Raw genomic sequence first — 72089 nt, forward strand, 5'->3', positions numbered from 1 at the left:
TATGAATTTTTGAAGTTTATTTAAAATAAATATAAATTTAATTATAAACTCCCGGTATTATCCGAAGGGGAGTCATCGGATAGGACCGAAGTACGCCCTGCGTACCTTCGTACGCCCCGCGTACTGAGATCAAGGGCCTCGGATCGTCCACATCGCCCTATCCGAAGTGTCTGACCCGTCCGACCCGCCGTCCCATCCGACCCGCTGTCCCGTCCGAGATTCCCGAGAATCCCGAGAAAAATCCGTTTTCCGAGACGAAACTCTGCCCGATTTTCCATCTTGCTTTCTTCAATCAATCAAGTGAGTTTCATACCCCCTTAAATCAACCTTTGAAATGATTTTAAATGTTTAAATACTTTATGGGGGGATACAAGTTAAATACTTATAGTTATTGCTTCAATCGCATGTGATTGCATTAATCACATGTGATTAATAACTAGGGGAAACCAGTGATTTTATCACTGTTCAAACTGTCTATCAAACCGTTTTACTTCAAAATGTTTTACAAACCCATTTACATTTCAAATTATATTACAACTGTGATTTAAACAAATGTTCCTTATACTTAAACTGTTTTAACCAACCCTACGCCTTCAATTTGTTCTATAGATTGACATCAAGTCGATCTTTCTTTAAAAATAATACTTATGTTTCAAATGTCTTATAAAAACTTATTTATGCTTTTATATTATAAATTGCATGCCCATATATGTATAGATGTATAAATAATGTTTAAAGGGCTTAGGAAGGCCATCCACCCTATTTCCTTTTTCTCGATTTGGATGTGGTCTGGTGGGATTTCGGGTGACCATCCGAAGGTCGTTTCCATATTAATTATATATCAAATATACATATATAGACATAAAAGTACTTCCATATTCATACGTACTAGACGCACCGTTAGTAAGTTACCATCGGGGTAACACAGAATCATACTATTACAACTGCTAGATCAATGAGTCAGTCATTCATGAGTCTATACTAGGAAGAGAATATATACAACTATACTATGAGAACATATACAACTATACTAGAACGAGAAACATTTCATCATGTATGCAAGAATACGATAACAAATGTGATCCACTGTATCGGAGCATGCCTTAAATGTCATGGCCCGAGTTGTAGCCAGAATTCTCTTGGAGGGAGAGCGTTGAGTTTGCGTATAGATCTATATTGGATTGACTATCCTACACCTTGCTGCTAGCTACAGCCGGACCTGCAGGTCTGCGGGTGCCAAACGTCATTCCGTTATTACGACCGTTCTTTATGTCGTTGTTACCAGTCGATAGCATGGTGCAATTTATCACATTATACCTTAATATAAATCCGGTTTAAGGTAGTAGTATTTAGTACAGCAGTAGTCTTATTATACCAAGCTACAGTGCTACAATGATTTACCCATTACATATTTTAGTGATAACCTCACTTAAGCATTAATGTACAAACTATATTTTAACAAATGATAGTTATACTTGGGTAATTACACACTTTTACAACAAACGAGTTTACAAAACAGTTTAGCCTTGGTAGAAGGTTACTTTTATAGAAAATATAGGATTTTCTGAGAGATTCAAACTTTTACAAACTTATACATTGAGACAGGTTCAAACGTTTTTTTTACTACAAACATTGACACTAAGATACTTATGAACTCACCAGCTTAATGCTGATAAACTCTTTCAAAATAACTTGTATTCTCAGGTCATCAGTAGACAGGTACCGATGCCAGCTTTTGAGATGATGGAGCGCACTCAAGACTCATCATTTTATTATTTTGATTTACGTTATATTTTTGGTGTCTAAAACTGTACAGAACACGCATGTATTAAATTTATATATTTAATGCAATGGATGATGTTGTTTGCTTATTTACATTTACTGTGTTGTGATTACCTTACATGACGTCCTCCGCCCCATAACGTTTCCGTCGTTCTTGGTTTTGGGGTGTGACAGATTTGTATCAGAGCATTGTTTATAGTGAATTGAGTATATCAACCCATAAAAGATATACTAAACTATAAACCCATTAGGGATTAAACTCTGACCAAGAGTCTATACTTTAAATATTAAAATATTTAATTAAGTATACTAGTCTGCATTCATACTAAAACCAGTGTCACAATGACAAGAACAAAAGTATTACGATTGTTAAATATCACAAGTGAGCTCGGGGATGTATGGTTAGTCCTGGGAATGGCATAGCCTGATCAACTATACTGGTCCTAGGAGTGATTAGCACATGCCCTAGAATGGTTGTGATAGGTTAACAAGTCTAAAAACTTACCAACAATACCACAAGAAGATCAAAAAAACTTAAACTTAAAATACTATAGGTGTATTTTGTACTACTAGTTACACGTATACTATATTCGTATACCTCTCTTCTCGCGTAGATCTAATGGCTAGATTCCATCACGGCGACCAGTACTTTCCAAATGAAGGCAATGCCGGGTGGATCGATGAAGAACCCGATGATGAGCATCCAATCCCTTTGGATGATCACCTCGAAGAAGGCTTTTCTGATGGATCCGACTCTGAGCCTGAAGTCAACAACCTACCGCTAGTAGGTCAAGCCCCGAACAACAACCCTCGACCAGCGTTTCCAGGTCCTACTCCCTTATGGGCAAACAACTTGAATCGCTGGAGTGATGAATAGGGTCAACCCTTACCATACTTGGGGGACCGAATCTTTCACAACGTCAGCGATGGTGGCTCTGCCGACCGGACTCTGCCTGTCATTATCCACAAAATAGCTTGTGAAGTCGAGCAAGGTCGAGCAGCCATCGACCGGGTCATAGAGTTTGATGCCATCTCAGGTGTCAACACAGTCCGCATCCGCCGTCTTGAAGAAGACATGGAACGGACCCGGAGAACAAATAAAACCCTGCAGTAGCAGTTGGCTGCCTCACGAGCTGAAATTTTGGAACTTCGAGCTCGTCAGAGGACTCAGGATCGACACATTCAGGAGGTGTTTCGTCAAGTGCCCGACCGCAGTACTCGCCCGGGATTTTCCCATCGCCGTTGGTTGATGTCTAGTACATCTCCGTCTTTTAATTAAAGGATAGCCTTTAACATCTGTGCTCCAAGTAGCACTTGTGTGTAAAATATTTCTAACTTTCCGTACTCAAATTTGAAATCTAAGAACTGTCAAACTTTTCTATATGGTATGATGTATGACCTACTGTTAGGTCGATTTTCCCTGAACTTATTACATCAGTAATACCAATATTTTTTTTTAGATCTATCTATCTGGGGAAAAATCTATACACTTGTGCTTTCCTACTAATATGTCTTATTGTGGTTCCAAGCACTCTTTCAACTGTTGGACTATGTTTAGTTAGTCCATGTGTCACTCTCACGTTGCTTACAAATTGATTCTGACCGTTTTCTTATCTTTATAAACTTATAGCTGAAAGATGCCTCCTCGCAAATCTCCCAGGAATAATCCTGCACCACCACCTCCTCCGCCTCCAGTCATCGATACTATAGCCCTGAATGCTGCCGTAGCTGCAGCAGTGGCAACTGCCATGGCTCAGTATCACTCTTCTGATGCCAGCAGAGGTGGAACCCCTGTGGAGTCAACACCGGTTGAAACCCCTGTGCGCTCGAGAGAGTGCTCATACAAGGATTTCACAAATTGCAAACCGAAGCCTTTTTACGGCACCGGTGGAGTCATTGCCCTCTCGCAATGGATCGAGAAGGCTGAATCAGTCTTCGAAATTTGTTCATGCCCTGCGGCGAGTAAAGTCAAGTACGCCGCATGCACCTTTGAAGGAAAGGCCCTAACATGGTGGAACGGCCATGTTAAGGCACTAACTCTCGTCGTAGCCAACGACATGGGCTGGGAAACTATGAAAGACCTCATGACTGAGGAATACTGCCCGAGGGGCGAGATCCAAAAACTGGAGCAGGAACTCTGGAACCTGACGATGAAGGGCATCAACGTGGTCGCTTATACTGCTCGATTCAGCGAGCTGGTGGCCCTCTGCCCCAATATGGTTCCCACCGAGGGGAAGAAGATCGAGAGGTACATATGGGGGCTAGTGCCTCCGTATCAGGGGAATGTGCTAGCGTCAAACCCCGCTACCTTCGACAGTGCCAAACGATTGGCACAACGACTCATTGACCATGGAGTCAAAACCCCTGCAACCACAACCACCCTAGCCATCCCGGAACCCTCCAAACCCGCCGATACTAAGCGGAAATTCTGGGATGAAAAGAAGAAGCAGCAGGCTGCCAAAAAGCAGCAAATGATAGCAATTCATGCCGCAATAACCCCTACTGCTGCTACTACTGCTGCTACTACTGCTCCGGTGAGTCGGTATGCTGGAAGTTCGCCCAAGTGCAACAAATGCAACTACCACCACAACGGCCCCTGCCGTGAAATGCAGTGCTCTAACTGCAACAGGAAAGGACACACCGTTCGATTCTGTAAGTTCCCGGCACAACCTATCAACCAAGTCCCTGGCTCTGGCGCGAGCCCAACCTGCTATGGATGTGGCGAAGCAGGCCACTTTAAGAGGGACTGCCCCAAAGCTAGGAATGCGGGAGGAACAGGGAGGGTACTAGCTATAGGCCACGGGGAAGCAGTTGCTGACCCGACAGTGGTGACCGGTACGTTCCTCCTCGATAACTCCTATGCATGCATTCTGTTCGATAGTGGAGCGGAGCGAAGCTTCGTAAACCATAAATTTGCTCGCATGCTTAATCAACCACCGCACGCACTCAAAGAACTATTCACGGTAGAAATGGCTAATGGAAAAACTGAAAATACGAGTAGCATATACTTAGGTTGTACCCTAACTCTAGATAACCATTCAATTCCAATCGACCTCATGCCAGTCTCAATAAAAAGTTTCGACGTTATCATTGGCATGGACTGGTTAAGCCTTCATCGTGCCGACATCATGTGCTTCGAGAAAGCAGTCCGTCTAAACCTTCCGTCTAATGAAACTCTTATAGTCTATGGCGACAAACCCGGTGCAAGTCTTCGCATCATATCAAGTATTCAAGCACAGAAATACCTGCGTAAGGAATACCACGCATTCCTTGCTCACGTCGTCGACACGAACCTAGAAACGAAAGAACTAAAGAACCTCCCAGTAGTGAGTGACTTCCCCGACATTTTCCCAGAAAAACTACCCGGATTACCTCCGCAACGACAAGTCGAGTTCAGAATCGACTTAGTCCCAGGAGCTACCCCAGTAGCCAAGTCGCCCTACCGTTTAGCACCAGCCGAGATGCAAGAACTCTCTGGTCAACTTAACGAACTGCTCAGCAAGGGGTTTATAAGACCGAGTTTCTCACCTTGGGGAGCACCGGTCTTGTTCGTTAAGAAGAAGGACGGATCATTCCGTATGTGTATTAACTACAGAGAACTCAACAAATTGACAATCAAGAATCGCTACCCTCTGCCGCGCATAGATGATCTATTCGACCAACTGCAAGGGGTGAGCTATTTTTCCAAGATTGATCTGAGATCCGGATATCACCAGTTACGAGTGCTCGAGGAGGATGTGCCAAAGACAGCCTTCCGAACTCGTTACGGACACTACGAGTTCGTGGTGATGCCATTCGGATTGACCAATGCGCCCGCAGTCTTCATGGATCTGATGAATAGAGTATGCCGACCCTACTTGGATCAGTTCGTCATCGTCTTCATTGACGACATCCTGATCTACTCCCGAAGTAAGAAAGAACATGGCGATCATCTGCGACAAATTCTAGAGACTTTACGAAAAGAGAAGCTTTATGCGAAGTTCTCGAAATGTGAATTTTGGATCCGGAGAGTTGAATTCTTAGGACACGTAGTAAGCGAAGAGGGAATCCACGTGGACCCATCCAAAATTAAAGCCATTGAGAATTGGTCAGCACCGAAGACGCCTACAAAAATTCGTCAATTTCTAGGTCTCGCTGGCTACTACCGCAGATTCATTCAAAACTTCTCTCGAATAGCGAAACCTCTTACAACCCTAACCCAGAAAGGCGTGGCCTTTGACTGGGAAGAGAAACAAGAAAGAGCGTTCCAAACGCTCAAACGAGCCTTGTGCACCGCACCAATACTATCCCTTCCCGAAGGAATAGAAGACTTCGTAGTTTATTGCGATGCATCGAATCAAGGGCTCGGATGTGTTCTGATGCAGCGAGGTAAGGTCATCGCCTACGCCTCGAGACAATTGAAGACACACGAGGTTAACTACACGACCCACGATCTTGAACTAGGAGCAGTGGTGTTTGCTCTGAAGATCTGGAGACATTACTTGTATGGAACGAAGAGCACTATCTTTACCGACCACAAGAGTTTACAACACATTTTCGATCAAAAGGAGCTCAACATGAGACAACGACGGTGGGTCGAGCTACTCAGTGATTACGAATGCGATATTCGTTATCATCCGGGTAAAGCCAACGTAGTAGCAGACGCCCTAAGTCGGAAGGAATATTCTGGTCGCAAGATCAAGTCGTTGTCAATAACCATCCATTCACACTTGTCTAAGCAAATTCAGGAGGCTCAACTTGAAGCCATGAAACCTGAAAATGTGACGAATGAATCCCTTAGAGGAATGGACAAGAATTTAGAAGCCAAGGGTGACGGAGCCTTATATTTCATGAACCGGATCTGGACACCGAAACACGGTGGTTTCCGAGACTTGGTCATGACCGAGGCGCACAACACTCGGTATTCCGTCCACCCAAGTTCAGATAAGATGTATCTGGATCTTAAGAAGCTATATTGGTGGCCTAATATGAAAGCAGAAATTGCTACCTTCGTAAGTAAATGCCTTACTTGCGCAAAGGTTAAGGTCGAGTACCAGAAGCCCTCTGGCTTACTGCAACAACCAGAGATCCCGGAATGGAAGTGGGAGCGGATCACTATGGATTTCATAACCAAGTTGCCCAAGACGACGGGTGGACTTGACACCATATGGGTCATCGTTGATAGATTGACCAAGTCTGCACACTTCCTGCCTATCAAAGAAACCGACAAGATGGAGAAACTTACGAGAACATACATTAGGGAAATTGTACGGCTACATGGTGTACCTATTTCCATTATCTCCGATAGAGATAGTAGGTTCACCTCGAGATTTTGGCAATCACTACAACATTCCCTAGGAACGAGGCTAGACATGAGCACAACCTACCATCCACAGACCGATGGACAGAGTGAGAGGACCATCCAAACTCTGGAAGTTATGTTGCGAGCCTGCGTGATTGACTTTGGGAAGGCATGGGATACTCATTTACCCCTTGTCGAGTTTTCCTATAATAACAGTTATCACACGAGCATCAAGGCTGCTCCATTTGAAGCTCTCTACGACCGTAAGTGCAGATCCCCTCTGTGCTGGGCTGAGGTGGGTGATACCCAATTAGCCAGGGGGCAAACTTCCGACAGTACTCTCACCGGTCCGGAGATCATTCGGGAAACAACAGAGAAAATCGTTCAGATCCGTGAACGATTGAAAGCCTTTAGAGACCGACAGAAGAGCTACGCTGATAAACGAAGGAAACCTTTGGAATTTCAGGTAGGAGACCGAGTCCTCCTCAAAGTCTCACCCTGGAAGGGCTTGATACGCTTCGGCAAGCGTGGAAAGCTTAATCCGAGGTACATAGGGCCTTTCGAGATTCTTGCAAGAGTCGGCCCCGTAGCTTACAAACTCGAACTACCAGACACACTTCGTAACGTACATTCTACATTCCACGTATCTAACTTGAAAAAGTGTCTATCCGATGAGACTCTTGTAATCACACTCGACGAGATCGAAATCAACGAGAGCCTCAACTTCGTGGAAGAACCTGTAGAGATCATGGACCGTGAGGTCAAGCAGACAAAGCAAAGCCGTATCCCTATCGTGAAGGTTCGCTGGAATGCCAAGCGGGGACCGGAATTCACTTGGGAACGTGAGGATCAGATGAAACTGAAATACCCTCACCTTTTTGCTTAGTTATTTGTAATTTCTAACTTGCTTAAAATTCTAATTTCGGGACGAAATTCCTTCTAACGGGGGGATGATGTGACAACCCGATATTTCGAGTCAATGTAATGTAAAACCAATCAAATTTAAGTCAAAATGTAACCTTCCTAGAATCTTATTCGGGTTAAATAAAGTAGTAGGAATCATATCAAGGTTTGCGTACATAAAAAGAACGTCCAAATCTGACTTCGGATGAGGAAGTTATGAATTTTTGAAGAAATTCCTTAATCACGTCATTTTAATAAATAAATAATAAAAATAATTTCGGAATTTGCCAACGGAATCTAAACGAAAGATGTAGATCATGGTCTCACCTTCGCGTGGATATAAAGAACGTCAAAAACGGAGTTCGTATGAGGGAGATATGAATTTTTGAAGTTTATTTAAAATAAATATAAATTTAATTATAAACTCCCGGTATTATCCGAAGGGGAGTCATCGGATAGGACCGAAGTACGCCCTGCGTACCTTCGTACGCCCCGCGTACTGAGATCAAGGGCCTCGGATCGTCCACGTCGCCCTATCCGAAGTGTCTGACCCGTCCGACCCGCCGTCCCATCCGACCCGCTGTCCCGTCCGAGATTCCCGAGAATCCCGAGAAAAATCCGTTTTCCGAGACGAAACTCTGCCCGATTTTCCATCTTGCTTTCTTCAATCAATCAAGTGAGTTTCATACCCCCTTAAATCAACCTTTGAAATGATTTTAAATGTTTAAATACTTTATGGGGGGATACAAGTTAAATACTTATAGTTATTGCTTCAATCGCATGTGATTGCATTAATCACATGTGATTAATAACTAGGGGAAACCAGTGATTTTATCACTGTTCAAACTGTCTATCAAACCGTTTTACTTCAAAATGTTTTACAAACCCATTTACATTTCAAATTATATTACAACTGTGATTTAAACAAATGTTCCTTATACTTAAACTGTTTTAACCAACCCTACGCCTTCAATTTGTTCTATAGATTGACATCAAGTCGATCTTTCTTTAAAAATAATACTTATGTTTCAAATGTCTTATAAAAACTTATTTATGCTTTTATATTATAAATTGCATGCCCATATATGTATAGATGTATAAATAATGTTTAAAGGGCTTAGGAAGGCCATCCACCCTATTTCCTTTTTCTCGATTTGGATGTGGTCTGGTGGGATTTCGGGTGACCATCCGAAGGTCGTTTCCATATTAATTATATATCAAATATACATATATAGACATAAAAGTACTTCCATATTCATACGTACTAGACGCACCGTTAGTAAGTTACCATCGGGGTAACACAGAATCATACTATTACAACTGCTAGATCAATGAGTCAGTCATTCATGAGTCTATACTAGGAAGAGAATATATACAACTATACTATGAGAACATATACAACTATACTAGAACGAGAAACATTTCATCATGTATGCAAGAATACGATAACAAATGTGATCCACTGTATCGGAGCATGCCTTAAATGTCATGGCCCGAGTTGTAGCCAGAATTCTCTTGGAGGGAGAGCGTTGAGTTTGCGTATAGATCTATATTGGATTGACTATCCTACACCTTGCTGCTAGCTACAGCCGGACCTGCAGGTCTGCGGGTGCCAAACGTCATTCCGTTATTACGACCGTTCTTTATGTCGTTGTTACCAGTCGATAGCATGGTGCAATTTATCACATTATACCTTAATATAAATCCGGTTTAAGGTAGTAGTATTTAGTACAACAGTAGTCTTATTATACCAAGCTACAGTGCTACAATGATTTACCCATTACATATTTTAGTGATAACCTCACTTAAGCATTAATGTACAAACTATATTTTAACAAATGATAGTTATACTTGGGTAATTACACACTTTTACAACAGACGAGTTTACAAAACAGTTTAGCCTTGGTAGAAGGTTACTTTTATAGAAAATATAGGATTTTCTGAGAGATTCAAACTTTTACAAACTTATACATTGAGACAGGTTCAAACGTTTTTTTTACTACAAACATTGACACTAAGATACTTATGAACTCACCAGCTTAATGCTGATAAACTCTTTCAAAATAACTTGTATTCTCAGGTCATCAGTAGACAGGTACCGATGCCAGCTTTTGAGATGATGGAGCGCACTCAAGACTCATCATTTTATTATTTTGATTTACGTTATATTTTTGGTGTCTAAAACTGTACAGAACACGCATGTATTAAATTTATATATTTAATGCAATGGATGATGTTGTTTGCTTATTTACATTTACTGTGTTGTGATTACCTTACATGACGTCCTCCGCCCCATAACGTTTCCGCCGTTCTTGGTTTTGGGGTGTGACAGATTTGTATCAGAGCATTGTTTATAGTGAATTGAGTATATCAACCCATAAAAGATATACTAAACTATAAACCCATTAGGGATTAAACTCTGACCAAGAGTCTATACTTTAAATATTAAAATATTTAATTAAGTATACTAGTCTGCATTCATACTAAAACCAGTGTCACAATGACAAGAACAAAAGTATTACGATTGTTAAATATCACAAGTGAGCTCGGGGATGTATGGTTAGTCCTGGGAATGGCATAGCCTGATCAACTATACTGGTCCTAGGAGTGATTAGCACATGCCCTAGAATGGTTGTGATAGGTTAACAAGTCTAAAAACTTACCAACAATACCACAAGAAGATCAAAAAAACTTAAACTTAAAATACTATAGGTGTATTTTGTACTACTAGTTACACGTATACTATATTCGTATACCTCTCTTCTCGCGTAGATCTAATGGCTAGATTCCATCACGGCGACCAGTACTTTCCAAATGAAGTCAATGCCGGGTGGATCGATGAAGAACCCGATGATGAGCATCCAATCCCTTTGGATGATCACCTCGAAGAAGGCTTTTCTGATGGATCCGACTCTGAGCCTGAAGTCAACAACCTACCGCTAGTAGGTCAAGCCCCGAACAACAACCCTCGACCAGCGTTTCCAGGTCCTACTCCCTTATGGGCAAACAACTTGAATCGCTGGAGTGATGAATAGGGTCAACCCTTACCATACTTGGGGGACCGAATCTTTCACAACGTCAGCGATGGTGGCTCTGCCGACCGGACTCTGCCTGTCATTATCCACAAAATAGCTTGTGAAGTCGAGCAAGGTCGAGCAGCCATCGACCGGGTCATAGAGTTTGATGCCATCTCAGGTGTCAACACAGTCCGCATCCGCCGTCTTGAAGAAGACATGGAACGGACCCGGAGAACAAATAAAACCCTGCAGTAGCAGTTGGCTGCCTCACGAGCTGAAATTTTGGAACTTCGAGCTCGTCAGAGGACTCAGGATCGACACATTCAGGAGGTGTTTCGTCAAGTGCCCGACCGCAGTACTCGCCCGGGATTTTCCCATCGCCGTTGGTTGATGTCTAGTACATCTCCGTCTTTTAATTAAAGGATAGCCTTTAACATCTGTGCTCCAAGTAGCACTTGTGTGTAAAATATTTCTAACTTTCCGTACTCAAATTTGAAATCTAAGAACTGTCAAACTTTTCTATATGGTATGATGTATGACCTACTGTTAGGTCGATTTTCCCTGAACTTATTACATCAGTAATACCAATATTTTTTTTTAGATCTATCTATCTGGGGAAAAATCTATACACTTGTGCTTTCCTACTAATATGTCTTATTGTGGTTCCAAGCACTCTTTCAACTGTTGGACTATGTTTAGTTAGTCCATGTGTCACTCTCACGTTGCTTACAAATTGATTCTGACCGTTTTCTTATCTTTATAAACTTATAGCTGAAAGATGCCTCCTCGCAAATCTCCCAGGAATAATCCTGCACCACCACCTCCTCCGCCTCCAGTCATCGATACTATAGCCCTGAATGCTGCCGTAGCTGCAGCAGTGGCAACTGCCATGGCTCAGTATCACTCTTCTGATGCCAGCAGAGGTGGAACCCCTGTGGAGTCAACACCGGTTGAAACCCCTGTGCGCTCGAGAGAGTGCTCATACAAGGATTTCACAAATTGCAAACCGAAGCCTTTTTACGGCACCGGTGGAGTCATTGCCCTCTCGCAATGGATCGAGAAGGCTGAATCAGTCTTCGAAATTTGTTCATGCCCTGCGGCGAGTAAAGTCAAGTACGCCGCATGCACCTTTGAAGGAAAGGCCCTAACATGGTGGAACGGCCATGTTAAGGCACTAACTCTCGTCGTAGCCAACGACATGGGCTGGGAAACTATGAAAGACCTCATGACTGAGGAATACTGCCCGAGGGGCGAGATCCAAAAACTGGAGCAGGAACTCTGGAACCTGACGATGAAGGGCATCAACGTGGTCGCTTATACTGCTCGATTCAGCGAGCTGGTGGCCCTCTGCCCCAATATGGTTCCCACCGAGGGGAAGAAGATCGAGAGGTACATATGGGGGCTAGTGCCTCCGTATCAGGGGAATGTGCTAGCGTCAAACCCCGCTACCTTCGACAGTGCCAAACGATTGGCACAACGACTCATTGACCATGGAGTCAAAACCCCTGCAACCACAACCACCCTAGCCATCCCGGAACCCTCCAAACCCGCCGATACTAAGCGGAAATTCTGGGATGAAAAGAAGAAGCAGCAGGCTGCCAAAAAGCAGCAAATGATAGCAATTCATGCCGCAATAACCCCTACTGCTGCTACTACTGCTCCGGTGAGTCGGTATGCTGGAAGTTCGCCCAAGTGCAACAAATGCAACTACCACCACAACGGCCCCTGCCGTGAAATGCAGTGCTCTAACTGCAACAGGAAAGGACACACCGTTCGATTCTGTAAGTTCCCGGCACAACCTATCAACCAAGTCCCTGGCTCTGGCGCGAGCCCAACCTGCTATGGATGTGGCGAAGCAGGCCACTTTAAGAGGGACTGCCCCAAAGCTAGGAATGCGGGAGGAACAGGGAGGGTACTAGCTATAGGCCACGGGGAAGCAGTTGCTGACCCGACAGTGGTGACCGGTACGTTCCTCCTCGATAACTCCTATGCATGCATTCTGTTCGATAGTGGAGCGGAGCGAAGCTTCGTAAACCATAAATTTGCTCGCATGCTTAATCAACCACCGCACGCACTCAAAGAACTATTCACGGTAGAAATGGCTAATGGAAAAACTGAAAATACGAGTAGCATATACTTAGGTTGTACCCTAACTCTAGATAACCATTCAATTCCAATCGACCTCATGCCAGTCTCAATAAAAAGTTTCGACGTTATCATTGGCATGGACTGGTTAAGCCTTCATCGTGCCGACATCATGTGCTTCGAGAAAGCAGTCCGTCTAAACCTTCCGTCTAATGAAACTCTTATAGTCTATGGCGACAAACCCGGTGCAAGTCTTCGCATCATATCAAGTATTCAAGCACAGAAATACCTGCGTAAGGAATACCACGCATTCCTTGCTCACGTCGTCGACACGAACCTAGAAACGAAAGAACTAAAGAACCTCCCAGTAGTGAGTGACTTCCCCGACATTTTCCCAGAAAAACTACCCGGATTACCTCCGCAACGACAAGTCGAGTTCAGAATCGACTTAGTCCCAGGAGCTACCCCAGTAGCCAAGTCGCCCTACCGTTTAGCACCAGCCGAGATGCAAGAACTCTCTGGTCAACTTAACGAACTGCTCAGCAAGGGGTTTATAAGACCGAGTTTCTCACCTTGGGGAGCACCGGTCTTGTTCGTTAAGAAGAAGGACGGATCATTCCGTATGTGTATTGACTACAGAGAACTCAACAAATTGACAATCAAGAATCGCTACCCTCTGCCGCGCATAGATGATCTATTCGACCAACTGCAAGGGGTGCGCTATTTTTCCAAGATTGATCTGAGATCCGGATATCACCAGTTACGAGTGCTCGAGGAGGATGTGCCAAAGACAGCCTTCCGAACTCGTTACGGACACTACGAGTTCGTGGTGATGCCATTCGGATTGACCAATGCGCCCGCAGTCTTCATGGATCTGATGAATAGAGTATCCCGACCCTACTTGGATCAGTTCGTCATCGTCTTCATTGACGACATCCTGATCTACTCCCGAAGTAAGAAAGAACATGGCGATCATCTGCGACAAATTCTAGAGACTTTACGAAAAGAGAAGCTTTATGCGAAGTTCTCGAAATGTGAATTTTGGATCCGGAGAGTTGAATTCTTAGGACACGTAGTAAGCAAAGAGGGAATCCACGTGGACCCATCCAAAATTAAAGCCATTGAGAATTGGTCAGCACCGAAGACGCCTACAAAAATTCGTCAATTTCTAGGTCTCGCTGGCTACTACCGCAGATTCATTCAGAACTTCTCTCGAATAGCGAAACCTCTTACAACCCTAACCCAGAAAGGCGTGGCCTTTGACTGGGAAGAGAAACAAGAAAGAGCGTTCCAAACGCTCAAACGAGCCTTGTGCACCGCACCAATACTATCCCTTCCCGAAGGAATAGAAGACTTCGTAGTTTATTGCGATGCATCGAATCAAGGGCTCGGATGTGTTCTGATGCAGCGAGGTAAGGTCATCGCCTACGCCTCGAGACAATTGAAGACACACGAGGTTAACTACACGACCCACGATCTTGAACTAGGAGCAGTGGTGTTTGCTCTGAAGATCTGGAGACATTACTTGTATGGAACGAAGAGCACTATCTTTACCGACCACAAGAGTTTACAACACATTTTCGATCAAAAGGAGCTCAACATGAGACAACGACGGTGGGTCGAGCTACTCAGTGATTACGAATGCGATATTCGTTATCATCCGGGTAAAGCCAACGTAGTAGCAGACGCCCTAAGTCGGAAGGAATATTCTGGTCGCAAGATCAAGTCGTTGTCAATAACCATCCATTCACACTTGTCTAAGCAAATTCAGGAGGCTCAACTTGAAGCCATGAAACCTGAAAATGTGACGAATGAATCCCTTAGAGGAATGGACAAGAATTTAGAAGCCAAGGGTGACGGAGCCTTATATTTCATGAACCGGATCTGGACACCGAAACACGGTGGTTTCCGAGACTTGGTCATGACCGAGGCGCACAACACTCGGTATTCCGTCCACCCAAGTTCAGATAAGATGTATCTGGATCTTAAGAAGCTATATTGGTGGCCTAATATGAAAGCAGAAATTGCTACCTTCGTAAGTAAATGCCTTACTTGCGCAAAGGTTAAGGTCGAGTACCAGAAGCCCTCTGGCTTACTGCAACAACCAGAGATCCCGGAATGGAAGTGGGAGCGGATCACTATGGATTTCATAACCAAGTTGCCCAAGACGACGGGTGGACTTGACACCATATGGGTCATCGTTGATAGATTGACCAAGTCTGCACACTTCCTGCCTATCAAAGAAACCGACAAGATGGAGAAACTTACGAGAACATACATTAGGGAAATTGTACGGCTACATGGTGTACCTATTTCCATTATCTCCGATAGAGATAGTAGGTTCACCTCGAGATTTTGGCAATCACTACAACATTCCCTAGGAACGAGGCTAGACATGAGCACAACCTACCATCCACAGACCGATGGACAGAGTGAGAGGACCATCCAAACTCTGGAAGTTATGTTGCGAGCCTGCGTGATTGACTTTGGGAAGGCATGGGATACTCATTTACCCCTTGTCGAGTTTTCCTATAATAACAGTTATCACACGAGCATCAAGGCTGCTCCATTTGAAGCTCTCTACGACCGTAAGTGCAGATCCCCTCTATGCTGGGCTGAGGTGGGTGATACCCAATTAGCCAGGGGGCAAACTTCCGACAGTACTCTCACCGGTCCGGAGATCATTCGGGAAACAACAGAGAAAATCGTTCAGATCCGTGAACGATTGAAAGCCTTTAGAGACCGACAGAAGAGCTACGCTGATAAACGAAGGAAACCTTTGGAATTTCAGGTAGGAGACCGAGTCCTCCTCAAAGTCTCACCCTGGAAGGGCTTGATACGCTTCGGCAAGCGTGGAAAGCTTAATCCGAGGTACATAGGGCCTTTCGAGATTCTTGCAAGAGTCGGCCCCGTAGCTTACAAACTCGAACTACCAGACACACTTCGTAACGTACATTCTACATTCCACGTATCTAACTTGAAAAAGTGTCTATCCGATGAGACTCTTGTAATCACACTCGACGAGATCGAAATCAACGAGAGCCTCAACTTCGTGGAAGAACCTGTAGAGATCATGGACCGTGAGGTCAAGCAGACAAAGCAAAGCCGTATCCCTATCGTGAAGGTTCGCTGGAATGCCAAGCGGGGACCGGAATTCACTTGGGAACGTGAGGATCAGATGAAACTGAAATACCCTCACCTTTTTGCTTAGTTATTTGTAATTTCTAACTTGCTTAAAATTCTAATTTCGGGACGAAATTCCTTCTAACGGGGGGATGATGTGACAACCCGATATTTCGAGTCAATGTAATGTAAAACCAATCAAATTTAAGTCAAAATGTAACCTTCCTAAAATCTTATTCGGGTTAAATAAAGTAGTAGGAATCATATCAAGGTTTGCGTACATAAAAAGAACGTCCAAATCTGACTTCGGATGAGGAAGTTATGAATTTTTGAAGAAATTCCTTAATCACGTCATTTTAATAAATAAATAATAAAAATAATTTCGGAATTTGCCAACGGAATCTAAACGAAAGATGTAGATCATGGTCTCACCTTCGCGTGGATATAAAGAACGTCAAAAACGGAGTTCGTATGAGGGAGATATGAATTTTTGAAGTTTATTTAAAATAAATATAAATTTAATTATAAACTCCCGGTATTATCCGAAGGGGAGTCATCGGATAGGACCGAAGTACGCCCTGCGTACCTTCGTACGCCCCGCGTACTGAGATCAAGGGCCTCGGATCGTCCACGTCGCCCTATCCGAAGTGTCTGACCCGTCCGACCCGCCGTCCCATCCGACCCGCTGTCCCGTCCGAGATTCCCGAGAATCCCGAGAAAAATCCGTTTTCCGAGACGAAACTCTGCCCGATTTTCCATCTTGCTTTCTTCAATCAATCAAGTGAGTTTCATACCCCCTTAAATCAACCTTTGAAATGATTTTAAATGTTTAAATACTTTATGGGGGGATACAAGTTAAATACTTATAGTTATTGCTTCAATCGCATGTGATTGCATTAATCACATGTGATTAATAACTAGGGGAAACCAGTGATTTTATCACTGTTCAAACTGTCTATCAAACCGTTTTACTTCAAAATGTTTTACAAACCCATTTACATTTCAAATTATATTACAACTGTGATTTAAACAAATGTTCCTTATACTTAAACTGTTTTAACCAACCCTACGCCTTCAATTTGTTCTATAGATTGACATCAAGTCGATCTTTCTTTAAAAATAATACTTATGTTTCAAATGTCTTATAAAAACTTATTTATGCTTTTATATTATAAATTGCATGCCCATATATGTATAGATGTATAAATAATGTTTAAAGGGCTTAGGAAGGTCATCCACCCTATTTCCTTTTTCTCGATTTGGATGTGGTCTGGTGGGATTTCGGGTGACCATCCGAAGGTCGTTTCCATATTAATTATATATCAAATATACATATATAGACATAAAAGTACTTCCATATTCATACGTACTAGACGCACCGTTAGTAAGTTACCATCGGGGTAACACAGAATCATACTATTACAACTGCTAGATCAATGAGTCAGTCATTCATGAGTCTATACTAGGAAGAGAATATATACAACTATACTATGAGAACATATACAACTATACTAGAACGAGAAACATTTCATCATGTATGCAAGAATACGATAACAAATGTGATCCACTGTATCGGAGCATGCCTTAAATGTCATGGCCCGAGTTGTAGCCAGAATTCTCTTGGAGGGAGAGCGTTGAGTTTGCGTATAGATCTATATTGGATTGACTATCCTACACCTTGCTGCTAGCTACAGCCGGACCTGCAGGTCTGCGGGTTCCAAACGTCATTCCGTTATTACGACCGTTCTTTATGTCGTTGTTACCAGTCGATAGCATGGTGCAATTTATCACATTATACCTTAATATAAATCCGGTTTAAGGTAGTAGTATTTAGTACAACAGTAGTCTTATTATACCAAGCTACAGTGCTACAATGATTTACCCATTACATATTTTAGTGATAACCTCACTTAAGCATTAATGTACAAACTATATTTTAACAAATGATAGTTATACTTGGGTAATTACACACTTTTACAACAGACGAGTTTACAAAACAGTTTAGCCTTGGTAGAAGGTTACTTTTATAGAAAATATAGGATTTTCTGAGAGATTCAAACTTTTACAAACTTATACATTGAGACAGGTTCAAACGTTTTTTTTACTACAAACATTGACACTAAGATACTTATGAACTCACCAGCTTAATGCTGATAAACTCTTTCAAAATAACTTGTATTCTCAGGTCATCAGTAGACAGGTACCGATGCCAGCTTTTGAGATGATGGAGCGCACTCAAGACTCATCATTTTATTATTTTGATTTACGTTATATTTTTGGTGTCTAAAACTGTACAGAACACGCATGTATTAAATTTATATATTTAATGCAATGGATGATGTTGTTTGCTTATTTACATTTACTGTGTTGTGATTACCTTACATGACGTCCTCCGCGCCAAAACGTTTCCGCCGTTCTTGGTTTTGGGGTGTGACATCCATGAACACTGCCGGGGCATTGGTGAGCCCGAAAGGCATCACCACAAACTCATAATGCCCATAACGCGTCCTGAACGCTGTCTTTTGGACGTCCTCATCCCGCACCCTCACCTGATGATATCCAGACCTCAAATCGATCTTGGAGAACCAAGATGCTCCCTGCAACTGATCGAATAAATCGTCAATCCTCGACAACGGGTAACGGTTCTTGACCGTCAACTTGTTCAACTCCCGGTAATCAATGCAAATCCGGTGTGAACCATCCTTCTTCTTGACGAACAGGATAGGCGCTCCCCACGGCGAGCTGCTCGGCCGAATAAACCCCTTCCCCAGCAACTCCTGAAGCTGCGAGGATAACTCTTGCATATCTGGAGGTGCAAGGCGATAAGGCACCTTAGCGATAGGCGCGACCCCTGGAACCAAATCAATACTGAACTCCACTTGCCTTACAGGAGGCACACCTGGCAACTCCTCGGGAAATACATCCGGGAACTCACGCACTACCGGAACCTCCTCAACTGACCTCGGTCTCTCGAAATCCACCCACGTATCCATCACATACGCCACAAAACCCTTACAGCCCTGCTGTAGACACTGCCTCGCCCTAGCGGCCGAACAAAACGTTGATCCTGAACGTGTACCCTCGCCGTACACCGAAAGAACTCCCCCACTAGGGTCTCGTATGGTCACCAGCTGTCGCTCGTAGTCAATAACCACACCGAATCTGCTCAACCAGTTCATGCCCACAATGACACAGACATCACCCATCGCAATAGGAACCAGATCAATCGAGAACTCAACACCGAAAATCTCGACTACGCACCCTCGGAGAACCTCCGTGGCATATATCACCCTCTCGTCAGCTATGGAAACTCTCAGAGGCCGACTCAACGCCTCACGACTAACACTGATATGTTGACTAAAAGCCAAAGATACAAAAGACCGACTCGCACCCGAGTCAAATAACACCAAGGCAGGTACAGAGTTCACAAGAAAAGTACCTACGCATAACATAATATAAGCATAATATCACAACATCAAAATAAATACACGAAAGAATACATACCAGCCACGACATCAGGCGCTGCGCGGACCTCCTCCGCGGTCAGCTGAAAAGCTCTCCCTCGTGCCCTCGGCGCCTCGGCCTTCACTGGTCGACTCTCGGTAGCTCTGATGGCGGCAGGGGCAGATCCCTGAGGTGCTCCCTGAGATGATCCTCGCAATTGCGGACACTCTGCCTTCCGGTGTCCGGTCTGGTTGCAGTGAAAGCACACCGCAAACCCCTTGGGGCAGTCCTTGGCCATGTGCCCCTCCTTGCCACACTTGTAGCAAGATCCCGCTCTACAGACTCCATCGTGACCCTTTCCACACTTCCCACAAGTGCGGCCCTTCTGGCTCCCTGGTTTGGGATCAGCGGGCTTGGCCCGCTTGACTGCCGGCTGAGACTGTGCCGGTCGCCAATCCCTCCCCTGAGACTCCGCCTCCTCCCTGGCCTAAGTCTCTAGCTCAATCTCCCTCTTCCGGGCATTTTCCTGAAGCTCGGAAAATATCCGGTACGAGGAGTTCGCCGCGAACTCCTGAATGTCTCGCCTTAAGATACTCAAATATCGGCTCATACGTGCCTGCTCCGTGGACACGTGCTCAGGGCAGAACATCGCCCTCTCATGGAACATCCTGGTAATTGCCGTAACAGACTCAGTACCCTGCTTGAGGGTCAGAAACTCCTGGGCCAAACACTCCCTCTCCACCTGGGGAACGTACTCATCGCGGAACATGGCAGTGAACCTCTCCCAGGTCACTGTCGCAAGCTCAGCAGGCGTAAAGTGAGCCGTCACAAACTTCCACCAGTCCTTCGCTCCCAAGCGAAGCTGGTTCAGCGCGAACCGAACCTTTAAATGCTCAGGAGTTGAGCAAGTGAAGAAACACCCCTCTATATCAGAAATCCATCTCATAGCCGCCACCGGGTCCTGGGTCCCATCAAACTCTGGCGGTTTTGTGTTGCTGAACTCCCGGAACAACAACGCATCACCACCTTGCGGCCTCGCGGCAGCAATAGCTGCGGTGGCCGCTGCAACAGCAGCCTCAGAAAGAGCGGCATAACGCTCGTCAAAGGTCTCAATCAACGTGGTCTTAATATACCCGAACATCTCTGGTATCTCTGCCCTGATGGCCGCAGCCACCTCCTCGTGGATGATCCAGCGGATCTCCTCATCACTGGTCTCACTGCTCTCAGGCATCAGACGTGTCCTCACCATGATCTACCTCTGAAATACAACATACGATAAATTAGAATCCATTCGAGCATACTCACACTCGACAACTCTTCCCTCCTTGATCCTTGGTATTCCAAAGATTCCTACTTGGGCTGTACACCGCTCCGGTGCTTTCAGTAGTACGGGCCCAATACTACTGTCCGCACCGTATCAGAATACACCCCAAGTCCTCCTCTTCGGATCCCAAATTCCATGTACTCTATCATGCACAATCCACTCTCTAACAAATCTCTCATAAGCCCCTCGCTGCTACCTACTCACTCTCAAGCATCTCATAGCAGCTCACCTCTCCCTAGGCTAAGGCATCACAAATCAGGCCACTCTAGTCCTAATAGGAGTACCTAGCCTACTCTAGCATGAGAATACATCATATCAATATCAATATCAATATCACATAACATGAGGGTATTTTGGGAAATCACCGTTCGGGCGCGGACTGATCGTACACACAACTCTGCTATGCGTTTTCCCAAAAATCTCTTACTCTTTTTGAAAATACTTCTCAAATCCTCAGTTTGAGTTCAAATACGCCCGAAGGTGTACTCGAATCCCTCAAACCAAGGCTCTGATACCAACTTGTAACGCCGTGAATTTAAAAAAAATAATTTTTCGCATAATATAAAAACATTTTCATTTAATTTTCATAAAAACATCAATGTTTTGAGACTCTAATCCATATCATACAAAAAGCCCAAGATCATATGTCATAAAAATCTCATGCGTGTGTACAGATCAAGCCGACGCCTTCCCACGGTCATCACTAGTACCTGAAACAAACAACACTAACACTGTAAGCACAAAGCTTAGTGAGTTCCCCAAAATACCACACATAACACATATTAGCCACTCGAGGCTATAACTCTGTGGGTCCGTAGACCCTACTCTGTGAACCCACTGGTTCTAACTCTGGGAACCTTCCGGTTCCAACTCTATAAACATGCACAACATAAATCACATAGAAATAATGCAGCACAACACATAACATCCTATAGTATATAAATACTCTGTTACATAACTCTGAAAGTATAGTGAGAAGACTCACCTCGTATATCTCGATAACTCGCGAATCCCGGAAATCACTCGTGCTCGATCCTCCGAACTATAATCCTCCTATAACATCATATATCTCTAATTAACACTTTTACAACTAAGGTTGACTACCCCTATCAAGTCAACACTGGTCAACTCTGGTCAACGGTCAACGATCAACTTTGATCGGACTCCGCGAGTGGACTAGAGCGACTCGGCGAGTCTATACGTGTTCACTGACTCCCTAGGATCCTCTCTTGACACGTCGAGGACTTCCCTGACTCGACGAGTTCCAGCTCGACTCATTCCACCTGTCAACCCTCTCTAACTCTCCCTGACTCACTGAGTCAACCCTTAACTCGGCAAGACCACTCGCTGAGTGGTTAAGGACAATCTTCATGCTACTCGCCGAGTCTGTTCTTCGGACTCGGCGAGTCCATGCCATGCATCAACTCAATCTCGCTTCTGAGGTCAGATCCGCTCCAACAACTCATAGATCTAGCCCTCCCAAGCACATTCATCACGTAAAGTTACCATCTTGGCTACCATGCACGCCTACAAGGCTTCTTTTGATGAAATGACATTTAAAATGGTAACCTAAGTACCCAACTCAAAAGGAAAGGCATAAAGCAGGGCATTTGGGACTCTCTGGACCTACTAAGGTCCAGATCTAGGTACCATTTCCCCATGGGACCTCTCACACTCCAAATACAAGGCAACCAAGGCATGAAGAAACCCTAGATTTGACCATATCAAGAAAAACACGAGAATAAGCTCTGAATGTTACCTCAAATAGCTTCCTCTGCCGAAATGGAAGTAGATCCAAGCTCCCCAACTCTCCTAGCTTGGCCTTCCTCTTCCTTTCTTGCAAATACACACAAAAATGGTGAATAATTGCCTCTTATCTCACTCACAAGGACTCTCAGCTGCTCTGGTGCTCTCAAGGTCGAAGGTAGCCGCAATGAAGGGTTATAAGGCCCTTTAAATAGGGCTCAGGGCTGGGAAATTAGGGTTTCATTAAATAGCATGGACTCGCCGAGTCCGGACGTGAACCTGCGTCCAAATCCGCGATCCTACTCGGCGAGTCTAGGCTCCAACTCGCCGAGTCCCCTCACAAAATACCAAAGATATATGAACAAATAATACCTGGAAATCCGGGCTGTTACATATTAACATGTGTAAAAGAAGAGAAAATGATTTGGAGCAGAAGTGATATAAAAACTTTCTTCAATGGTCCGAGTGTGTTTCTAACGGTATTTCATTTAATAGTATTTGAGTTAATATGTTTAAAATATAAGTATTATTTATATATTGTTATTAATTATTGTTTTTTTTTTCTAGTTGCTATATGTTGATTGTCTTTTCATGGTTGTTAATAACAGTGAAAGGAACAAATATCATATTGTACCTGAAAATATTTATAAAATATATCAATTATTGTATAATATAATGTAATAAATATATTTTTACTTGTTTGTTCTATATGTTGCATCCATTGAAATAACATCAGAAAACTTATAGTAGTTTTCTTTTCCTGTTTCATCAACCCAAAACATAGCACTTAGTTCCTCATCATTTAACTTATATTCAAAATGGAAATTTTGATAATTATCTCTGCGAATAATCAACTGGTTTACAACACACTGAGCATCATTTGGTCCAACAATATTGGTATAATCTCTCAAAAAAAATTTGAAATTATTCTTTGTTGCTGGCAAATTATCATATCCTCCTTTTAATGATGCTCGTATCTTGTGTGCTTTAGTGGCACCAATGTTGATAGTTGAAGCTTTAACAATAAGTTCATGATAAAAAATACTAAGTCGATGATTAGGAGAACATATGATTTCTTCATTAAATTCAGTAAGTGGATGGTTGTGTGCTTCTTCAAATGCATATACAGTGAGAGTATTTGTTGCATAATTTCTATCAAAACCAATCATAGCCATACATCTTGTAACTTTAGAATATGATTTTATTTCCTGCTTTTTCAGTCTTTTGGATGTAAGAGTATAATGGATTTTTTCCTTGGTTGTCCATATATGTTGCATCTTACATGTTTTTTTTTCTTAGATTGAAGTCAGCATATGATGTTGTTGTTCCTAATCTAATTCCAAAACTAACAGCTTTTCCATAATTTCTATACATTTCAATTCCTTCATCTACACTTGACACAATTTGTCCTTTTTTAGGAATCAAATCTGTTGGAACATTTGGATTATACAAATCTTCTTGATTTATGTAAGATGTTCCTGTCAAATCTGTTGGATTATATATATATATATATATATATATATATATATATATATATATATATATATATATATATATATATATATATATATAAGTATGAAAACATGCCTTTATGATTTTCCTTTGATGTCGAAGTTGAAGTTCCATTTGAAGAATGATTGAAAGATTCAGTTGCTTCATTAAACAAATATTAGTATTTTAAAATATAGCGTAGTAGTCTATTTCAAATGTAAATATTGAATTTTAACATCAGAAATATAGTAATTATAATCATTGAAAATTTTCATTTATCACTATCGTTTAATGTTGATTCTAAAGTTCCAATAGCTAAATAATTGAAAGATTCATTTTCTTCATGATTTTAATGTTGATTCTAAAGTTCCAATAGCTAAATCATTGAAAGATTCATTTTCTTCATGATTTAAATCAGAAGAACAATTATTTTCAAATTCTTTTGTAGACATCTCTTCGATTCAAATTTGTAATTAAATGAAGAAGTTAATTGCATGAAGATGCTTGTGTCCTTCATAAAGAGAATGAAGAAGTTAATGTTAATTTAATATTGCAGTTTATGTTTACGGTTATTAAATTGAAGAACTGATTAAATTTCGTTTTTATATAAATTACTTTCTTAACTTTTATTAATAATTTAAATAAAACAAAATGAATAAAACATGAATAATGATGTGGCATTTCGTATTGGTTCTCGCATTTTCGTGTGTGTGTGTGTATATATATATATATATATATATATATATATATATATATATATATATATATATATATATATATATATAGAGAGAGAGAGAGAGAGAGAGAGAGTGGTGTTCAAATAAGAACCAAAAAAGGTTAAGAACCGTAAGAACCTCTAACTTTAGATGTTTATAAAGAGTTTAGGGTAACCCTAAACCCTTAACCCTAAACCATTTATAAACACCCTAAACCTTAAGCCTTAAACCCTAAACCCTAAACCCTTTATAAACATCTAAAATTAGAGGTTCTTACGGTTCTTAACCTTTTTTGGTTCTCATTTGAACATTTACCTATATATATATATATATATATATATATATATATATATATATATATATATATATATATATATATATGACCTAAAATTAGTTATTATCTTTGCATTTTATAACCTTCGAGTATCAAAAAGTATTTTGCTCCGAAAAGGAAAAACCCTCCAATTGAAGGAGTCGATTTCACATGAAAGAAACCACGTCTCTCAGTCCACTCCCAATCCTACACTTCGCCCATAATCATCATCATTAATTTGCATATCTTTAATCACCAACAACAGATTTCGTATTGTTTCTTTCATGGCGAATGAAATTGGCGGAGGAGGAGAAGATGAAGCGAAAGAAATCGCTGCTCAGCTAAGTAAAACCCTAAAAGAAGGAGAAAGAATTCTTGCCCCGACCCGAAGACCCGACGGAACCCTACGCAAACCCATTCGCATTAGAGCTGGTTACGTTCCTCAAGATGAAGTCGCCATTTACAAATCTAAAGGCGCCCTGGTATGTTTACAACATTCGCATAGTTTTTCTCGATTTATTTGCGTTATTCGAAGTGATTTGAGTCAATTTGATGGATTTGTCGATTTTTGAAGAGAATTAGTGTTTCCGTATGATTTATGATGACGATGATGATGATCATGGACAGTTGAAGAAGGAGATGGAGTCGCTGGAAACTGTGCCACCTGGTTATGATCCTGAATTGGATGCCATTAGTAAACCTAAGAGCAAATCCGCTAAGAGGAACGAAAGGAAGAAGGAGAAGCGTTTACAGGTTTATCATTTAACTCAATACATATCAGGATTTTTTTGCTTTATGTTATAGTAAATGTAGAGTTTTATGGCATTATGTACTTCACAATGTCTATTCAAAACCTAATATATGAACAATTTATGCATTTGGAGAGATGAAATTAGCTCCCAGTGAACAATAAGGTCATAGCATCCTCATTTCTTCAACCTCCATACTTCTCCATTACCCGAATTGAATGCATGTTCTTGATGATTGTTTAATCCATTTGGGCCAATAAAGCTTCACCTTAATAAGTCCTAACTTTTCACACATGCTTAAAACTTAGACTTAACTATATTACTAGTTGGAATTAATTTCATGCAAATGAACATATCTTGATTTTTCTTATTTATTTACTTTTCCTTTATTATTGCATGAGGCAGGCGTCTGTTGAGAAGGGAAAAAGTGAAGCTTCATCTACTGATGGTGTAGATCAAGCATTGGAACCTCTTGACTCCATTGTATCCCAGATAAATGATATCACTATTTCCGTTGCTACCCCTCCCTTAAATTCAACAGATCATGTTCCTGATATCGATAAAAAAATCCGTGCCCTAAAAAAGAAGGTAATTTTTCTAACAACTTTGTTTTTATTTATTTATTTTTATTATTTGTCCTGTTTACTTGTTTGTTGAATCGACGAAACTCTTTCGGGAAAATACATGGAAAGTGTGTAGGAAGGGTAAAATGGTCATTTAGCTGTGAAATTTTGTTGCAGATTCGGCTGACAGAGGGTCAACAGCAAAAAACAGGGAATGATTTGAAACCAGAACAACAGGAAAAAGTTGCAAAGTTAGAGGATTGGCGAAAAGAGTTGAAACTTTTGGAAGACAAAAAGGCCTCCTTAGAAGCCTTATAAAAATCAGTAGGCTTTTTTTTCATGTTTTTTCTTTAGGATTAAAAAACAAAAACCACTAGTCTTTTTAATTTGTGATTTACTTTCTTAAGATGTTATTAGGTTTTTATTAATCTGTCCAGATTTTGAGGCTGAAATTTGCCATTATTCAAAACAAAATCTGGCAACTCTGTGGTCATGACTCATGAATTGTTAACAAATTGAACAAATTATTTTTAGTTTCTTTTGGCTTCAACACAAAGAGGCTTAATTGTTAGTATTACAATCTTCATATATTATCTAGGCAAGAAATAGAAACGTGTTTTTGTTTTTATTAGTTTGTTTATTATAGCTTCCTATTTCGAAAATCTACCAAATTATAGCAATGTCATTTATATAGAAAGCCGTTTTCACTGCTATAATTGGGTACTATTTTTATAATGCAATGTCTTAATAAGGAAAAAAAATGTATGTGCAATGATATAATTTGGTTTAATGCATAAATAGGAAGAAAGAGCTGAAACTACGATGCTTTAATAGAAAGAAATGAATTTAGTGTTATAATACATAAATAAGTGAAAGTACATTGCCTTGAATCCAAACAAAAAAACTCTACTAAGCCCAAGATGTTGAAAGTTGGCAATATCTTGAGGTTTTTAGTTGTGGTAAGAGGAAATAGAGCTAACTAGAGTTCTATCCTCCAATTATTGACAACTTTTAAAAGCTTTTAATATAATTAACTAGATTACTCGTATCTGTGTGAAATATTTTATAAAGTCATTTATCTAATTTTTTGATTTTAAGCATATATAATAGGGCTATTGTCACTCTAGCCCAACAAACTTTAGTATATTGGTTTAAATGGTCCTTCGTGACTATTTTTTACATTTGAATGCCACGAACTTGTGTTTTATTGTTTTAAAAGGTCATTATTAAAAATATGAAGGGGTCATCCGGTGAACCCCTTCCTAATAATTAATTTTGATATGCCACGTGACATTTGGTCAACTGAAATGGTCCAAACTACCCCTGATGTTACTGCAATTCATCTCGTGCGATTGAGTTTGAAGACATTCGTTCTTGCAATTGACCTCTGTCAAAATCAAAACAAACAATCAAAACATATTACATATTGACGAAGAAAACAAGACAGAAGTGAGAGTCATATATGTTACCTTTGAGTCGAAAATTTTGAGGAAGAATCGTGATTTCGGAACTGAGAGCTTGGAGCTAAGAATATCAACGACTGCAACACTTAGTTTCTTGTTTACATCGGGATTTAGATCTCCGATGGACACCAGCTCACCATACGACACTGACTGCTCGCTGCCTCTAAAAGCCATCGGCACAAATCCCTTGTGTAACTATGACTCTAGAATCACTACAATCGGTTTTAGATCTACCCTAAGGAAATTAAAATTCACTCATGAACACTGAAACATTAACAATCGTAAAAGCAAGTCATGGATTGATTAGAAAGGGGGGTTTCTTTTCCTTGGATAATTTTTGAAGCTATTATAACATCAAGTCATCGATAACATTATTATCGAACATAAGAAGATGATTCATGTAAACGATTCAACAGCAGAAACTCCAAACGAATCGCAAAGTTCATCACCTGTATGCGATGACAAAATCGAGAATATCCAAAATATCCAGAAAATCTAGAGGATCGATGACGATTCAAGCAAAAGAATTTCAACTTCTTGAAAATCAATTAAATTGAAAAGAACGACGACAACCCAATCAATGAGATTAAGAAGAATTTCGATTGATTAAGAGGTAGATCGTTCCATTTAACTACCTTGCCATCAAAACCTGCTGAAACTCCCGTGTCTTCATCGCCGATCACCACCGCTTGACAAACGTTGACTGGGAGAAAAGTAGCCTTGGTCGATAAGAAACCACCGCTTCCGTCAAATCCACTCAAGTGTCTTCACCGCTGATCACCATCGATCACCACCGATTCACAAACGTTGACTAGACGATGGGTCTTCGGATATTGCTATCGTCGGAGACTATACGATGGTTTTCGGAGAGTGTGTCAGGATAGTAAACGTTTACTGTCACAGTACTAGTCACCGAAAAGTAGCCGGAAAGGGAATACAATGAAGAAGCACAATGAAGCGACCACTATGAAGAATCACTTTATCGGTGATCATTCTTCATTTAGGTAGTGAGAAGTCAACAAAAATATAACAAAGAAAAATGCGGGCCTACAAGGTTTTAAAACGAAAAATAAAAAGTCAAGTAAGCTTATTGTAACCGGTAAAACCTGCTTAAAATATGGTTTATTCCTTTATTAACAGGTAAGACACAAGTTCGTGCCCTTCAAATGCAAAAAATAGTTACGAGGGACCATTTAAACCAATATATTAAAATTTATTGGGCTATAATAACAATAACCCTATATAATATATTATAAAATAAATATGTAATATTTCTAAAATTAGAAGGCACTTGTACCAAAAGTCATCGCATAGAAAAAAATATTATGAGATAGTATAAGGAGATATTAGTTTTTTTTGCATATAGTGACACTCGTAATGCCACAAAACAAACCAAACTGAAAAAATAAGAGATTTTTTAAAATAAAAAAATAAAATTATTATGATTATAGTATAAATGTAAAAAAAAATGATAAAATATGATAAGATCGTTATGAATTTTCAACCAATATGATGCAACAAGCATATTAAGTATAAAACTAAATAATTGTCTACGCAACCACCAAAAAACAAGCATAACGAAATAAAATAGAATCGCATTATACTTCCTTGTACGTTTTACACAAAATCCATTACATGTTTTTTCTGAATCATACAAAACTGAATTGCATCCTCTTCATGCAAAATCTCACATAAAACACAAAACCATATGCAATAATGGATTCAAGAAGATTCAATATCTGAACCTTGCAAACCTTCTTGATAAACTTCATAATCCTCAGGGCTCCATCTGCATATCAAACTTAGTTTAAAGGTTGCCATTTTTATCCCCATTAAACGCTGCATTCACATAAGAAAAAAAAAGATCAGGGTAATGATGAAAACAGAAACCCCGCAAATGACGAAAATGCCCCTGAGAAAACCAAAACACTTGATACTAACCAGTATGCGAGATGACTCGGGTGATATTGGTTTCCCCTCCTCACACACAACAAAATCTCCAACAAGCTCCACCACTCCTATATTTCATCATCAAAATAAGCAAATTTATAATTTCACATAGTAATGTGTGTGTGTGAGAGAGAGAGAGAGAGTGTGCAAACCTTTGTTTAACCTTACTGGCATCCCTTGCTTCCGCAAAAAGGGTTCCATTTCATGTGTAAACTGGTCTAGAGGACCTTCCTTAAGTTCAACCTGAAGGGCAAAATGGTCATTTTTTAATTAGCCAAGCAAAAAAATAGAATGCGCAATTTTCATGAGTGTGGAGAAAGTGGTAAAAATGTAATTTTTCATGTAGACTAGTTGATGATTGAGCTAACCGTTTCTGAAGCAATACTTCCAGTCCTCGCAAAATCATGATCTTCATATTCACTAAATATTCTGCCAAATATCGAAAAACAATAATAAATTAAAATATATATAAAAAAAGAAATTAATAGATCATATTTAGTTCATATTGGTGAAAAAGATAGTTATAATTATAACCTTTGGGCCTCTTCTATGGTCATATTGGTCAAACAAAGCCCACAATCACCTCGAAGAAGCTGTATTCAAACAATAAGTAATAAATAAACTTATGCTACAGCATTGTACATTGAAATACAATTTTGTAATAAATATAAATGAAATTATGTTGCTAATTCTTGCATTTAACCCAATTAAAACTATAAAAAAACATTTTTTTCATGGATGGAAGAAATTAAAGTGTTTTACTTACCTTAGAAACTTTGTGAAGCCCTGGTCTTATCTCATCAGAATCAGAGCGACCTATTGCAACCTGCATGACTTTATTTGACCCAAGAAAAAATCTGAAACATAAAAACATAACATTGTCATTGTGATGAGATTCTATCATAAACCCTTGAGTAAACATGTTGATATGAATATAATAGTTTAATTGTGTCTTAGATAAAAGTTGATTGATTTGGAATACGAAGAAACCTGCTGGAAGATTTGAGCTGTTCTCTGAACTGCTTGAATTTGAGGTTCCTCATGTTTTCGAAGCTGAAAACATATATGGAGTTGTACTCTTCAACTGCATCCCTTATTGACTGGACTATTGTTTCCTTGTGTTCTCTTCCTTTCTTCTTTGTCTTTGACAACGTCACTATATACAACACAAGTAGAAGTTGTTAAGCAGGTGTTGAAATAGATGAGATGCGATTCTAATTCCCAATATTCGAGTATATCAGCAAGCTTAGATTAACCTAACTGAATCAACAAAGACATCCTTTTCCTTTGTAGAATCAAAATCAAATCTAGAATCTCAACATAAAGAAGTATTTACCTGCTCTATCTCTCTTGGATTTCGGCATCTTAGTAGAATCCTTTCAAATTGCAGGTATCGCTGCCGTCTTCCGTCGGTCTGTTCTTGAAAACAAGACAGAAGTAAACCCTCTCTCGTGTTTGCTGCTAGGGTTTAATGGCCATGACTTCTTGTTTTTCTTTTGGGCCGGGTCATACTTGAGTTGGGTTTAGCCCATACAATTATACAAATATACCTATTTACCATTGACATGTACATATTTACATAAATCACCCTTTTTTTAATAGAAATATTATAAAACTATGTGTGCATATTTATACAAATAGTCATTGTTTAACATATATTGTTCAAGTGTTTGATAAAATAATATAAATGTTTTCTTTCTAATAGCAACTAGTTGTGAAACTCGTATATTATACGGGTTGATTAAAACAAAATGTTAAATAGAAACGATTAAATGAGAAGTTTATTTGAATTTGAAATTTGAAATAAATAAAAATTATGAGAAAAAAAACATGCAAAAAATAAATAAATTAAAATTATTGTTTAGTTATCAGATCCGTATACTAAACAGGTTAATTATAACAAAATGTTAAACATAAAGGTTTAAACTGTAAATTTATTTGAAATTAAAATTGAAATTTAAAATTTAAAATTTGAAATTAATATCATTATGGTAGGTTTAATTTATGGAAACTAATTAATAATATATTAGAAATGAAAAATGAAATAAATAACAAGTGGAAAATAAATATATCTCTAAATTATGACAAAATGACATGTGGCAAATTGAATGAGAGAAGGACATATGACAAAATCATTCTTATTTATTAGGGTAGAATTGACTAAGTGTTTGATAAAGCTATATAAATTCTCTAGTTAACATCAAATTAGATTAACTAAATAGTCTGTATTGTTATAAAGTTAAAAAAAAAAAAAGTCTCTCTCTAATAGTAAATTTATAATAACTATCCCTTTGTTTTATAAAAGTTGGTAAATGTCCCTACATTATAGAAAATTATAAAAATGGTCCATGTATAATAACAAAATAACATAAATGGTTCATATGCTCCACAAAATTACATAAATTGTCACTGACCTAATAGTAAAATAACAAATATGCTCCCTTTTTTAATACCAAGTTTGTAGAAATGGTCGTTGTTTTTCAAAAATTTACAAATAGTCCCTGTCTAATAACAAATTTATAGAAATTATCCATTTGTTTCACAAAGTTGTAGAAATGGTCCATGCATTTCGAAAAATTTAGAAATTGTCCCTATCAAATAAAAAATTACAAATGGTCCTTATGGTCCACAAATTTACAGATTTGGTTACTACCTAATAGCAAAATAACATAACGGTCTTTATGTTTCACATAATTACAAAGGGACCCTGTCTATTAGAAAATTTGTCAACATAATCACGACCTTGTTTTAGAGGAAATTTACAAAAACAAACCTTATGTAAGAGATCATTACAAAAGTGGGGTCAAAAATATAGAATTAATAACCCGCCACAAAGCATGGGTCATCCCATTAGTTTTTAATAAGATTAACTTGGCATAAATCCTTATATCTCGATTGATTTAAATTTTATTATGTTGATCATCAACAACAGTTGATTTACTCGTAGTTGTAACACTCGGTTTTGGAAGCTAGAATTTTCGAGTAAATTAAAAAAAATATATATTGGATTAAAATAATAAATAAACAATAAGTTAGAATGGCATGATTTATAAAAATAAATCATGATTATGAAAAAGGTCCAAAGTTGAAGTTGTAAACTCTTGGAAGTTAAGAACTAAAAGTATCAAAATAATAAAAGTATGTATAGAGTTGACTCACTTGATGTAACCATGGACCATTATATTCATAAAATGGATGGAAATAGGCTAAAAAGTGTTAACTCCCTAAGTTAAGGTCCACTGGTCGGTGGATTAGGACCATTTTTCAAATTAAGGGGAAGGGTGTAGAAATTGAAAGTTGTTTATAAGACTAACTTCTTTTCTTATTCTATTAGTATATTACGATTAAAATCCATTTATTATATGAGTTAATTAAAAAAATTAAATATAAATTTCTAAATATTGAAGAACTTTGGATTTGTAAGAAAAATAAAAAAATAATGAATTATTAAAATTGACTTTTTTTATCTTTTAAATTTAAATAAATAAACAAAATAAACTAATTTTAATTTGAGAATTTTGAAATAACAAGGTAAGTCTATTAATGAAATTGATATTTATTTATTACTACATTTATTGTAATTATTAAATTAAAATATTAGGTGAAATTTATTAAAATAGAAAAACTCATATAATGACATGTGGAAAAAAAATTAATTCAAAATACCCACAAAATGACATTTGTCAAATTGAATGAGAGTGTGACATGTGGCAAAAAAAACCTTCATTTATCAGAGTAGATTCGATTAAGATCTAAATGGATATCCTCCATAGAAATTCCTTTTGCCTTATGATTGATTTGAAGCAATAAATGTTGGTTTAGTAACGAGTCAAACATTTCCTTATCAAGTTATATTCTAAAAAGCAATATCCCATCATTTGATGAAGGGAAGATGAAGGATGATGAATTGTGTCAAAAAGGAACTCTAGTGTCGGAGATTGAAGTCCAAGTGAGATATTGAAATCACAAACAATGATTGAGATTATCTGAGGTATAATTCCCTCATTATAGACTCCAAAAACGAGTTAGGTTCCGGCTATGTATTCAAATTTAATTTTAGCACTTGTTGATGATAGGTTTTGTTTTATAACCCTTTTAGATATTTGATTTGTTTCTAAGCTCCAATCTATCATCCACTTGATAGATTTAATGTTCAGGTGGAAACCTAGTTATGAACCATATAACCTCAAGGTATGATGATGAAGTTGTAAAACCATTATGAATTGGATTCTATGACCATTAAAATGTAGCATTGTTGCAATAAACTATTCAAGCATACACAAACTCAAGAATTGGGAGAATCAAGTTTTGATGATTTAGATTTGGGGATTTATTAGTTGATTGATGAAATTCCACCTTATTGATAGTACATATTTAGCCACAAGGGCAAATTAAGAATTTAAGAAATTGAATTGTGATCTTATTATGGAATTGAGTTAAATAAATTAAGTAGATTGAGAAAGTATTGAATTACATCATTTATGATGAATTGATAGTTTGAAATGGTTGGAATGATTGCAAGTAACTTAAGTATTTTATTCGTCAATTAAGCACTCAAGTATAGGAAGTTTAATGACCAGTAAATATCATGATTTATAGTGAGGAACTTTATGAATCAAGTCAATGTATTCATGTGTGGCTTAATGGATGTTAATAGTGTCTGGAGGCCCATATTGGTTGTAAAAATAAGTAATTTTTAAAGCTACTTGTTTAAGTGAATTTAGAATGGATAAATGGGATTGCAAAACTGAGTTAGAAACCTATTGTACAAAACTGACGTGCTCATTAGTAGAAAGTGACGCATAACGTAAGTAGGATGCCCATTTTGACAAGTAATCTAGAAATATGACATCTCATGTAGAAAAACGTGACACATTGTGAAAAGAGTCGTATCACCCGGTGCACAATGCCTTTTGTGATGGAGTCATATTTCAAATTTTATGGGCATTGGCACTTTTGTTTGACCTGATTTCAATTATATTATTCCTAACCAGGTTAATAATGAATAATTTGAGAGTTTTGGAATTTTCTGACACTAAAGGTATTTTGGTCATATTTAGTAATTCGCTTCATATCATATAGGTGGTGTTTGCGGAGACTTTTATTTAAGTAAGGAGTAAGTTTTGGAGTTAGAAGTTTAGGTGAGTTATAGAACACGTTCCCATACCTTACTTTGAATTTCGTTATGTTTTACTTAAATGTTTTTGTGTTGGTACTTTGTATACTATATGTATGTGTGCATTCATGAAACGTCATTTTTAGAAGTTAGTTTGATTATAAAAGAAAAAGATAATATGATTCTTGAAAAATGATTTGAGCATCCTACTTGTGCATATCATGTTAGGATGGATTGTGACTGTGAGATCTCGGCTACCCAAAATATTAACCATTCGTTGTTTGTGAGTAAATTTCTAGATAATTCTCATGTGTACATACATGCTAGCTATCCCTTGTGTGGCATAGGGTGGTAGTTCCCTTAACGAGCTAACATTTAGTATGCGGGACAATAGTTGGCGGTGGTTCCTTGATGACACTAACCAAGAGTCCAAGATATTAAATCACCAATTTTTGTAAGTTGGACTATTGATACAGACAAGGTAATTTTATGATAAAATCAAGGTTTACCATTTTATGTGAAATTATAAGACTTATGAGTCCTTTTTAGAAATAATATTGTTTAAAGCAAATCTTTTGGGTATATACAAACCTTTGTTTTGATTGAGATATTAAACTCAAGTTTTCTATGTGTTTTTGATTGTTATCGGAGGTTTAATTCGAGTAAGTTGGATTGATTCGCCTTACTCTAAATGAGTACCTCAGGTAACTCACTACGGAAATCCATTGACTAACTTATTTTGATGTGTGTTTAGATTAAAGTCTTTAGAGATTGGGACTTTTAGAAGACTCCAAATTACGGGGAGCTTGAACTATGTGTTTGATACCTATTGTTACCTCGCACGTTTAAACAATAAATCTTTTGATAACTTTTGGCACCATTTGATATTCCAAAAACTTTATTAAAAACTCTGAACTTCGTTCTTAAAACCGAAATGGTTTTAAATGTACGATTTTATAATACCTGTGAGAGTTATAAGTTGGTATCAGAGCAATGGTTTTGATACTTACTGTTTACTCGCATGTTTAAACAATAAAACTTTTGATAACTTTTGGCACCATTTTGATATTCCACAAACTTTATTAAAAACTATGAACTTTGTTTTTAAAACTGAAAATGGTTTTAAATGTATGATTTTATAATACCCGTGTGATGAGAGTTAAGTTGGTATCAAAGCAATGGTTTAAGTGAATTAGGTACATGGATTGGTATTTGGACTTAAACTAGTATTACTCTAGGGATGTAAAATAAGTATCATATATGACTTTTGAGTAAAGTGAGAGATTTACGTGTGTTGGTCTTTAAATGTTTAAATATTTTCTTAGATGTATCATGTGAATGTCCCGGAAGATGAATATGTAGTAACCGTGTCCTTTAAATAATAGAAATATTATGGAAAGTGGTGTCAAGAAAAAAACTACTCTAGTTCTGCTTAGTTATGCTTGGTGGTAGATGAGGTGGCAGACTTTTGCAAGAGCCTAACAATTTGATAACAAGGACAAGGAAGCCGAGATAAGACATCTTAGAAAAAAATGCATAGACCTAATTAACATTCTTCATGTATGTCGTGACAGACTTTATACAACGTATGTGTATACATTTTATAGGCAAATAATAAATATTTTGGAACTAACAAATTGGATTTCTAAGGATGATGACAACTAAAAATCCCTGCCAAGTTGTTGAAAAGAAGATAAACAAGGATGGTAACTAGGAGCAAGCAATGTCAGCTATGTTGGAGGAGTTCAAAGTCATGTTGGAAGGAGAAATGGAACAGCAAGATAAAAAAAAAAAAAAACCTACTTGGAAGATTTCGAGAAATGTTAGATGAACAAGAATTGATACTTATGGAAGAAATGAAGATAATATATGACAATTTTGATAACACTATGATCAAGTCCGGAGGAAAGGATGCACACACAACACCAAACATGTTAAAAGCTTTCATGGGCGAGATGGAGGTTGTACTCGATCATCAACAAGAGAATTTTAAGGTGATGATGTTACAACAGGAAGAGCAGTACCATCAAGACAATTATAAGACTTAAGAATTTGACGATACAATACATAAAAGAGAAAAGGAGAGCCTAGCAACTATTTAGAAGAATGATGGTAGACAAAATTCCAAATGACATCTCCTTGAGGATTTGGAGATAACTTTTTCATGGAAGGGTGCATAAAGAAGAATGAAGAGTTGGACACTTTTGTATATACTTCTTTTATAAGCTATCATGTTTATTTGTTTTTATAGACAACTACATATATGGTTTGGGTTCATCATGCTAATCAAATTTCAAATTTTAGGTTGGTATCATCAAGTTTCAGTTTATGGGTTTCAGTCAAGAATAACATGATCATGCTTGTCTTAATTTGTAGATTTCTAATTTGCTTAGGATTTTCATTTGATTTTGGTTTGGATTGGACATTGGTGGTGGCGAAGGACTGTCATGTTTTTAATCTTCAAAAGGGAAATAGCATTGTGAAAAGCTGAAACTACCCTCATGTGCATGACACATAAGGGTGATAATAAAACAAACGGACGTTAGTGTTAGGAACCAAACCTTGTAATTTAGTTTGAAACATGGACCATATTTTTGAGAAAGGTGCTACGTTGAAGAAACATCCAGGACTAAACATGTAATTTACTCAATATATAATTGAATTTTATAACATGTCCAGTATTTTGGTCTTTTAATAGAAAAAAGAACTATGTAATTGAATCCATTTCAGGAATGATGGATTCCTACAAAATTGAATTCTATTCATTCAACAACCAAACAAATCACGGAATAGAATCTCAAATTCCGATTCCATTGATTCATGAACTAAACACGCCATAGGAGACATATACTTTTTTCTTTTTTTTTTTTAACATCCATCCAACAAACATCTAAATCAATCAATTGCATATTTACATCAAGATTTAAAGAATGTTTTGGATTCATAAATCTCATGAACATAAGCAAATCCAGGGAATCACGAAATTACAAACACAAATTAAAACATTTTTTGTCAAACAAAAGTTTACATATAAAAAAAAAAAAAGAAGCTCCAATTTTCTTTTTCAAGCTTCTTCCAGTCATACACATCAACAAATATTGTTGATTGATGACAACAGGGAAGCATCGAAACCACTTCTCCTTTTATCACTCCTAAAAAACTAATTAAAACCCTAAAAACCTTTTATCTTCATGATTCCCTTCTTTACATTCACTTTCTTATCATACATCTATCTTTCACCACCCAATCTCCTCCTCCTCCTCCTCCTCCCCGATCTTCCCAAAATAACCCTACCCTGCCGCCTCAAACGGCTCACCAATGACATCCCATCACCACCACCACCACCATCATCATCATCATCTTCATCATCATCAGCATCAAGTACTCTTGTGTCTCCACCATGACCAAACGCGTGAAACAAAAGAAGCATATTCATGAAATTATTATTGATTCCGACATTCCCTAAACCATCATCATCGTCGGAATCCAAACCGTATGGATTCCGTTCAATGACGTAATCACCGAATACCACGGAACCAGGCATTGAAGAGGTGACGGTGCTAATCACATCCTCCCGCTCACGTTCCTGCTCGAGCCGCCGCCATTTCTGCTCCTGGTCGGGGTCCACTTCACGTGGCTTAGCCGATGGGTGCACCTCTCTCACGTGTTTCTTTAACTCCTTATACACCCCAACAAAACTACACTCATCATGCATACAACTTCTTTTCTTTAAATTAAGATACTCACGAGCAGACTCCACCACTGTCCACCCTTTCACCTGCCCGCGACAGAGCGGGCAGGCGAGCTCCGCCCCTTCTTTGATTTTCTCAACCGGTGGTGGTGGCGAACCACCACCACCACCACCGGTTGCTGGGGGCGGAGGAGGGTGGTGGTGGGCTTTGTACTGGTCGAGACAGTTGGAGTAGCGGGAGCTGGTGCCGCACATGTACGGGCGGCAACCTTTGTTGTGGGAAGAACAGAGGAGGAGGACAGCATTGTGGGGGTATTCCATGCACACTGAGCAGGTTATGTCTTCCCAGTCTTTTGGTTTTCCGGTGAGGTCGCCGGAGACGTGGCGGCAGGCGAGGTGTGGGTGTGGGTATGGGGTGGTTCTGTGGTGGCTTGAAGCGGTTCTACGTCTTCCCCTGGCACTTTTTGCCATTTTTATTTTTGAAGAAGTTAACCTGATGTGAAAACAGAAAAAGATTGATAATTTTGAGATTTGGGATGAAATAAGTTTTCAAGAAAGTAGAAAGTCAAAAATGGTAAATCACAATGTCCGAAAAGAACAATTATAAACACGCAAAATTGTATCTTTTGAAAGATAGTGAGTTGTAAGAAGGATCTGAATGCATATACATGTATAAGTATTTTGCATAAATATGGTATTAAGTTCTCTTGAGTAACTACAAATGAGGTGGAAACTATGTAATTAAGCATTAATTTACTTTCCATGTTCCAAGAATTGATCCAATAATATTAATCACAATTCACAAAAACAAATTACAGCATAACATTTCGATCAATATATCAAAACAAGCTACATTTTGCTAGCCTAAGAGAAACACTTGTGATAATTGAATTATTGAGAAGTAATTGCTGAAATTCATTATGTGGATCATCATCTAGAAAGGCAATTACAAACAAATTAGAGCAACGGAAGCAAGCTCAAGTAACATAAGTTAAATTATCAAACATGAAGTCTGCAAAATTGACCAAACCACTTAAACTTCAAAACAAATCTGGATCCAGTAGAGATCAAAGATAAGGTGCCACATCGAAATCATCAGGGGAACAAGAGATGGAAATGAATAAATAAATAAGATTCTTTCGAATCCGAAGCATAAGGACACAAAACTAATTTGTTTTAATATAGAAAATCGAAAAGCAAGTGAAATCTAACCAACTGCAATCTACGATTCAAAAACGTAAATTTTACAATTTTGTCATAATCCGTTGAAAGAAATCAAATCAAATGATTATTCGAAACACAGTCACCAACTAAAAGATGAAATAGACTGGTTAAAAACAAATCATACCTGACAATCCTTGGGAGGAGTTTACAGGGTTAGATTTTTGTCAAAGACAAAGATCAGATTAGGGTTTTGTTGAATTGAAGGGGGGAGATCGAGGGATTGAATTTCACTCCTTTGCGTAGGGGAAGTATATATCGGATTTATCGAAAAATTGCCCAATCGATATTCGCTATGAAACGTAGGGAGAGAAAAAGCGAGAGAGAAATGGGAGTAGTGGGGTACTGCGGATCCACGCAATTTTAGGGAGCGTGGAGTCACGGACGACGGACTGAGCAGAGTTTTCAATTTTGGTCCTTGTGTTTAGGTACATCTTTTACTAAATTACACTAATGGTCCTTTAAGTTTGTATTTTTTTTCCCTGAATTAATCCTTACGAAACCTTTTTTTTCCTCAAATGGTACATACGGACGAAACCTTGAATGCAAATGGACCTTGGGTTGGATGTTCGCTAAAGCAACATTAACATGCCCCCATGTGCCTTGCACATGAGGGTATTTTCGTCATTTCGCCTAAAAGACAATTTACGAACATTTTAATTGCAAACCTGATCAATCCATCCTCGTTGTAATTAGGGCACCTAATTGATCTCTCTTCTTCTTCCTCGAAAACCTTCCTGCTCCCACTGCAATTTGGGCATGGCATAAATTTTGCATCCCTACAATTATCGCAAAAAAAAAAAAAAAACCAGGATCAATAACAAGAAAATCCTTCACAAACTTAAACAAAGTTCCATCCTCGTGAAGCCGTTTGATCTCATCTGCACCACCGATATCTTTTCCCTTGATGGATAGTTGTGGCAGTGTAACACCCGGTTTTCCGGATTAGGTCGATTTAGGGCTTCAGGGAGTCAAAGGCATGTTTTTAGGGAAAAACAAGGCTCACAACATGACCATTGAAGGGTCACGAAGTGAAACTGGATTTGATGAAGATTGTAATTTAACTGAGCTCATGATGTGAGGTATGCTGCTTGTAACACCCCGAGTTCAGAAGTACAAGGTCAGGGTTCTAAGTGTAAAAAAGGAAGGTCAACTCGGCGAGTCGATGGATAGACTCGGTGAGTCGGGTCGCGATTCAGGATGCGTGTTAAGTGACCAACTTGGCGAGTCGGCGGCTGAACTCGGCGAGTTGGTGCTGAAGGGAGAAAAAACCTAATACGGGGTTTGTGCCATATATAAAGCACATTATAGCCACCCTCAGCCTCTCTACCTTCCCTTTTAGTTCCAGAAAACCCTAATTTCGTGTGAGGCTTCATTGTTGGAAAGATTAGGGCTTAGAAGAGGAAATTGTGAAAGGAGCTTGAGAATTGGGAGCTAGCATCAAGAGGTTTGTAAAGATCTGAGATCTACATCAGATTTGTGTACATCTCTGAGGTAAGGAGCTCTTGCCTTAAGATTTTTCCTTTGTGGTTCATCCTTGGTGGTTGTCTTGGGATTCTTTAGATTGGTTTGGATTCATTTCGGGTTTAGAGGTTAGATCTGAAGTTGCAACTTCAGATCTAGATTGTATTGGAGTCATAAGGGCAGAAAGCATCAGACTTTGGGCTTGTTTGAGAGTGCCTTTGTCCCAAAACCTTCTTGTAGCTTGGTTAGAGCTTGTTGAGCCTTGCATGCACGTAAAGTTGGAAACTTTATGTATGAATCTGGCCCTAGGAGTCCAAATCTATGTATTGGAAGCAATGGAATGGTCTGTGATCGTCTGAATGAAGATGTCACGTGTGGACTCGGCGAATCTGGGAGATGACTCGGTGAGTCGGGCTTGATATTAGTCTTGAGTCGCATAGTAACTCGGCGAGTCACATGGGTGGACTCGGCGAGTTGTATGAAGATGGGCAGGAACAACTCGGCGAGTCTGTCGAATATTGCCTTGAACTCGGCGAGTCTGTTCTTGGACTCGGCGAGTCTGGTCGAGGAATCCTAACCTTTTCTAGTTGAACGGTGAATCGGCAGGTCGAGGGATGACTCGGTGAGTTGAGTCACGTTATGGGAGTTTTCAGAGCATAGGGACTCGACGAGTCAGCGGGTTGACTCGGCGAGTAGAGTCAGTCAGGGAGTTTGACTTTGACTGAGGAGTTTGACTTTGACCAAGGGTTGACCAATTGACTTCCTAGGGTATTTTGGTAATTATTGGTGTTAATTGGTTTTGGTTATTTGGTAATGATCAGTGGTGGAGTCCGTGCTGGTGGTCGGAGCAGCGTGGCCTTATTTCTTCAACTCGACAGTTGCAGGTGAGTTATCCTCGCTATATCGACAGGGTCTAGGGCACCAAGGCCGGACCTTTATCGGATGGGAATCCGGGTAGTTGTTTGTTATGTTATTGCTTGGCTATGTATGCATCCGGGTAGTTAGGATGGTATATATTAGAGACCTGGTTATGGTCGGTATCCTGGTATATAGGATGATGCTATGCTAGTGACCGGTTAGGTCGGTATCCTAATTAGGATGCTGTTATGTTATGTGATCTGCTAGATCGGTTGATTAGTTGTGAATTGCTATGTGATTTTATGTTTATGTGCACATGGTTGTTAGACTGGGGTTGGGTTGAGGCGGGTCCTGCTTCGTGCTGTAGGCCAACATACCCAGAGCGAACCGGTTAGACCGAAGGCCCAACGAGCGGTCCGGATAGGCTGAAGGCCCCAAGAGGGCGGACCAGATGTGCCGAGGCTCGGATAGTGGACCAGACAGACTGAAGGCCCGGTGCAGGCGGACCAGTCATACTGTAGACTTGATATGCATGGCTGTTCTGTTTATGATATGATATGATTTGTGTATGGTATTGTGGTTGGTATTTTAGGGGTAACTCACTAAGCTTTCGGGCTTACAGTTTCAGTGTATTGTTTCAGGTACTTCAGAAGACCGTGGAAAGGTGAAGGCGTGACTGTATCGCTCCTCATCCTTATGTTATGATTTTTGGGACACTCTGATGGAAAATGATTTGAAAACATTTTGTAAACGATGCTATCTGGCTTCTAATTATGATTGAAAAAGTTTAAATTTGGTATGAATTTTATGGATGTTACAAGTTGGTATCAGAGCCTTGGTTTGAGTGAATTGGAGGAACACTCGTGTGAATCCAGTCTCAAATCAAGGAGATTTTCGGAAATAAGTTTTAAAATGGTTTTCAAAATAAAGGATGGAGGATGCAGAGGGTACGATCAGACGGAGCCTGTAAGTAAACCCCAAAATACCATGCAGTTATTTGATATTATGATATGTTAGAACAACATGCTAGTGCTAGGCTAGGGATCTTCAGGAATCACATGATAGTTTTGCCTGATTGCATGATGCCCATTAGCCTAGGGTTTCTTGTATGTGGAATTGACATCATAACTATAGATGTTTAGTGTATGCATCACGGCCGTGCATAATAAAGACCTTATAGCCTGAGAATGTTGATTCGGCCTTCAGGTAGGATCGGATATTTGAAAGTCTATTTGGTCCAGCGTTATGTGCAGCTAGCATGCATTAGCGCTGCAGGGGATGATGGAAGTTTCATGGATGTGAGAGTCGTGATAAATGTTGAGTCTAGATACGAGGTATTTGGTATTCCCCTAGAATGAGGGTTGAACGCATTTCCTATGTTGATGATACTTGAGACAAATATGGGTAGGTGTGGATGGTAGTATGGGCCCGTACTATTGAAAGCACAAGACCCATACGTGTGCCTGTTATATGTGCTTTTGAGCTGCATGATAGTACTGGATAGATAGTAGTAGGATAGCCTGTTTAGGTTATGCCTGAGTACATGAGATTATGTTGCATAATAGTACATATTCTTGCTATGTGGATATGATTGCTTGAGTATGTTATGGTTAGATTTTCCTTTGTCTGAACGCTGCTTGCTTTGTGAACACTACGACACCCCCACAGTCTTACAACACTCTCTACTGCTAGTGAATGCTACGACTCTCCCGCGATCTTACAACACTATACCCTAACTGACCATTAGTGAATGCTACGGCTCCCTCGTAGTTTTACATCACTTTCACCCTTGCTTCTATCATGTATACCTGGACGGTTCTCCCCCACTTAGATTCAACTAAGTCCGCTCGACACACGAAAATTGAAGGATTCCCAATCCTCATTACGTTCCAATGTTCACCTTGCTGACGGCCGGTGCTTACCAAAGCTAGCATACCAAAAATATCCCTGCCCAAACAACACACTACCTATAATCCAACTAACACTTCTTTTATCCCAACAACATTAATGACTTCAAACGCTTAAAAAAAACGATATCACGCTCAGATCTCGGAATCCAACGAACGGATAGTCTAACCATACCTCAGCAACCACTCTATTTTCCCTCGGCAATCCCGATGGCTCTTCCAAACATAAATACTAAGTCTACTGAAACTAGTCATAACTCCCTTGTTCAAGCCCTTGAACCAACCCTAAAAATGACTGGAGTAGGTGCACTCACTGCTCCTCCCTGATCGTCAGATAGTCGACCTCCTTGTCGTCCACCTGAACACAACGAAAATATAGTGGGCTTGCTCCCTATGGGAAATCCTTGAAGACGTGGCCAAACCTGCTACACCCGTAGTAACCCAGATCACTGAACAGTTTCTGACAACGACTCAGAGCAATCACAGTACACGCGGAATCCGCTCCGCAAGATACATCCGTATGAAAATCTCTCAAAGATTCCTCAACATGCTGAATGGCATCTGGAAACCCTTGCTAACTCAGACAATAACAGAAAGCCGACCTGAGATCCAACATATCACAATTTCCAAGTGATACAAATACCCGATATCCCCCGGAAATGGCCGAAGATAACATATCCGCAAACATATGAAGGAATCCTAACCACCTCCTCCCGTGATACCTCGACCACCCTGAGAATATGATGTAACACCTCATTCCGATACCAATGACAATCCAAACCCTTGGAACGAAACTTCATTGCGCAGTTTCTGCAAGCATTGCACTGGATCCGACCCTTCTGGCCTCTCAAAAGCTTATCCAAACTCTTGGGTCTCTGCCTGAGACCCTTCAATAAATTCACCTGACCTGAACCTCTCTCATTGAGGTGCTCCTAATCAATATTCCGTCCTCGGCTCTGAGATCCATATCATTCAGGGTCTAGCACCCTGACACCCACACCAGCTCAATCACCAACGGCTGAACTACAATAGCTGGAACAACCTCTGCTCTAAACCGACTATAAAGTATTCCCAAGACATAGTTTTAAATCCTAAAGCACAATAAATTGCACAACCAACCCTTGCCGCCTGATACAAGAGATCCAAGGCAAACTTGAAATCTTGGCAGTCCTTCCGCTAACTGGCTCACCACCAGAGCCGGGACCAAACCCTTGTCCTTCCCCTTGCGTGCTCATCCGAATTCTACACCGCAGCTATCCCCTCGGTCCAATCATAACCAAGAATTCTCCTTCCCAGGCTTCTTAGATTCTCCAAGACTTTCCTGGATTCGAGTATGGATCCTATGCTTTTAGTAGTACGGGCCCACCTATCCATACTTTCCTCTGAAATCATCTTGAATCCTCTAAGTCACCTACTCCCATGATGCACTTAATGTCTGCTAAAAAGCAAGATGATCTATACCGTAGCACCTCCTAGGCTCCCCCTAGGTTTCCAACTTCACCGAATTGCCCCACTAAACTCATTGGAGCATATCCTAGGCTTTCCTAGGTTCCCAATATCACCCAGTCCTCAACTGCTGAAAGATTCCCAGTAATGTCAACTAGCTACCTTATGAATATAGCCACATGCAACAAAGATCAAATAATCCTTCGAGTAACAAGCTTAATCCTAGAACGGTTAGACTCAGACGAGAGTTGCGCAATCTGGCCAACTCCATCACTCTGAGATTATCTGGCTTGTGCCACATGTGACCTAGCATATTCACTTAGTAGTTAGCTCACATTGCTAGAAGTCCCACAAAGCACAAAGCAAGCAACATTCGGACAACGGAAAACTAACCAACATATTCCAGTCAAACAATTCTATCTATACGTCCAATTCACAATCAGGTGACTCAAGTCACTAGTCTCATCCTGGGCTTAACCCAGGGTAATCTCCAACCCACAAACTATCATAAAACATTCAGCCCATATACCAAAACCCATGTTGTCCACATCCACTCTCGCTGGCGGTTGCCTTATGTATGCAAATTATACACAGAACAGGATCTAATAGACTGTCGAATAATAGACTCTACCCTAAGACCACAGGAAATAAGGTCAAATCAGCTATTCTAAGGCTATAAGATCCTAACCGTGTACAAATTTCAAAACAAACACATTGCAGTTACAAATACCAATTATCATTCTCATTCTAGCATGACATCAAATATCCTCATGGCTACAAGCACCACATAACATGCCAACCTATTGTTGACTACTCAGCACTAACATGCAATTCTACCAGCTCATACAACATATATAGGCATCTCCCCTAACCCTAACTAGCATGCGATTCACAGATTCATAATTAGATCATAACAAACAACATATGTGGGTATTATGGGGAAACTTACTTGTGACAACCCAAATTTTTTTTGTCTTGTAAGTCTAGCCAATCAATCGAGAGCCAGACTCGTTTATGCTATCTTTTAGCATTGTTTAGGGCATGTTTGAGTGTTCTAAGCCTAGTACATTCAAGTTTTGGGTTTAGAGATAAGTTAGCTTAGGTTCTTCATGTTTCATTCGATCCAAGCACTCCATCAAGAGGAGTGTATGGCCGCACACATGAGTGTATGGCCATACACTCAAGGTGGCTGTGAACCCTTGCCCATATATAAGCTATTCCTTCATTTCTTCTCACTTTTCACACTTCAAGTCTATAAAATCGGTTCTCTCTCAAGTATCATCAAGATTCTTCATCCTAATCCTCCAAAATCGTAAGTGATTCTTCTATCCTTCTTGATATCTTCCCTAGTTACGTATCATCTCATGATTCATCCATGAAAACAACTCTTTATGATAGATCTTCAAATCTTCATCCGTTTCACCAAGAACACACACTTGTTCTTGGGCCGTGAACCCCCTAAAGACCCTCAAAGGCGTGAGTATTCCCTCTATCATCTAGTTAGACATGTTAAACACTTGATTCATATCCTTAAAACATCATCAAACTCAAGATCATCAAGGGTGTACGGCCGTACACACTTGGTGTGGTCATACACACCTCAAGTCCTTCAAAAATGAAAGCTTTGTTTATCCACTTGTTGTGCAATCGTCACACTAGTTTCCCCAAGGATCAAACACCCTCTTTTTGCATGTTTTCCCATGAGTGTACGACCGTACACTCTCTTGTGTGGCCGTAAACCCCTTTTAGTCAATCACATGTGATTGTAACACTTAGTTCAAGGGTTTCCTAGTCCCTAAGGGTGTTTGCTTGCATGTTAGTTGTTTAAAACATTAATTACATGCCTATATATGCCATTATATGTCATTTAGGACTCGTTTGAGTCTCGAGAATTCATTCGTGGGACTTCTCATCCTTACACGAATCTGCAATTAAATCACCCACATAAGGTGAGTTCATACCCCTTATAATCAATCTTTTAAATGTTTTAAATGCTTTTAAGGGGGGAATACAAGTTGAACACAATGATAATTGTGTAAATGTTATTTGTGATAACCATCACTTTAAAGAATTTCTTATGCCTTTATAAGTGATCAAAACCATTTCGAAAACTCTTTTTTGAAGCTATGTTACTTTATTGTTTATAAAACACCGTTTTTAAAGTACAATCATAACTCAGTAGATAAATGAGTCTTTTATTCAAGTCAGTATCAGTTCAAGTAAACATACTAGTAAACTATAATAGGTATAATTTACGGGTTCAGTGCATACTATAAAGAGAAACAGGGAGGAACATACTATAACGAGAAACAGAATGAACATACTATAAAGAGAAACAGGGAGGAACATACTATACACTAGAATAAGAGGAACATACTATAACAAGAACAAGATAACAATAATGTGATACCACTACTTCACGACTTAGCAATACACTTGTTAAGTCGCGTTTTGTAACCAGAGTCTCCCAGAGGGAGAGCATGAATTTGTGTATAGATCTATACAGGATTGACACCCCACACCTTGCTGCTAGCTACAGTGGGACTTGCAAGTCTACGGGTGACAAATGTCACAATAGTTTCTGTATCAATTGGTAAAAATAGGAACGATCGTACGATGCTATGTTTTGATTATTAAGCAATATGAGTATTTTATCAAGAATGGTTGAAGGAATTTAACCTCTTTTATTTAAATAAGTTATTGTGAAATATAAAACAAGTAACTATTGATAAATTTCGTTATGATGTATGACTACGAACCATCACCGGTTTGTGAAATTAGCATATAACATCATTTAAACGCAACAAACTTAATTTTTGTATCAACATGTATCTAGTTGATAAGTAAGTTAGGTTCTATGTAAAATGTTTGCTTAATAGATGTGGTGGATCTAAATTTGACAAATATACGAACCAAAGTGACAAAACGTGTTTAAAGATATGGTTAACCAGTTAAATGTCACGAAATTATACATTGGTCAATAAATTTTATATTTAAATAAATAAAAATATAAAATGAATTATTATAAGGTATAATTAGAATGTATTTAAGTGTTTTTGAATAAAAAGAATAAAACATAAACATTAAAGTTCAAATACACAAAAACTACATTGTTATTTTATACTAAGTATACATGTATGTATTTGTACATATGTATTATTATCTAGTGAATGACTAGTTATGGGTCATGATTTAAGTGATTTCATGTAAGGAATATGATTTCTAAATCAATTAAGATAAGAGAATTGGTGGAGATATGTGCCAACTTAACTAATAAGTGCTTAATCACTTAAGACATTTTACTAAGAATGCTTATTAATCCCTCTTCTAATTTTCGAGATTAAGACCTTCCCTCTCCTTAACTAGAACTCCTAACTAACTAAATAACTAGTAGTTAGTTAGTTAGTTAACTAACTCTATCTCTAAGCAACCACCCAAGCAAGTGGCTAGACAAGATCACATCACTTAAACTCACATCCCATCACAAGCTAGTCTAGGTTTTGTCCCCTTATCCTCTTCCACCCTTTCCTCCTTCATAATCACGAAATTTCCTCATCATTTTACCCTAAATTCACCAGCCAATACTCCAGGGAATTACTTTCAACCTTCATCTCATTTTTAGCCATGAACTAAAGGGTTGTTGTCCCTTTTGTGTTTCAGCCACCATTTCACCCATCTACACCTTCCTTTTGTTTGATATTTTTACCACCAAATACCCCTAGAAGTTACTTGTTATGATACTCAAAATTATTGATTCAAAACAGTGAGTAAACTACCCTTTTTCTTACTCTTTTGCTGTGAAGTTTTTGTGACAACAACATAGCCAAAACAGTGGCTGTTTTGGAGCATCAAACCAACAACCAAAAGTTCTTCATCTTCAACCTTACATTCTTCAAGTATTCACATAAGGTGAGTTCATACCCCTACATTTTCATTTTTTCTTCAAGTTTTAGGGGGGGGGGGGGGATACAAGTTAGAACACTAAACATAACTTAAATTTAAATGACAGCTTTCTACAAAAAAGTTGAGTCCTATTCACGGACTGTTTTGACCATCTTAAACTTAATATCTTTCAAAAATGTAAAATATGCAAATAGTTCAAGTTTATACCTTTCTAAGGACTACTCGCACGCATTCATACGATTTTTCTACAATTTATGGCGATTTTTATAAAACTGCCTGTCATTTCAGAAGTGATTTCGGACCAGTCTGTGAATATGTTCATTTTCACACTAGTTTGAGACCACTAAAAATCATAATAAAAATTAGGAACAAAGTATACTCATTTTATAAACTCTCAGTGGTGACGGATTCAGTTTTTGACTTACGATGATTTTTCTATGAGTTTTCTAAAAACCGGGACAGTAATGGGTAAAACTGTTAAAAGTGGTTTATAAATTTATTAACACCTTCTAATATTTTTGAGCAATGTTTATACATTAAGGAGGTTAAAAACACAATCATTTAAATATGTTTAATTAAAATTTTTACAAAAGTGATAAGTACAAAAGGGTCTTTAGTATCAAACTTAAGGATTATTTCATGCAAAGTTTCTAATAAAAACGTAAGAATATGAACAACAATTACGAAACATACCAAATCATCTTTTAAAATTTATACATATATATAACCATTTGCATATATATGTTTTGTTTACAAACTTGTCTTCTACATCAAAAATATACATATATAGTTTACGAAACTCTACTCCATTTGTATCCTGTTGAGCAAAGGGTAAAATATTGTCAAATGCATATCTAAAGATTTCACGTCGTTTTTCATAACTATCCCAGTCTTAGGGGATGATCATTTATACAAACATTTTCAACACAAAAACACATAAACTCGTTGAACAAATTTAGTGAGTTTTGTCTTCACGGTACCTTATAAAGTACACACGAAAGTCCTATTAAATATAACCAGAGTCTCTTGTAGGGAGAGCGTGATAGTTGTATATAGATCTATACTGGGACCGACAATCCTGCACCTTAGCTGCTTGCAACAGCTAGACCGGCAGGTCTAGGGGTGACAAATGTCATAACGAAATCGACACCTGAAGAACGTTGCGAACAAGGCAGTCTGGGTCAATCAAGCATGGTTATAAGATAAAAATTGAAACTCACGTAAAACAACAATGACACTTTTAGTTTACGCAAAGACATTCTTCAAACAGTTTTATATACAAACAAACCTGCATAACATCATTTTAAGTAGGAAAATTACTTATACGCTTCGGTCTTGGTTCATTTAATGCCACATCTCATTTTAGGGAAAATATAGGATTTTCCGGAAAACAAACATTACTACATTTCATAGAAAAGGTTTACAAATATCCATACAAATGCTTATGAACTCACCAACTTAAATGTTGATACTCTCTTTTCAAATAACTTGTATTCTCAGGAAATCAGTAAATCAGGTAACAACTGGCTTTGAGGATGGGACGCTTAGGCGTCTAAACAAATCTTTTAACAACATATTGTAATTGATATTTTGAAACATGTAATACGTACAAATGATGTAACTTTTTCAATTATATATATATATATATATATATATATATATATATATATATATATATATGTTGGTTGTCTTTGCTTTGAACATTTATACTCAACTGTTATGATACACTACATGATAGTCACCCGCCCCTGGATGTTTCCGCCATCCTGGTTTGGGGGTGTGACAGTTTCGGCGCCATTAGGTCGTCGTGTTAAACACATGTCATATAAGTATGGTTACAATCATCTCACATTTTAACCTTAATTAACAAACTAGTTTTAAGGTAGTTAGTGATACTGTAATTACTTATACAATATTACTGAATACTTTCATTTTCCCATTACATTCATATGGTGATCTTCTCCCATAAAAAGTAATGCAAACTATTTTCTAGTAAAGATAGTCCTAAACTTGGGAAAACTTACAAAAGACAAATAGTACAGTCGAGTCTTAGTGCATTCACTTAGAAGGAGGCCTATAATGCTAACTTTATGATTCCTTAGTGCCTACATCAGGGATATATATTAATCGAGTCTGATAGACAGTAGAGTGTGTGCTTTTCGCTTTATTTCCTGTTCCTTGTTTGGTTGTGGGCTTAGAGTAGATGCACCCAGTCTAGTATCTATCCGATCTTAGTTATATATATATATATATATATATATATATATATATATATATATATATATTCCGTCTACACCAAGTAATCATAAGGAGTACCAGGTATGGGTCAGGTCATAGTATACAAATTCAATCCACCGTTTTCTAGTACAAAAACATACTTTTCAGATAGAACATGTAGTAGACTAAAATATAAACTTATCAGTAAAAGGGTTTAATACATTTTATTAAACCAATAAAACTTAAAGGACCTTTAGTGGTTAATTCTATAATACCGTAGTTTGTACATCAGGGTTATGTATAATTAACATCTGATAGGCAGTTGGATGTGTGCTTTCTGCCTTACTTCATGTTCCTTGTTTGTTTGTGGGCTTAGGGCATATTTACACAATTAACTATCCGCTCAATATTAGATTATATATAGCTTGTATAAACTAAGTGATTATAGAAGAAACTGTTGTGGTTACCATTTTTACTAAAGGAAAAAGGGTTTTTCTTAAATAATGTTTTCATCAAATAAAGGAACTATTACAGTTAACTCCGTAAATACCAAATGAATATGCCAGGGTTGTACACAATGAAGATCTAACAAACAATGGGATGTATGCTTTCCGCCTCATTCCCTGTTCCTTGTTTGGTTGTGGGCTTAGGGCAGATTCACATAATCGATTGTCTGTTTACTCTAAATTGTATATAACTTGTATCCATTTAGTACTCATAGAAGGAATTATAGAGTCATTTTTACTTTAATTCAACGTATCATGAAATATAGGATTTTCTGGAGGAACATGTGAACTTTTCTAAAAAGAACTTTCAACTTACTTCACATCACTAAAATACTTATGAACTCACCAGCTTAAATGCTGATCTACTCTTTCAAAATAACTTGTATTCTCAGGAAACTAGTAGAAAGGTATGCGCGCTGGGATTCAGAAGATGAAGTATAGTAGCTTCATGTCTTGTTTTGTTATTTACTTTTGGATTCAATCTTTTGTGAATCACTACTTTGTAAACACTTAAATATTAATACAATGGTTGTTTGTTACTATGATTGCTATGATACATGTGTTGTGATACTAAACATGACGTCCTCCACCCCGAATGTTTCCGTCGTTCCAGTTTGGGGGTGTGACATTACTTTAGCTCGGTTGATTGCAGGCACCACACCCTGTCTTTTCTTAGAAAACCCTTTCCTTGAAAAAATTTTCTTTTGAAATTTTTGGAAAACTTTACAGATCCTTAGTTTGAGTTCAGACACACCCGAAGGTATCCCCGAATCCCTCAAACCAAGGCTGTGATACCAACTTGTAACGACCCAAAAATCAAGGGTAAAAATTTCATTTTTAATATAGCTAAAACATTGATACCATTTATTTCAAACATTTCAAATCATCATTAAGTAAATCGTTTATCAGAGTTCATCCCAAAATCATTCATTGCGGGAATCATAGGTGTGTACACTGCGGTCAATCCGAGCTCTTCCTTTCCAAATCGATGATACCTGAAACCAAAACTGTAAACCGTAAGCACAAAGCTTAGTGAGTCCCCCATAGCATACCCCACACACAATCCACATAACACATACCATATTAGCTATAAAATATACATATATCACATAAGCCATGAATACATAAACCTGTAAGGATGCCATGGGCTACCCACATGGTCTTTACCTAGGAATGCCATGGGCTACCCCCACATAGTCTTACATATAATGACATGGGCTACCCCACATGGTCTTTACCTAGGAATGCCGTGGGGTATCCCACATGGTCTTACATCTAATGCCACGGGCTCCCCCCGAGGTCTTCCATGCAAGTATCACAAAGACAACTAACATAACACATATCATATAATCACTAGCATACCACTTAGCATAAATCTAACTATCATACCACATATCTCCACTACAACTAGTGTAACACATAACATAAAATGGGCCGACCTTGGTGCCTTAGACCCATTGGTATGGTGAGAAGACTCACCTCGAACTACAAAAGCTTACCGCATGAATTCCTTAGTTGCTGCCCCGCCAGCTTCCCAAGCTATCACTACCGATCAATATACCCAATTAGCAATTGGGTCCCATATCATAATCGTTAATCCATGCATGGAGTAAAGTGACCATTTTACCCCTGGCCTAATGTGATCTAAAACTAAGGCCTAAACCCAAAACAAAAGCCCAACATTATAATGTCCATAAGAGCATCAATGGCCAAATTTTCCAAATTGGGCCCGGAACTTTCTAATGGACCTTATACTATAGCCCAATATTCTCCTTAGTCAATAATCCTGACCCCAATTGGCCCACGAAGGCCCTTAATAACCTAATCCAAGAATTGGCCCAAATCGAAGCCCACAAATGTGAAGTTCATTTCTATATTGGGCCACAAGGCCCAATAGGCCTAACTATTCTAATATTGGCCCAAGATATATTCAAACCCAACAAACCGCAAATCCAGGCCCAAAACCATTAGGGCACAAAGGTCCGAAGTCCACTAAGGCCTAAGTCCTTCTGAGAGCGTACGCCAAGTGTACCTCTTCTGTACGCTTAGCGTACTGAGCAAATGGACTCTACGCACAACGTACTACATAGTACGCCCATCGTACAAAAAGCTCATGCACCAAAATCCATTAAGTGCTTAATACTTGATCAATCCAAATCACAGATCTGAGCTATACTTAACGTCTAAACCCATAAAGTCACTGACTTGGTGACTTTGCATGACCCAAACGAACCCAAACTCCAAAAATGGCATTATACTTCCATAAAAGTGACCCTAACTCCTGAATGAACCCAATAAGACCTTTAAGATGGCAACTTTCTATCTTAGGGACTCAAATAGCATCAAGGGTGGCAACCCCAAGTCTAAGAATCGAGTTTGAACCACAAAGCCTCATCCTTGGGACCAAAAAGGAACCAAAACCCAAAAATGGTAGATCTAAGAGATGAATGATCAAGTTCAAAGCTTTATACCTTCATCAAGCTGAGAATGAGTCCTAAAATCCAGATCTATAAGCTTCTCTTTGATTCCCATCTTTGCATCAAACTTCATCTTCTTGAAAATGGATCAAACACCCCAAAAATGGACTCCATAAATGCCACCATGGATGGTATATGACGATTTCTAGGGTTTAGAGGGGCGGAGGATGAAGATATTAGGGTTAGGTTATGAGATAAGGAGTTTAAATAGGGTCCAAGACCCTAAAATAGGGTTCTGATCTGACTGGAGTACGCCCAACGTACATATGGTACGCCCAGCGTACTTCGGGGAACATTCGCGACCCTCCTGGTCAGTACGCCCAACATACTCCAAGGTACGCCCATCGTACACTTTGTGTATGCCCCGTGTACTCGACTAAGCCTAAAAACCACGAAACTTTCGAAGGCCATAACTTCTTCGTTATAAGCCCGATTCCGGCGATCCTTATATCCATGGAAAGGTAACGAGAAGGCCTACACTTCTAACAACTCAAAACTTTATTAAGACCTTACGAACAAAAATCCATTTTCTACAATAGCCCGTATTGCCACTTTACCGAAATACCCTTAGGCTCCAAAACACGAACTGAACACCCGGACCACTTCTAATACATCACCCGCACCCAAATGGGCCTAGATCTTACCTTCCCAAGAGCCATAATGCTTATAATGACCGAATTTCGAGCCACAGCCTCAGACTAGGAGTCAATTCGGAACAGAGCATTACATATCGGGTTTATCTAACACTTAAATTTTGGCGCTTGTTTTTATCCATTATTTATTATATATTTATAAATAAGAAATAAGCACATAACTTCACATAATTCACATAATACTCAAATAATTCATCTTTATTACTTCAAAATAGGTTACAATGGTTGACCTGACTATTACATCACTATATTAATGCTTAGCCCCGAAACACAGGCGTTACAGTTAGTTCATTACAAATAGTTAGGCTTCAAGCGAAAGTTTATATTTTCATTATGCTTAAGATATTTTTATATTAGCTTCTCAGACACTTGATGTAGATATTTTTTTTATCTAATAACGTTAAGTTAATTAAGGTGGTGTTTGGTACAGGGAAATAAAATTAGGGAAAAGGATTTGATTCATTTTCTATTTTTGGTTAATACAAAAGTTTAGGCACTGAGAAATAAATCAATTCCTTTTCCATCAAAACTATTCTCTATTTTTAAAAGAGAAAATGAGAGAAAAGAAAAAGAAGACGTGGTCGAGAATCAGAAAAAATCAGAGAAATCATTTTTCACCATTTGAACCCCACCAAGTGCAGCGATCTATATTTTACAAACCTGGCTATTGGATTTTCATGCAATCGGTGCACATATGTGACCAAAATCGTCATTTTTCTTGTCCTACATACGCCGTACATGTGATACATGGGTTCTCTGTGTTACTGTTGATTTTTCGTAGCTTCTTCTTGGTAAATTTTGGCACTATTATCTTCCAATTTAAGGTATGTCTGTTAATTTTTTAATAATGCTATGTTAAAATCAGTTTTTTTTATTAATCTTTCTATTAATTCTGTTTTGAATTCCATCTCAAGAATTATGTTTCTGAATTCTGTTCAAATCTTGCTATGAATCGCTTCTTTCTACATGTTTGAATTTTGTTGTTAACCTTAAAATCTATTCTTGATCTTAATTTTTTTAAACGACAGATCTTTGATTAATAAAACTTATTTATCAGTGTACAATGAATGAGAATGCAAATGGGCAACAAGTTGCGGCACTAAGCCTTTTTGTATGGTAAAGCCAATTCTTTTGAAGACTACATCCATAGATCTAGGGGATGTAACATTGCTATGCATGATCCGTTGTACTTTAATAAGAATCTTCACCACATCCGGAACAAGGAAACCAAACGTATCAAATGCAAATGGTATGAACACATTTTGATTTTCCATGCACGATTTCACATTTTTGGTGACCTTGCATGTAGCAACTTTTAATGCAGCATGTTCCGCCAAGAAAGCCTCGGCCCTCAAGCCTACGGGAGGGGATACCCCTATAAGGTCTACACATGCGTGTTTCCCTCCAACCCATCCAAAAATAAAAACGACTGTCGGTCTAATGGTTGACCTTCCTCCTGTCGGGTCAGTCAAGAAATTCATAGGAGCCTCTTTCATGGAAGAAAACCCGACACACTTAAACATGTCGACCAAAACATCCCTAACCATATCGTGCTTGTATTTGAAACCCGAGAGTTCTTTTCAATGAACCACTTGATCTCCAAAAGAGTCCAAACATGCCTTGCGGCACATCAGACGTATCTCGTCAGCTGGGAATATTGGAATCATGAGTTGATATTTGAGGATGGTATGATACTCCATAAGAGACATATGTTGGCCAAGCACATCTATAGGGATAGTTAGAAGAAAATCTTGAGCATGTGGTACACATAAACACTGGAAAACTGATTTTTGTCGAGCTGTCATGTTGAAATGAACTTCCATATCCTGGAAAATTTTACTAAAAAGGGCACTCGCCAGTGTATTATGGGATTTAGGGGGTGTCCTTAGTAGTAAAGATGCTATGGTCAATTTTTGGAATCTTGTTACTAAGCGAAGCTAAGGCACAAGCATAATCAGAATCCATACTATATATGCTGCTATCCCGTAAGATATGGCCTTGAAATACCCAAGATTGGGTCCTTGAGGCAACAAAAGCATAGGAGGTAGCCTCTATTGCCAAGTATAAACCCAAACCACCAAACCTAATGGGTAAGGAGGCAATTTGCCACTATATGCCACCAAAGAAAGGGTCACCACAAACCATAATGTCCTCAATCTCCCCGCACAACCCATTGTCAAAGAACAACAATGCTTCCTCAATGTGAACGAGTTGGCACGTCCTCAGCCCAAAGAAAAATTTACCAATAGCCATACAAGACCGAAGTAGAAGGAACTCACTCTGGGGGCCAGAAAATTGTGGAAGAAGGCACACCAAATTCACAATGTTTTCAACTCTCTTTATGGCTAAGCTGCTAATGAAACTAGCATCTCTACTTAAAACTCCCCCGAGAAGTTTCACCCCTTAATGGTGGCCTTCCGATGCCAATTGGCAATAGCCCTTCACGCAAGTTCCTACCATCACATGTGATCCAAAAGAGCTCGCTTTTCTTGATATTCAACTAAAGGCCTAATTTTAGGCCAATAACCTTAATGATGTCTAACGCTTTGGCCACCACCTCCGTGATGGGTTTTACACATATTAACATCCTATGTGCTCATGTAAACCCTAAAGCTTGGATCTAGGCTTCTCTATTGTACATGCAATTCATCCAAGACTTACAAACCCTAGATCTAGCATACATGATTCAAAATTTACATAAGAAAATAGATATAGATGATTACCTCTTCTTTAAAGCTTGAACCTTCTTGTCCTTGGAGCTTAGAGTCACAAGTGTCACTCCTCTAATGGCTTACAAACACCACACAAGCAAAAGGATGATAATGGAGAGAGAGAGAGAGAGAGGAGAGGTACAATTTTAGGTGTGATCTTTCTAGGGTATCAAGTGGCCAAAAATTGGATGCCTTGGGGTCCTATTTATACTTGTGTTGCTAGGCTTTCAGTCAAAACCCTAATGGATAGCTTAGGCCTTAAGCAGTCCAAGGAAGCTTCTGGAATAGGGCCTCTTCGCCCAAATTAGGATGGACACATACCTAATTTCGTCCAAGCCTAGTTCCATGAGCCTTCTCAGCCTAATACTCAACTATCACACATTTGACAGTTTAAGTCCCCTTTATTTAATTAATGTCTTTTAGCCACAAAATTAATTCAATTAATTATTATCTAATATTAATTAAACTATATGATTTCTCCTTTAATATATTATTCATATAATATATTAATAAACCCTAATATCCTCTCATTTGATAAATCATCCTATCATGTTGCTTTGGTGAAGGCAACCCAAAAGGACCATGCACAACCGGGTCAAATACTTACCAAATATAGTTACGGGCTTAGACACTAACCCAACAGTCTCCCACTTGGATAAGTCTAGTAACTACAAATGTTAGTACAATCCGATTAGCAATCGTAGCTCTCAAAGATGTTGTCAAACTCTGATCTTATCAGTAACATGTCCTTTAGATAAGGGATCGTATAGTCCTCCGTTCTAGATATCGTGCGGACAATTACATGGAACCTAGTCATACTTATTGTCCATCAGTTTGTTTCTTGATCTCTGATTCGTCTGACATAGAATTTAATTGGACACATCAATTCAGTCATGACCGGGCTTGACACATAAGTCAAACCAAATCATCGAGGGGCCCTGATATCGCTTTTACCCTCTTAGGATAAAAGGAACAGATAAACTTCGATTTATATGCATTTACTATTCACTAATCATATCATACACAACAATGAGTTTTATAACATCCAGTTACTGATGCATTTACGCATTATCAATGCACAACCAATTAGCAAACAATAAACCATATATCTAGGTTTTAAGACCATATGATATTATCGTCTTGCGATCACTCTTGATAAATTCCATGAAGTGATTCCAGCAAGCATGGGTTTAATCCAATGCTCAAATCAAGTTCATAAGCACTCATGAACGTTACAACAAACTTTTGCTATGTGTAATACACTTTAGACAATCTACACACCAATTCATGAGAATCTTCTTTCATACCTACTCCCAAACTATGAGCGACTGTGGAACTTTTGAATAATCTTATTATTTGGGAAGTCAAAACATGCAAAATGAAACAATAGGTAAATAATCAACATAAGACAGTAATATTAATAATAAATAATACTCTTTTATTTAATCATCAAATGTCAATTACATTTATCTATTACACGTTTCGAAGCTATCTAATCTAAACTAATATCGTTCTTTAGCCTGATGCTCCTAGCGTGGTGCAAGTGCTTAACCTTACATAATCCCTTCGTAAGTGGATCCGTTGGGTTATCCTATGACGATACCCTCTTGACTACGAGGAGTCCTTCTTCCACCCAATGTCGAAGAAAGTGATATTTTATGTCGATATGTCGAGATCTGCCATGATCCCTTGGTTCCTTGGTCAAGGAAACCGCTCCTTCATTATCATTGAAAATTTCCATGGGCTCTTTTATGGCTGGTACAACTCCAAGGTCTCCAATGAAGTTCTTCAACCATATTGCCTCCTTTGACACTTCGCTCACCGCTATAAACTCTGATTCGAACGTTGAATCAGCTACAGTGTCTTGCTTGGAACTTTTCCAAGTCACTGCTCCTCCATTTAGGGTAAAGCCCTTGCCCGATTACGAATGGTAGTTGTCCTGTCGGTCTGAAAACTGGCGTCACTACACCCTCATACCCTTAAGTCATCACTCCCATCAAGGACTAGAAACCATTCCTTGGTCCTCCGAAGGTACTTAAGAATATTCTTGATTGCGGTCCAATGGGCTTTGCAAGGGTTCCCTTGATATTTGTTGACCATGCTCAAAGTGAAGGCCACATCAGGGCAAGTACAAGTCATAGCATACATAATCGACCCAACTGCGGAAGCGTATGGTATTCAACTCATTTCTACTATCTCGACTTCAGTACTCAGGCTTTGAGTCTTACTCTCGCTTCTTTGAATTCTCCATACTAAAAAGCTTTAGTACCTTATCCAAGTAAGTATTCTGACTAAGTCTTATTAGTATTTTACTTCTGTTTCTCACTATCCTTATTCCCAAAATATAGGAAGCCTCTCCGAGGTCCTTATTAGCGAAACACTTCCCAAGCCAGGACTTAACTTCCTACAATGTCGGGATGTCGTTTCCTATGAGTAGTATGTCATCGACATACAATACGAGGAAGCTAACTATACTCCCACTGGATTTGACATATACACATGATTCATCCTCGCTTCGTAGAAAACCAGAATCTTTGACTTTCTCATTGAAACAAAGATTCCATCTGCGAGACGCTTGTTTCAGTCCATAAATGGACTTCTCAAGCTTACACACTCTATTAGGGTGCTTCACATCGACAAAACCCTCTGGCCGAGCCATGTAAACATCCTCAGTCAACTTCTTGTTATGGAAAGCGGTTTTGACATCCATTTGCCATATCTAATAATCATGAAATGCAGCAATGGCTAGCATCACCCTAATAGACTTTATCTTTGCAACCGGTGAGAAGGTTTCATCATAGTTAACTCCGGGAGTTTGAGTGAAACCCTTCGCAACCAATCGCGCCTTATAGGTGTGTACATTCCCATCCATTTCGGTCTTCTTCTTGAAGATCTACTTGCACCCGACCGTCTTACGACCTAGTACATTGTCAACCAAATTCCAAACTTGGTTGTCATACATCGACTGAATCTCGCTATCCATAGCCTCCTTCCATTTTGTAGACTTCGAGCCAGCCATGGCTTCCTTATAGCTGTTAGGTTCGTCCAAATTCACTAGTGTATAATCACTAATGAACGTATCCCCTTATGTAGTAATATGAAAACCATAAAACTGGGGTTGAACTCTAACTCTTTCGGAACGTCTAAGAGGTAAGGACTCGTCAATCGGTTCAACCAGAGTTTCCTCCTCGGGTTGAGCACCAGCATTAGAGGTTCCTTCATCGCTTGAGTCTTGAATCTCTTCAAGATCAATTTGCCTCCCACTCTCCCCTTGGCTTATGAATTCTCGCTCACGGAAAACCCTCTCCTCGTAACGAAGACAACATTGTCACTCGGTCTATAGAAGAGATATCCAAAGGATTTCTGCGGGTAGTCGATGAAAATACATCGCTCACTATGAGGCTCGAGCTTTTCGTGAGTCTCTCGTCTTACGAAAGCCTCGCAACCCCAAACCTTGATATGTGCTAACGAGGGAGCTTTCCCTGTCCACATCTCGTGAGGTGTTTTAGCAACCTTCTTCGTAGGGGCTAAGTTAAGAATATAGGCGGCAGTCTCTAAGGCATACCCCCATAATGAGATAGGTAGTGAAGCACGACTCATCATGGAACGAACCATGTCTAGCAAGGTTCGATTACGCCTCCCAGCCACACCGTTCAACTGCGGTGTCCTAGGCGGCGTCAATTGCGAAACGATTTCGCATTCCTTGAGGTAGTCGTGGAATTCAAGACTTAGGTACTCTCCACCTCGATCGGATAGAAGCATCTTGATTTTCCTGCCTAACTAATTCTCCACTTCTTGTTTAAACTCTTTAAACATTTGAAAGGTTTCTGACTTGTGCGTGATTAAGTAGATATACCTAGGGGTGTAAACGAGCCGAGCCAAGCCCGAGCCTGACCAAGCTCGAGCTCGGCTCGTTTAATTTTGAGGAAGCTCGAGCTCGATTCGAGCCTTAAAATGAAGCTCGAGCTCGGCTCGTGAACAATTTAGTGGGCTCGCGAGCCTAATCGAGCTTAAACAAGCCTCTATGTGTATATATATATATATACATACATACATACGTACATACATACATACGTACATACATACATACATACATACATACATACATACATACATACATACACACACAATATATATATATATATATATATATATATATATATATATATATATATATATATATGCTCGTTTAGGCTCGCGAGCCTATGAGTTGAAGATCGACTCGAGCTCATTTAATAAACGAGCCTCATATTTAGGCTTGAGCTAGGCTCAGGCTCGTTTAATTCGATCTCGAGTTGAGCTTTTAACGAGTCGATCCTGAGTAGCTCGACTCACTTACACCCCTAGATATACCCATATCAGCTATAATCATCGGTGAAAGTCACATAGAAGCGGCTTGCATCCATTGTGGTGGATCTAATTGGCCCACACACATCAGTGTGTATGAGATCCAATAAACCCTCACCCCCATTCACAAGTGTCAGTGAAGGGTGAATTGGTCATCTTTCCAAGTAAACAAGACTTGCACACATCATCGTCCCTAAGGTCGAATGACTCTAACACTCCATCCTTTTGGAGTTGGGCTATGCGTTTCTTGTTGACATGTCCAAGACGACAATGTCACAAGCATGATTTATCCAAACCATTGGAAGAATCAATACACAACACATCATTTCCTAAATTGTTTACAACCATCACAGTTTCATATATTCCATTACAAGGTAATGCTTCAAAATAGAAAACACCATTAAGATAAGCATTAATAGAACCTTTTTCATTGTCAAATGAATATCTAAAACCTTGTCTATACAATCCATGAAATGAAATGATGTTTCTTGCCATATCTGGCGGATAACAACAATTATTTAAATCTAATCCTAATCCACTACTGAGCATCAAAGAGTAAACTCTGATCTTGGTGACAGGCGACGATCTTCTGTTCCTCATGATCAAATTTATCTTGCCATGCTCCACATCCCTATTTATTCTTAGGTCCTGCAAATCATAACAAATGTAAAAACCACATCTTGTATCAAGTACCCAAGAATTAGCATGTGATGAATCATTATATATAATAGTGTATATACCTGCGTAGGATGGCTTGATCTTCCCATCCTTGATTGCTTGCAGATACTCTCGGCAGCTTCATTTTCAATGCCCTATCTTGTGGCAGTGGTGGCACTCTGCCACCTTGGGGTTGGAGTTGGGTTTAGAAGAACCAACCTTGGTTCCACTAGAAGAGGTACCATCTTGGGATTTTCCCTTGTGGTTTCTCTTTGAGGGAGCCTTACTCTTCTTACCCTTCCCTTGCCCAATTGCCAAGACTGGGACAGCAGCGGGAGTAGGAGTTGATGCAATAGACTTATCTTTGAGATTGCTCTATGCAGTCCTTAGCAAGCCTTGAAGCTTGCTCAAAGTAACCTCTTCCTTATTTATGTGCTAGGTCATGTGGAACTGGTTGTAGCAGGGAGGCAAGGAATGAAGGATGATGTCAATTTCCATCTCTTCATCAAAGTTCACATTCAACTTTAGCAGGTGATCGACATATCTCTGCATCTTTTGCAGATGAGCGGTAAGGGACTCTCCATTACCCATTTTGGCAGTGATCATCGAAGTGATGATCTCGTACGTTTCTTGCCTAGCGCTCTGGTGGTACTGGTCCAGCAGATCTTGAATCATGTCATAGGGATACATGTCCTCATAGGACTTTTAGAGTTCTGTAGTCATAGTCGCCGGCATGATGCAATGGACTTTCATAGCATCACGCTCATGGGCCTTAAAGGCCGCGGTCTCTTCAGCAGAGGTAGTGTTGACGTTGATTTCCTTCAGCTTGTCATCGGGGACATACTCTTTGTCCTCGTAACGAGTGAGCATTCGTATGTTGCAGATCCAATCATTGAAATTCGACCCGTCAAAGATCACTCTCCCACACAAGTTCATGAGTGAGAACAAGTCGGAGGAATTTGAACCAGAAGCGTTGTTGTTGACGTTCGACATCTGAAATAGAAAAGAGACAAAGTTTGATTAGAAATGAATCCCCAATTAAACACCCAAATGAGAAATTAGGGCTAGGACCCAACAACATTATTTACAAATTAGAAGAGGGATGCCGTAATCTAACATGCAAATAATTTGAAGGTAAGTGAATGACGATTCACTAATTTTCCACCATGAAAAACAAAAAAGAGATTAAGTTTTAAATGTATTGAAAATTCCTAGACCTTTTGAGATTCATTGAACTTTTCAATTGCATGTTTAAATCTCGATATGCCCCTCAAGTTTGTGACTGGGATGCCGAGGATCACAAAGCGGGTGTGAATAACCATGTAAATGTACATGGTGCCCTCATTTTTACAATCACCTATTCGATGTGCCGATTAACCACACACGCTCCATAGAAATATGACAAACATTGAGTCACCCTTTTCCACCTTTGCTTAGAGCCTAATTAGTGTGCCGGTTAACCACACATGCTCCACTAACGTCTTAGCAAGGTTACAAAGTGTAATTTCAAGGAATTGCATCAATTCACTTTTGCCTAAAGTAACTAAGATTGAGAATTTTGTAAAACATTTAATTACTTTTATAGATTCATTATACTTTTAATGAGGAAAGGGTTGCCCTATCCTACCCGTTCGGCTAACGACCCTCCACCAATCAAGGAATCGGTGGGTGAGAGTGGACACCCATTAAACGGCCATTTTATAGGCTATAACATTATACCCCCCTTATATAATAACTTTGTGAATGATGTCTGATAACGGTAAGACTAGCATCTAAGTTATACATATATATATATATATATATATATATATATATATATATATATATATTAATCTTATAATATTATAAAGTATAAGGTTGAATTTTAAACTTGTAAAACTGTAGGGTTTGAAATTTAAATAGTTCAAATTAAACTTTTAATTAAAAATTTTAAATTTCAAAACTTGAAGCCAAGTTTTGAACTTTTCAAAACACATAGGATCAAATAGCGAATAATTTAAATTAAACATTTAATTTAATGATTATATAGATTTGATCTATTCTATTTTAACCACAAGATAATTCATCAAATAAATCAAATAATCAAATTTTATCACATAAGGAATTTATTATTCAAATAAATGGTAATTATCTTTTGTTTTGGTAAGGATAAACATATAGCAACAATAAAATTCAGATTTTATTAGTCAAAAATGATTTTGGTAATTATCCTTCAGCAAAACAGTAAGAAATCCCGAAAAATCCCTCTATTTGACGACTCGAATCGCCGAGTCCCCTTATGGAATCGTCGAGCCCACATTGGGACTTGTCGAGTCTGTCAGGCAGAAGACCCAAAAATTCGATTTTCAAGCAAGAATGAAACACAAAGCATCAAATACAATAGAAGCCAATCAAGGGTTTGATACCACTGATGGGGTTTACACATAATAACATCCTATGTGCTCATGCAAACCCTAAAGCTTGGATCTAGGCTTCTCTATTGTACGTGCAATTCATCTAAGACTTACAAACCCTAGATCTAGCATACATGATTCAGAATTGACATAAGAAAATAGATCTAGATGATTACCTCTTCTTCAAAGCTTGAATCTTCTTGTCCTTGGAGCTTAGAGTCACAAGTGTCATTCCTCTAATGGCTTACAAACACCACACAAGCAAAAGGATGATAATGGAGAGAGAGAGGAGAGGCACAATTTCGGCTGTGATCTTTCTAGGGTATCAAGTGGCCGAAAATTGGATGCCTTGAGGTCCTATTTATACTGGTGTTGCTAGGGTTTCAGTCAAAACCCTAATGGATAGCTTAGGCCTTAAGAAGTCCATGGAAGCTTCTAGAATAGGGCCTGTTGGCCGAAATTAGGATGGACACATCCCTAATTTCGTCCAAGCCTAGTTCCATGAGCATTCTCAGCCCAATACTCAACTATCACACATTTGACAGTTTAAGTCCCCTTTATTTAATTAATGTCTTTTATCCATAGAAGTAAATCTTAATTAATTCTTGTCTAATATTAATTAAACTATATGATTTCTCCTTTAATATATTATTCATATAATATATTAACAAACCATAATATCCTATCATTTGATAAATCATCCTATCATGTTGCTTTGGTGAAGGCAACCCAAAAGGACCATGCACAACCGGGTCAAATACTTACCACATATAGTTACGGGCTTAGACACTAATCCAACACTCCGAATCTTGAATAAGTGTGTCATCATCAAGGTACCATGCATGTAGAAGCAGCTTGCACTTGTCTCTAATGTTATGAAAGAGTGGGTGCAACACAATAGCAAAGAGAAGTGGTCCCAAAGGGTGTCTTTGTTGAACTCCAGTAGTAGACCAAATATGCGTGTCTCCTAGATACAACGTTGCTGCTTGACCATATAGGAATTCTACCCATAAGGATATATAAGGGAACCTCAATCTAACCTCATGAAGTAATGCAGATCTGTCAACAAGGTTAAAGGCATTGGAGAAGTCCACAGTTAGCATGGAAAGAGATCCGTCATTGTAGCGCTCACTCAACACCCTATTAGCGCTATGTAATACGACTTCATCACCAACCAATACCCCGACTTTGAACTAAAAATCATTGAGATACTTGACCATTTATTTACCAACACATTTCATAGACAACTTGGAAACCAAATGTCTCCATATAGTTCATACTGCAATAGGTTGGATTCCATTGTCAGGTTTTAAGAGCGGTGTAAGAGGAGCAAAGGCAACAAATTCTGCCAAACTCGAAGGGCATCTTCCCCTAGCCATAGATTAACCACACACGTAATAACACATAGGAGGTCTTTCGCTATAGCTAAACCTTCACCACAAAGATTATCTAAAACGTGTTGAGCTCTCAATCCATCTCTCACACACGAGGTTCCATTAGGGAATGATTTAATGCCCCCAATGACATTGTCAATATCCACAACAAGGTAAGGTACTAAACATATGGTACTCATCATGTTTGGTGGTGACTTGTGTGGATGCTTATCCTCCAATGCCTTCGCTGTATCATCCCCGTATGGAGCAACCCCCGAGGAACATAACACTTTCACTGCTGCTGTGAAATGCCCATTTGAAACCTTATGGAGACATTGCCTGACGTTGGCGCTATCCTGTGTTCTCTCCTCCTGAATGTACTCTTTTTTTTTTCCTTGTTGCTCCAGCCACACATTGGCAACCATGTTTCTTACAAGCATGGCTATACCATCTTCAGTACCCCGAGTAGCTAATGAGCTTAGGATATTACTATGCTACAAGTACTTCCTATTCCCAAGCCTACATTCTTGCTTATTCTTGGGCCTGAACACCTGAAGAATACACCTAGGAAGAATGAACAATATAAATCAGGCTTCAACGGATCCAGGATGAGAAGTTACCTTGGAAAGGGTTGCTTTTAAAGCCTGAGAGAAAGCCATATGATAGTTATGAGGGATGCTTTTGACTGTGGTGATAGGTAGCTTAAACACACGATCAAGGAGTCGAGCATCCAACACCAACCCCTCATTGAGGTCAGCCTCTGGTTCATTGGGTGGCGGCTTTTGAGTACCAACAATATGTTCAATCATGTCATCAACCTCGCCATTAAATTTAACAAGACCTTCTCAGTGGCGACACAAGCAGATTAGAGCATGTAGATTCATACAATCCCCACCTATCCATTGACCAAAATCCTTCAATGTTGCCAAAATTGACATAATTAATCCATGGTCTAAATAAATAACCTATCGCAACACAAATCTACGCTCATATGTAAGGAGGTGCGAGCTCTTGATAAAGCCTCAAGGGGAGGATCAAAATGAGAAGCAAAAATCCAAAGTAAAATGTGACACTCCAACAAAAGGTTGTATAGTGACCCTGATTATGATGACATGTGCGGAATAGTAATGATTTAGTGAATCATACAAACATCAAGAACACAAGGAGTAAATAAACATGGTTAAGCTCCATTAGAATAGTAAGATTACAAGTGGGTTTTGTTATTTCTCTCACTAAAATAACACTAAAAAATGGTTCTTAAATAATAGGAGTCACTCACTTCCTACTTATAGGAAAGACTTATCCCATTTACACATACAAGAGGGTAAGCCACGTCCAAGGAGAACTTTGCACCCTAACATTCTCCCCCCTCAAAGTTAGGATTGTATGTCCCGACTTTAGTTTCTAAAGAAGCTCGCGCGATCAAGACCAACTCCCCTGCGAAGTAACACCGATCTTCAAATCTGCAAATGAATACCCGAGAAGCTTTGAATACCCATTTCTAGATTCTCCTCTTTTTATAATCAACAAGTGATTATAAAACCCACAAAGGATGAGAAGCGCTCGAGGAATAAACATGATGAATCTCCCCCTTAATATCTGCCAAACATGCAACCGTAGAAATTTTGCACGAAAACAATCATGAAAAGCAGAGAAAGTTTCCAAATTTTGTAAAAATTTTCAACTTTTGGGTGAGAGTTGCAAGAAATTCAAAAACTGGGTAATAACTGTCAATTTCGTAATTCTGTAGGGACCCGTTGCGCCAAAACAGCTTCCAATGCGAAACTTTACTCCAAATGCGAAATTGGGCATAAAGTATCAATTCGCATAAACTGTAGGGACCTGATTCGAAAATTCTTCCCATGTCACAGAAAAATTATGTCGAAACTGGATAATTTCTGCCAAAGTGCTGAAACTTCAGGGATCCAAACTGAACATTCTGCATTCTTTTTAACAAAATATCTCCTATCAAAAGTGGGTCTTTTCTGCCACTTCTTTAAAAGATAGAGGATTCGTAATGAAAATTTTTGTTTTCTTCCCCAGTTGTTACCAGATACGAACACGATCAGCACATTTCACACTTCGACATTGAATTCCACAAGTCAAAATACTCCTTTTGATTTACATATCCAAACGACATCACACCATTTCCCCATAGCGAAACCCAAATCGCGATAACATGTTGCGAACCACTTATTTGAACTCATATCGAAATGGTGTTTACGTCAAAAGCATTCGTCCTTCAAATTGACCAACCCAAAGCGAAGCCAGTTCAATCATCAATCCAAAGCATAACTTTCTCATGTCGAACTCATTATCCACAAAATTCATCACAGATTGAAATTACCATCCACACATCGAAAGATTTCTACCCCAAAACGAAATTGTGAAAGCATTGGACCCCAACTCAACACTAGATGTGAATGACCCAACGTTCCATCTGTTTTCGTCCCCAAGTCAATTTCTATCAGGTAACTTTCGAAATCACGATGTCGACTCAATTCAAACACGTTCGACCCTGAGCATTGCTTTGTTCGACCTCAACATTCTATCTAATTTCTTCCCCTGTTCGATTTCCAGTATATGACCAAGACCATCAAACTATTCGACTGGTCAAACATCGAACTATAAATGTTCACATCGAAATCAATTTCGTCCGGATTCAAGAATGCATCTGCCATACCAGTTCGATTCCAAAGCAACTTTCCGTCTGATTTCGACTAAAAATCAACCATCAACTACAATTTTGACTTTAAATTCGATTCGATTTTTAGACAACTTCAACCAAATACGACTCCAAGTACGTTTGATCAGAATTCGAACTACTCCAATCAAAATCAACTTTGACCGGGACCTCAACATCATTCGTAATTCCCAAATATATTATGAATCATCTGATTTTGGCCAAAACACGTTCTATTTTGAGACTCTTGATGCTTCATCGACTTGAATAACTCAGCAACACCATTTATCATACGGAATTATAAAGGTTGACTTGAACAAAACTTAGTCAAAATTGAATGCGACTCCAATCAACATAAGAACTAGACAAAATCAAAATCAACAACATCAATTAGAATAAGCTCGATGCCAATCCAATCTCCACACAAATCAACAATACGATCAAACTTGATTTCGATTCCAAAATTGTTTTTGACATGAACTCAATCAACGAACACCGTCCAAATCGAGTTCGATTTGTTCAACTTGGACTTTCTCTTATGCGAATGATAATTGGACCAATGAATAACGGAAGATCAAGAATCTTGGGCTCAACAATTTTGGACTCAATAATCAGCAATAACCGGATAAATTGATTGGACTTATTTGATCGATGAACAGTATCCGAACGAATTGAAGTTGGGCTTTTGATCAGATCATGAAATTGGTTCATATGATAAAAAAGAATTATGGTTTGAGCTTTTATTTGGAAGTGAATTTTGGATCAAAATGATTAGGAAACATGATTGGGCTAGATCTAAAAAAAATATTGGATCATCAATGGGGTTGAAAACAAAATACATCCAACGAATCAAAAACGAAAAACACGATTTAAAAAAAAATTGATTAAATTTAAATTTTGAGAAAAACCTTGATCTTTATCTTAGATCTCAACATGAATTTTTCGGAATCCACTTAAGAATTTGAGACAACTTATTGATGATTCTTTTTTCGTTTGCAACACATGAATCAATTTTTAAAGATTTTGGCTCTTATGTTAGAACAAGAAAATCTCCAATCTTCACATTGTACCACCCACGATGCATGTTGTACAACCCGTTCTTCGCATTTTTCAACGATCTAGCATCATATTTATAAGAATCTTCAACAACTTTGGCTTTGGAATTCAAATTCATTGCAACACTTGATGATTGTTTCTTTGGAACCCAAATTTGCTTCATAGATTTCAGATTCATGACAACTTTTGAAGATTTTTGTTTAGAAACCCAATTGTTTTTGCTTTGGATCTTCTTTTTCTTTTTCTTCCTTTTCATCTTTTTAGATCTTGAAGATTTGAATTCAAGAACAACTTCATTCTTGACAACTTCAACTTTGCAAGTTTGAATCAAGTCTTTTGGAGTTTGATACATTTGAACTTCTTAGATTGAAGGCTTTTGATAAGGCACAATTCCTTCAAACAAATCACAACAATTCACCCATTCATCGGTTTGAACTCCAATTGAACGAAAAACTTTCACACCTTCATCAAAATCACATTGAATTCCCATTTCTTGAACATCATGAACATCCGGGTAATGTGCAAGAACATTGACAGTATATTTGCATTCGTCAAGACGAATTCCTTCAATGACTTCATCTTCTTTCTTCTTCTTCCTTCTTTCATGATAAGTTGTTACCAAACAATTAAGCAACACTTTATTATGATCATGACGAAGAGGATAACCAATGAAATTTCCACATTCACATTTCTCACAAGAAATGGGTGAATTTTGTTTATAATACCCGGTTGCAAAATAACTGATAAGTCCTTCAAAACTGAATGACCATGGATACTCATCTACAAACCAATTCTCACAAATTGTTTCTTTCATTTTCAAATCTGAAAAATTAAGAATATCATAAGAACTTGAAAATCTCCAAAGAGAAAGTGAATATGATTAAATTTCTAGAGAGAGATAGTAAAAATAACAAGTATTGTAAAGAGAGAAGCTCGAATTTTGAATCAAATCAAGGAATAAATTCAATTTCTAGAAGACAATCTTTCTCAAAAATGAATAACATACACCCATTTAAGATCCACCAAATAAAAAGTTGTCATCATGGATCAATTCTTGAGAGCTTCATGAACACCCGCTCTGATACTAATTGTAGTGACCCTGATTATGATGAGATGTGCGAAATAGTAATGATCTAGTGAATCATACAAAAATCAAGAAAACAAGGAGTAAATAAACACATTTAAACTCCATTAGAATAGTAAGAGTACAAGTGGGTTTTGTTATTTCTCTCACTAAACTAACACTCACAAATGGGTCTTACATAATGGGAGTCACTCACTTCCTATTTATAGGAAAGACTCAACCCATCTACACATACAAAAGGGTAAGCCACATCCAAGGAGAACTTTTCACCCTAACATGTTGGAGTTTACAATGAAAATCAACACATGGAAGAGAATCTACATCTTCTTGAGTCCTAAAATGGATGCAACACTCTAAAAACCCATGTATACATTTT

At 38.7% G+C, this 72089-nt stretch overlaps 4 protein-coding genes across 4 annotated transcripts; 1 reads left to right on the plus strand and 3 right to left on the minus strand.

Moving 5' to 3' along the window:
- Positions 1-23275: 23275 nt before the first annotated feature.
- Positions 23276-23880, minus strand: LOC145076517 (protein FAR1-RELATED SEQUENCE 5-like). The gene is made up of 2 exons (XM_079022362.1): positions 23402-23880; positions 23276-23339 (listed from the first exon to the last, which is right to left on the minus strand). The coding sequence occupies exons 1-2, from the start codon at positions 23878-23880 to the stop codon at positions 23276-23278; spliced, it is 543 nt and encodes a 180-aa protein (XP_078878488.1).
- Positions 23881-25327: 1447 nt separating this feature from the next.
- PYM (partner of Y14-MAGO) lies at positions 25328-27111 on the plus strand. Its single transcript, XM_079022658.1, has 4 exons — positions 25328-25707; positions 25853-25978; positions 26380-26562; positions 26715-27111. The coding sequence occupies exons 1-4, from the start codon at positions 25510-25512 to the stop codon at positions 26853-26855; spliced, it is 648 nt and encodes a 215-aa protein (XP_078878784.1). The 5' UTR covers positions 25328-25509; the 3' UTR covers positions 26856-27111.
- Positions 27112-29575: 2464 nt separating this feature from the next.
- On the minus strand, positions 29576-31444 carry LOC145076878 (uncharacterized). The gene is made up of 8 exons (XM_079022679.1): positions 31287-31444; positions 30941-31106; positions 30717-30807; positions 30485-30543; positions 30319-30379; positions 30103-30193; positions 29942-30018; positions 29576-29839 (listed from the first exon to the last, which is right to left on the minus strand). The coding sequence occupies exons 1-8, from the start codon at positions 31312-31314 to the stop codon at positions 29723-29725; spliced, it is 690 nt and encodes a 229-aa protein (XP_078878805.1). The 5' UTR covers positions 31315-31444; the 3' UTR covers positions 29576-29722.
- A 6544-nt stretch (positions 31445-37988) lies between these two features.
- LOC145073732 (uncharacterized) lies at positions 37989-40324 on the minus strand. The gene is made up of 2 exons (XM_079020239.1): positions 40106-40324; positions 37989-39250 (listed from the first exon to the last, which is right to left on the minus strand). The coding sequence occupies exon 2, from the start codon at positions 39226-39228 to the stop codon at positions 38296-38298; it is 933 nt and encodes a 310-aa protein (XP_078876365.1). The 5' UTR covers positions 39229-39250; positions 40106-40324; the 3' UTR covers positions 37989-38295.
- Between the last annotated feature and the right edge of the window lie 31765 nt (positions 40325-72089).

This window comes from Lactuca serriola, chromosome 9, assembly GCF_051521515.1.
Source record: "Lactuca serriola cultivar US96UC23 chromosome 9, Lser_US96UC23_V15, whole genome shotgun sequence".
NCBI lineage: Eukaryota > Viridiplantae > Streptophyta > Magnoliopsida > Asterales > Asteraceae > Lactuca > Lactuca serriola.

Bases quoted from the DNA above. Each gene is read 5' to 3' on its own strand.
- LOC145076517 (XM_079022362.1), bottom strand. From the start codon at position 23,880: ATGGCTATGATTGGTTTTGATAGAAATTATGCAACAAATACTCTCACT. The intron at 23,340-23,401 runs GTAAAAATATAT...AAATATTTTCAG, and splicing joins GCAACATATAGAACAAACAA to GTACAATATGATATTTGTTC.
- PYM (XM_079022658.1), top strand. From the start codon at position 25,510: ATGGCGAATGAAATTGGCGGAGGAGGAGAAGATGAAGCGAAAGAAATC. The intron at 25,708-25,852 runs GTATGTTTACAA...GATCATGGACAG, and splicing joins ACAAATCTAAAGGCGCCCTG to TTGAAGAAGGAGATGGAGTC. The intron at 26,563-26,714 runs GTAATTTTTCTA...ATTTTGTTGCAG, and splicing joins TCCGTGCCCTAAAAAAGAAG to ATTCGGCTGACAGAGGGTCA.
- LOC145076878 (XM_079022679.1), bottom strand. From the start codon at position 31,314: ATGCCGAAATCCAAGAGAGATAGAGCAG. The intron at 30,380-30,484 runs GTTATAATTATA...GATATTTGGCAG, and splicing joins ACCATAGAAGAGGCCCAAAG to AATATTTAGTGAATATGAAG. The intron at 29,840-29,941 runs GTTAGTATCAAG...ATGTGAATGCAG, and splicing joins CCGAGTCATCTCGCATACTG to CGTTTAATGGGGATAAAAAT.
- LOC145073732 (XM_079020239.1), bottom strand. From the start codon at position 39,228: ATGGCAAAAAGTGCCAGGGGAAGACGTAGAACCGCTTCAAGCCACCAC.